Here is a 71,166-nt window from a genome sequence, read left to right as displayed (position 1 = left end):
TATTATTTTATTATAACATTTGTTAAGAAAGCACAGTGGGCAAAATAATTATTTTATCTAATTTTTATGGCAGTTTCATTTTAATGGACAGACAGAAAATCAAACAGAAATCCAGAAAAAACACATCACATAAAAGTTATAAATTGAGTTGCATGTCACTGAGAGAAACAGCCCTACAACCCAGCCAGGATTCTGGTTCAACCAGCTCCCAGTTTGAATTTGGGAGACAAGTTAAGGCTGGATCAGGTGACCCTGAACCATCCCTTAGTTATGCTGCAATAGGCCTAGGCTGCTGGGAGTTCCCATGATGCATTGTTTCTTTTTAATTCACCTCTTTTTACTCTGTTTATAACCCACTCTGGATTAAATCATTAGATATTATTAATCTCTGGCTCTCTTCCACAGCATATCTTTTGTCCTGTCTCTCTCCCCTCAGCCCCAACTGGTCACGGCAGATGACTGCCCCTCCCTGAGCCTGGATCTGTCTGAGGTTTCTTCCCGTTAAAAGGGAGTTTTTCCTTCCTGCTGTCCCCAAATGCTTGCTCATGGGGTTGTTTTGACTGTTGGGTTTTCTCTGTAATTATTGTAGGGTCTTTACCTTGCAATATAATGTGCCTTGAGATGACTGTTGTGATTTTTGGAGTTCAATTTCAGTGGCCACACTCTGATCACTGCTGGACCTGTTGAATCAACAAATCATTTAAATTTAACCTGCCAGACAAAGGAAGTAGGCTCCAAGATCTCAAAAATCAATGCATCATGCCACAATCTGTAGAAACAGATGGAGATAACTCAGAAAAGTGGTAAACATACCCAGGAGTGGCTGGATCACGGAGTACATTGCCGACTCATCCAGGAGGTCACAAAAAAGCCCAGAACAGCATATAAAGAACTGCAGGCCTCACTTGGTCAGTTAAGATCTGTGACAATGAGAAAAAGACTGAGCAAAGATGGCATTAAAGGAGGAGATTTCTGAGGAGAAAACCACTGCTAACCAAAAAGAACACAAACACTTATCCCACATTTGCCAAAAAGCAAAAAGTCTGGACTTAAATCTGACTGAGAAGTTACGGCACGACCTTAAACATACTGGAAACCCCTCCAATGTGGCTGAGTTAAAAGTATTCTGCAAATACTAGGGGGACAAAATTCCTCCACAGTGATGTGAAAAAATTCTTCCCAGTTATCATGAATATTTGATTCCAGTGCTGAGGGTGGCACAACCACTTATCAGGTTTATGGGGGCCATTACCTTTTCCACACATGGCCAGGTAGGTTTGGATAGCTTTTGTCCCTTTGTAAATAAAATCATTATTTAAAAACTGCATTTTCAATTTACTCTGGTTATTTTCATCTAATATGAACATTTATTTGATGGTCTTATATAATACTATGTCACAGCATTAAAATGCTTTGCTGTCTACAGCAAACAGTTTTATGTTATGCAAAGATGCAGTACAGTATTGATGTCCCCAGCAGAGAATGAGATAACACACACACACACACACACACACACACACACACACACATATATATATATATATATATATATATATATATATACAACAAATAAAGAGAGCGATAAGACCAGTGTCAGCACTGGCTTTGTTTCCTGACATGGAGCAACAGTTAAAGGGCTCCAACGTTTATTTCCTGTTTGCTGATGCTTGTGCTCTGGTGGTTCAGAAGGTCAGAATGTCTTTTAAAGGCCATTATATTTAACAGAAGAGACACTAGAAATATCATCATTCATTCACTGGTCTCTCTCTCTTCCTCTCTGTTTTGTTGACACAGCTGTGGTCATTTTGAATTTACACAAATTAGATATCACTTCCATCCTTCTCCAGCATCCGTGTGATTACGATCATTTTCAGCCTGCTCATTAACAATAATAACAGCATGCAGAGCAGATATTTACCAAACCACCAGAGAGCTGTCTTATTAAGCTATAAGTTAGCTTAGGTTAAACTGGCAGTGGCAGGACATGAACTGAAGAATCTTATCTGTGTGTGCTGACCTACACTTGGCTGTTTGTTTTTTACCCAGAGTTGCATGAGAAACCCATATACACTATTTTCCTATCTAGCCCAGAAGTCAGGAAAAGATGTTCAGCCAACAATCATGTTTGCTGAACAAATATAAAATATCTCTTCTTGTTTTTGACATCCATCCATTAACTTAGTTGTGTACATGTGAGTAAACGACAGCTCAACATTACTTTATGTGTGCATATATAAATAGTGTAAAATCAAAGGCTAAAAACACAAAGGTTGCATGTAGAGTAATGATGTGATGATTCTGATCAATTTCATCCAGTCATTCACTCAATCACTTACAGTAAATACACACACCAACAAGCAGCCATTAAAATAGTATCCCTCCACACAAACCCTCGCCTTCAAACGCTCTGCACACACACACATGCTGTAACTCTCTCTCTGTCTCTCCAAGCCCCAAGCAAGACAAACATCTCTGCAGGAAATGATTTAGCAATCTAATTATAAAGCGTGGGAAAACATCCAGTCATGTTTACTACCAGTATTCATTACCTGTGGAGGTGCAGCTCAGGCAGAGGCATTTCAGTGGAGACCTTTAAAATAGAGAGCAAATTGATGTCTTAAGAATTCAGCGCTTCTGGGTGGAGAAGACACTGGGAGCTGTTAATGCTGCTTTATAACTTTCAAGCCAGCTTCCCTAGTTTAGCACTATACCCTGCAATTTCTTATAATTTCTTTATGTAAAAGGCTATATTTCTGACAAAACCCAACTAAAATTATTAAAACACTTCGATATACTAAATATATATATATATATATATATATATATATATATATATATATATATATATATATATATATATATATATATATATATATATATATATATATATATATATATATATATATATATATATATATATATATATATATATTACACCATTTCCAGATTCATGTTTTTATTCTTAGACTCTACTAGGGTTGCTCTGCATGAGTCACAGTTCAAATTATCTTTATTTATCTTATGCTGGGCCGTGGTACTGACTAAAACAAGCTCCTCTCCCTTTCAGGCCACCGTCCTTAAAGGTTTGTGAGTAGAGCTTCTGTTCTCACAGCCAGAGCTGTGTGTGCCTGAGATAACCATATTTGGGATATCCTCTCTCTTTGACATCATTCGGGTCCAAGAGTGTCCAGCTCTGTGAAACAGTGAGTGTACAGCAGTCTGAAGCCTGAGTTTTGGCTCACTGGCACATACACTATAGGAACAAAAGCACCACATTTGTGAAAGAATGTGTCGTTATAAAGAGCTCACTGAATTGGAGCGTGATACTGCAATAGGATGGCACAGAAGCAACAAATCAGTTTGTGAAGAGAGGGAAGAGTGGCATCATTGCAAAGCAGAAGTGTTCAGGAATCACAGCAGCTCTGCCACGACGTGGCAGACCAAGTGAAGTAACAGACCCAGGTCGGCGAGTGCTGAGGCGCATAGTGTGTAAAAGTCATCAATGCACTGTTGACTCAATAAGTGCAGAGCTCCAAACCTCCTCTGGCATTAACATCAGCACACAAACTTTGCACTGGGAGCTTCATGGCATGGATTTCCATGCCCGAGCAGCTCCTGTAGGTGTAATGTGAAGGTTGCTGCGATAAGCTAAGCTGGGCTAAAGCCCCCCAGTGCAACCCTGGATCTGATAAGTGGAATAGGACGGACAGATGACTGGATGGATTTTTTTAAGTGCACTGTGATAGTTCAGTAGACTCATCAGATTCATGAAATACACTAAATAACCTAACTAAATAAAGGTCCAGATGGGTCAGAGCTGTTTCGGCTCTGTGCAGTGGTGCCTGTAAGCAGGTATACAATGTATGCCCACCTATACACACAAAGATTTACAGTTTACCTATAAATATTAAACAATATCTAGCCAGAAAGGCTGCAGGCTCTTATGTGATTAGTGTCATTTGCAGCACAAAAGCAAAGCAGTTGTTCCTTCACTTTAGTCTGCAAGACACTTCCTCCTTTGAGACAACACAAGTCCCCTGCAAAATGAAACACTGCAAAAAACTGCAAAAAGGAGACACTATACAAACACCAACAACTGGAAAAAAACTATGATCAGGTACTAGGCCAACTCCGACTGCTGGAAGAAGAAGCTGAAGACTCGCCAGCTTCTTGAAAGTGAGAATAAAAATAACAGTTTGCAAATAAAACTTGATCAAACACGGCAAGAAAATATAGAAATACAAGAAGAGAAAGAAGAACAGGAAGCTCAACATAGAGAGATGGAGAGCAAACTCAAAGACATGGAGACAAGATATAACCAGGAGATGTCCAGGTTCCAACAACTGGAAGCAGCAGCTAAGAACACACAACACCAGCTTCTCAAAAGTGAGAAAGAAAAGGAACGTTTACAAGTCAAACTTGATGAAGCACTGCAAAGAAATGCAGAAATGCTACGAGAGAAGGAAGAAAAGGAAGAACTGCACAGCGAGATGCAGCATGTTCTTCAAGACTTTGAGCAGAGAAATACTGAACTCCAAGTATTTCTTGATGAGCTCAAAGACAAAAATGTTGCGGTCGAGGCAGAGAGGGTAAATTTGGAGAAACTCTGCAATGAGATGACGTGTAAGCTGCAAGAAATGATGGAAAAAAATACACAACTGCAAGGACTCTGTGACATAGAACAGAGCAGAAACCATGAAATGCAGAAGGAGGCACAACAACGTGAAAAAATGCATAAAGATATGCAGTGTGCACTTCATGAAATGCAGATCAGAAATGAGCAGCTGCAAGACATGCATGACAAAATACAACAAAGCAATAAAGACATGCATGAGGCGAAGAAGGCGCAGGAAGAGCAAAACGTAGAACTGAGGCAAAAGCATGCAGACAGTGAGAAAAAGCTGGAAGAAGTCGGGAAAAGATGCAGCAAATTTGAAGAAGAGAATGAACAACTCCTGTCTGACGTCAAAAACCTCATCTTACAAAACAAAGATTTACAGGAACGCTGCCTGAAAAAGAAGAGAAGACGCTTCTGGTGTTTCGGCTGAAATTCTTAACCTGAAGAACAACAGCCTGCTCCTCCTCCACCCTTTATCCATCTCTCTTCTGATTTCTTCACCTTTGAATTGGCCACGACATTCACCAGCACCATGTCCTAAACATTTATATACAACTAAATATGTCATTGAACTTATCAGTGGTAGGTTTAACACACCATTCCTCTTTTCCATCACGCCCCCCCCCAACCGGTCGCAGCAGATGGCTGCCCCTTCCTGAGCCTGGTTCTGCCCGAGATTTCTTCCTTTTAGAAGGGAGTTGTTCCTCGCCACTGTCGCCAAGAGCTTGCTCACAGGGGATCTTCTGATTGTTGGGGGGCAACATATTTATCATATTTGGTTGTATATATATATAATTTTATATGTGTTTGGTTGTATATATATGTGTAATTAATAAGACATTGATGTCAAACAAAATATTAAAATAAAAACAAAAACATGTATAGAGCAGCAATAGAGCAGCAGGACACTTCAGCAGAGGCTTCAAAATACACAGTCCAGAAAACCATGGTTGATGTCAGAGTTTAATCAAAGCCTAAAATCATGTCTGACATCAGTATTTGCTCAAAACACATTTCTGAGATTGATATAATTCAGCAGGGATTAATAAGGTTGATGAATGAACAACTCCATTCCCTGAACTGCAGATTTCCTGTGTGTGACAAAGAGGGGGGACTCTTTGTCACACACTCTGCTCATGCTCTTCTTTGCCAAACTTTGATTTTCATGTTTGACAAGAGAATGAGCAGCTCTAACTCCTTCTAGCTGCAAAAAATTAAAGACAGAGAGAAGGAAGAGTGTTCTGGCACAACCACGCCACACACGCTGAAACTGCTTCTCGTGTGTAATATCACACCATCTCCAGTATATGCTCGTGTATGATGCAATGTTCACTGTGCAAATACTTTCTCTTTGTGTTACTGTGTCTGTGCTCAGCTTGCTACAGCTCTCTCATTTCAGTTTGCATTTGCAATTTTTGCCTTTTGGACTGACAAAGAGAACGAGAGGGCAGGAGAGAGATGAGAGCTGAGACGAGTCTGATCCCACAAATAAAACCTGATTGGATCTGCAGTTGGCAGCGTGACAGAGAGCTGCCCCTTTTCACCTCCATTTCTGGACCTCAGTGCTCCTTTCAATTTTGACCAGCCACGGTTTATTTACAAGTTGGCCACACGCAAATTTGTTTTTCTTTTGCTATCCCCATGTCACTTTGTGTTATTTGAAATAAGACAGAACATCTATAGAAGTCACACGGGAAGACATGCACCTGAAGTCATGAGCCTGCCTAAATTAAATGTGTCACAGTCCCAATAATTTTTGTGTGCATGAATCTAATCACTGACAATGTAAAGATAATGCACAATAAGAGTGTTATTAAGGTTAACTGAGGGCATAACTGGGCCTGACAGACCTGTGTTCATCATTTCGCCACCTTGTAAAATGTATGCTGGTATTACCATGTTTGGATCAAGCAGCCTGAACAATCAAGCTATCCAACCCTCCAACACTGCAGTTACAGGAAAGGCTGCTTAAGGCTGGTTTCAAAAGCGAGTTAGTACCAATAGGTAATGACCACTCTGAGTGACAGGAGCGTGTTATCTAAGCTCTCGCTGTTTGTTAAGGCGTCCCATAGCAGCTAATCCACGTATTCATTTGATCATCTGATCAAACACCCAGTCCAAGAACATTGTGCTCCAGTTTTGGGGAGTGAAATTCTAGCATTATATACAGGTACTGGTGTCTGTGTGATGCACCCATGCAGCCTATGAGTGAACCTTGTTAATCATTCTCACTAGCTGATGTTAGCACTCTATCCTTTTGTGTGAATATAGATGCATCTGACTAAAAAAAAAAAAAAAATGATGATGATGATGATAATGACGATGGCCAAATGGGAGTTTACTAACCACTGGGTGGCATCACTGTGCACCAACTCCATCTTTTTACTCTATACTTTGAAACTTGGCTCCCTAGATAATGAAGATTTCCAACATGGAAACCTTTGTTATTAGTATTATTTTTCACCCGAAATCAGTTTTTTTTTTCTAGTTTTTGTGACTAAACTTAAAAAGGCACCATAACCAAAAAGTGGGGAAATAAAAGTAAATGGCAGCGTGAACACTGCCTCATCTGTCTATCAGTAATTTACTTACCCTTGAAGGTAAAACATCCTTTGTTGACATTTCAGAAAAGCTTACAGTCAAGACTGTTAGTGCACCCCAGGATTCAGTAGATTGTATAGAACCAATTTTAGCAGCAATAACTTGAAGTAATTGTATTCTGTGTGCTTCAGTTCCTTGAGGTTTACAGGTATTCCTTTATGCACGGCTCTCTTAAGGTCCAAACACATCATTTCAGTCAGGTTGAGGTTTGGACTTTGACTGGGTCATTACAGCTTCTTCAGTCTTTTCTTTTTCAGCCGTTCTGTTGTAGATTTGCTGCTGTGTTGGGATCATTGTTCCGTGGATGACCCAGTTTTGGCCAAGCTTTAGCTGTCAGACAGATGACTCCAAGTCATTACCCCTCCACCTCTGTGCTGGACAGTTGGTGTGAGGTGTTTGTGTATTTATTTTTTGACAAATATGGTGCTGTGCATTATGACCAAACTTTGGTGTCATCTGTCTAAAGAACATCATTCCAGACATCTTATGATTTATTAAGATGCAACTTTGCAAACTTAAGCCATGTTCTTTTAGAGAGAAGAGGTTTTCTCCTGGCAGCCCTTCCAAACCACCCATACTTGTTCAGTCTTTCTCTAACTGTACTACTGTCACAAACTTTAACGTGCTAACCGAGGCCTGCAGTCTGACATGTAGCTGCTGGGAGCTTTGCAGTTTCTTAGAGCACTGCAGTGTCTGACCTTGGCGTGAATTTGCTGGGACTCTGATTAGCTGCTTCTTATCCTCTTAATTTCTATGGAAGCAGTGAGGGTGTACCTAGTTTTTCACAGGATTGCAGAAAATACTGTGAAAACTCATTTTCTGTACATGGACTGTTTCAGACAGTAGGGAGAAAAAAAATCTAGATAAAATCATTTAGTTTGAGGGCTTGCTGAGTTAGATTACATTTCCAAATAAATGGCAGCAAACTTCAGGTGGAAATTCTTCCACACTTATATAAACTGCTTTGAAACTACATGGCAATGCCATAACATAAAATTATTTTGCAGCCTGCTTCAGTTGTTAATTTGACTTATTTTCTTGACTCTTGCGCACCTTACAAACAACAGTGTTGTTTGGGAAGAAAAGTAAGAAAGGAAGAAAAAGTAATTAGCAACTAACCCTAAAAAGAAAAAGCTTCCCCTTGGAGAAAGTGGTGACAGCCAGAGTGATGTCTCCCATTTTGCTTGGCAAAAACTGCCCCCTTGGTTGTTTACAGGATTCAGATTCGGCTTCATCTCTGTCCACAGACTGTAAAAAGCAAACGCAATGAGAGACAAGGGGAAGGACTGGGAGCCACGAGAAGGAAAAATTAACGTCTTTTTTTTTTTAAATTCTGGAAATTGCTTTGAAACAACATATAAATGTTTTCAGATTGTCTATAAAGTCAAACAAAGGCAGCTGAAGCTGAAGACAAATGCAGGTACAGAGGCAAATGGACACAAGCATTAGGCTCACGTTGGACCTCCCATGATGCAGTAGGTACTTCTCCTTTCCCCTCCCCTTTTTCAGTCTTTATCCATTTTTAAAACCCTTCTGCATGGCATCAAACTTGTGAGGAGTAAGCAACGAAAACTGTTTGTGTTGTTTAAAACAGTTTATCATAGCTGAGAGCTGCTCCACAGCACTCAGACTGGTGCAGAAATGAAACCCCAGAGTGACTGTGGTCTAATGTGTTCCTTAAGCTCCTTTTGATATTCCAAAATGATGCTCTCACTTTGATTTAATACAGATCCTGATTGAAAGGAGACTGATTGCACAACAAGAAGACACAATCAACACAACAAGAGATTCAATTCAATTCAATTCAATTCAATTCAATTCAATTCAATTCAATTCAATTCAATTCAATTCAATTCAATTCAATTCAATTCAATTCAATTTTATTTATATTGCACCAAATCACAACAAACAGTCACCTCAGAGAATACAGAGAAAACCCAACAGTCAAAATGACCCCTTATGAGCAAACACTTGGTGACAGTGGGAAGGAAAAATTCCCTTTTAACAGGGAGAAACCTCTGGCAGTCATCTGCCACAACCGGTTGGGTCTGAGGGGAGAGAGCCAGGACAAAAGACACACTGTGGAAGAGAGCCAGAGATTAATAATAACTAATGATTAAATACAGAGTGGGAGATGGAGAAACTTCAAATGCTGTCAGAGTAAAGAAACTGATACAGAAATGAGTGCTCAAATAGTAAAGTAGTTTGAAGATGACTGATTAAGGGTCAGCTCCTGGTCCTGAACTGGAATGTGGATGAAGAAAACATGCTGATGAGGTTCTCGCTGTTTGTTGCTCCTGTTTGTCAGAAGGTGCAATTTTAAATGAAAGCATATTTAGAGTTTACCTGGTGACCATCTGCGCACATTGGCTTTATAATGTTCTTGGGAATGTGACGCATTTCTTTTTATAATTTGTAATGACAGTCCTCGATGAGGTCAGCTCTCCACCGTTTAATCTTAGAACAAATGGTATCTTAGGCTGATATGTGTCTGCTCGTGGCCTTTATAAGTCCACAGGCAGAAACACACATTTATGTTTAAAGAGTAAGAGGTTCACTGAATGCATGTTTAAATAAACAGCTTTGAGTACCTGGTTATTAGTTTATCATAAGTGGTGAACTGATGACTAGAAGATCAGGAAATTCAAACCTCTGGACACTTGAAATTTGCCATTATCTGTGTGACATATGCATACAGATGCGTCTCGATGTGGAGCGTGTGTTTGATTCACATCTATGAATTATGTTCTCCTTCTCTGTATTTGTCTGTAATCACAGACTCATTTCCTTCATCCCTCTTCAGCTCTGACTCCCAGCACAGCAGACGGATGTGAGTCTTTTATCAAAGCCCAAAAAAACTCCCTGGTGATCATAAACGTTAAGAGTTGGTGAGGCTGATCCCTGCCTGGTAAGCCTGAGTCAACAGAAGCAGTGTCACCAGAAAAATTGGGTTAATTTTCAGAGAAAATGTCAAATATCAGAGTAAAACATAAGTGAATCTCTCCTCTGGGAGGAGCGAATGAAATATTAGGACAATAATTTCTATGCAGTGACTGTTAATGGACAGATTATGAGACAGTTTATTTGAGGGGGCCAAACAGACTAATGCAGGTACACAAGTTCCCTCCATCCATCCATCCATCCATCCATCCATCTTCTTAACCACTTATCCAGTTCTCAGGTGTTTAGTCCATCACAGGAGCGATTTCATTACCTTTGAAGTAAATGATGCGGTCCCAGCAAAGACAAACTGAATATTTTGTTTTGGCCTGTGATGATGTGCCAGTTAGTGCTGGTAATGGTTCTCCTGTGTCCCCACGTACAGACCTCTGCAGGTTACCATGTGAAATGTTAAAGAGGCTTTAAATTCACTGAGCACATCTGCACACATCCCCAGCAAGAAAACTGTATCAATCATTTATTTTATTTTTGTACTTTTTATCATTGAAGATTATTTTCTTTTTGATCTTGGGGCAATTTAAAAAATAATATATATTGTCAAGTTTATGGTTCTCAATAAACCACAAAGAAATGTTGCTGTAGAAGGTACTTTATGTCTAACCATCCCCAGTTTATTCATTTCATAGAAGATTACATAGGTTTAATTTAATGTGCATCAAAATGTAGGCTTTCCTCTGGCCTGGAAATTGCTTTGAAACAACATATAAATGTTTTCAGATTGTCTATAAAGTTAGACGAAGTCGGCTGAAGCTGAAGACAAATGCAGGTACAGAGGCAAATGCACACAAGCATAGGTAATGGATTATAGGCACTGATCTGTAAATAACTGGACGTGAATAACTTGAGCTTATTACATAATATTATATTGGCGTATATCTGAGGCAGCTCTTTCTCGTGACAATGCTTTCTTTAAAGATACAACACAGTTTGAGGTCAACTTGTAAGAAAGGCAGACGTGAATAAAAGTGAGGTCAGAGGTCAAATGTGACATGATATTTGGATGCAATCTATAATGTGCTATTTAGAATCCTCATATATCATTCCCTGTATGTCTATATGCTGTCAGTACAAATGATGGCAGTAAGAAACATAGCTTTAAATAGCTCTATATAGCATTATTATCATTTTGACCTTTAAATAATCAATCAATCTATTGAGCTTGAAGGAGAGGTCAGAGGTCAAATGTGACATGGTAAACCTTTATATGGTACTTTCTATATGTTGAAAATAGACAACACACAAGTTTATAAGTTTATAAGTCATGAGGCTTTTTGTCAGTTTTTGACCAATAAATCATTAAGCTGGCCTTGAAGACCCTGATGGATTTGGCAGCAACACACACTGCATACGCAGCATTAAACAGAGACACTTTCTTTGTTAGTTGGTTGACAATTAGTAGAGCTCAAAACTGAGCTAAAAGAGTGAAAAATTTGCGATTGACACTAATGTTGTTCCAGAGCAACATTAGCACTGGTTCAAAGTTGTGTTTCTGGCCACCAGCTGAAAAATCAGTCTGATGTTCCCTCCTCACTGAACTCTGGCTCTTGGAAATTCTTCGCAATGTTCCCCTGCGCTTTGTTTGCGCTGGCACATAAACTGTGTTCAAGGGTTTTTCATAACTTTACCTAAAGATTCAACTCCTAAAAATGTGGCTGATAAGGATTGCAACTGCATTGTTTGCAAAATCACTGACTAAAAGAAGTAATCAGAGCTACACAGAGCTTCTTGAGGTTGTGTGCAAATTCTCTATGGGATCATTACTATGAGAGGGGCCTGCCATCAGACCCACTGCTCACTTATAAATATTGACTAGTGCAGCTTTGAAGATATAGATGTTAGATTCAACTCGTTGTCATTGTCCACACAAGGCACACAATGAAATGATCGTTCTAGATCACTCATCCAGAGACGAGCATCTGCGGTCATGCAGCCAGAGACCGGTGCTACCGTTAGGCAATGGGGGTTTAAGTGTCTTTCCCAAGGACACAAGGCAGCACAGGGACAGGGGCTTGAACCGGCAACCCTACAGCTGCAAGGTGAGCGCCTACCCACTGCATATAGTGGCCATAGCTATATGGTGCAGGACACAGAACTATGCTCTAGGTTTAATGCAGTACTGAAGAGCGTTAAATCAGAAAAGCTGAGAATAGAGCAATAGAGAATATCAGAGAGCCTCACTGCGATAGAGTCTAGTACACGCTCGTCAGCCACTTTATTAGGTATAGCTGTTCTCGTTAAATCAAATATCTAATCAGCGGATCACATGGCAGCAACTCAGTGAATTTAGGGGTGTAAACATAGTCAAGACAACCTGCTGAAGACAGATGATTTAAGTGACTTTGAACGTGGCATGGTTGTTGATGCTTATCTGAGTATTTCAGAAACAGCTGATCTGCTGGGATTTTCCCTCCCAACCATCTCTAAGGTTTACAGAGAAGGGCCCAAAAGAGAGAAAATGTCCAGTGAGCATCAGTTCTCTGGGAGAAAATGCCTTGGTTACATGAGAAGAGAATGGCCACACTGCGTTGAGCTGATAGCAAGGCAATAGTAATTCAATAACCACACCAAGATATGTTATGTTCTGTGAATGCACAACACATCAAACCCTACAGCAGCAGCAGACCACACGGTGTGTCACTCTTGTCAGTGAAGAACAGGAAACTGAGACTACAATTCACATGTACTCACCACAATTGAGGAACAGAAGCCTGGAAAAATATTGCCTGGACTGATGAGTCTGCTGTGACATTTCAATGGTAGGACCAAAATTTGGCATAAGCAACATGAAAGCATGGCTCCATCCTGATGCATATCAATGGTTCAATCTCCAGTTGGTGTAAAGGTGGGGATTTATTTTCTTGGTACATTTTGGGGCCCTTAGTACAAACTGAGCATCATTTAAACACCATAGCCTGCTTCCAGCAGGAAGGAAGGATAACGGACCAGGTCACAAAGCTCAAATCACTTCAAACTGGTTTCTTGAACATGACAGTGAGTTCACTGCACTCTAATGGCCTCCATAATCACCAGATCGCAATCCAATAGAGCACCTTCGGGATGTGGAGGAACAGGAGATTCACATCATGGATGTACGGCTGACAAATCTGCAGCAGCTGTGTGATGCTGTCATGTCAGCATGCACCAAAATCTTGAATCAGGGAGTCCTACCTGGTACTACAAGGTGTACCTAATGAAGTGACTATAAGCGTATAGTTATTTGTTCCTCGATTGCCTGATTTCTGTTTTCTTTAGTGTAAATAAAGACATTTCCATTAAAAGTTGATACCAAAAAGGTACAAATTAGTGCATCAAAATTCACCAGAATGCAGGAAATTAAGTGTCTGATGCTCGTAGTTTCCCAGGAGAAACCTTTCAGATCCCTCATGTCATGTTTCCTCTATGTTCAAACAAAACCTGGACCCATGTAAAAAGGGCAAAATCACCATAATTATCAGACATTTGTTACTTTCGGTCATGTGTCCCAGTTATAATATAAACTGTGCTGTGAACACTTAACACTTAACAGCGTCTTCGTGGGTTATTCTATGGTTTCCATCCACAGTCCTGCAGTTAGTGGGGTTAGGTTAATTGGTGATTCTGTGAATGGTTGGCTGTATTTCTGCGTTAGCCCTGCGACAGACTGGCGACTCGTACTGGGTGTACCTTGCCTCTTGCCCTATGATAGCTGGGATAGGCTCCAGGTCCCCCGTGACCCTGAAAAGGAAAAGATGGATGGATGGATGCAAATATGTTTCTGTGGGTGAAGCTACTTATGTTACAAATGAAAAGACATAAAGTGGTTTTCAGTCACAAATTAAGCAAACAGATTCTAACAGCAGAATAATTGTGAATTTGCACCTGCTGTTAAAAACAGACAAATCATGAATACACCAAGCCCTGAAAATCAAATTGTACTGGGACAGGGTAACACAAACTATAAAGAAGATACAAATGTGATCTGGTTCAGGTTTGAAGGCAGGAAAAGGAAGGCAAGGAAATATAATCGTGTCAGTTTTATTTGGTTTGGCATATTGTGCTCAGCCTGTAAAATAAAGACATATCCTGTCTTTGCCTTTGTTTGTCCCATTTTTCTTCCTTTGGGTTCATTGAGCTGATACTTCAAAGGTGCATCGGAGTGTCATACATCACTTTGCCACACTTTACCATAAATGTGTGGTGTAAACAAAATAGAAACTAACAAATCAGCACATCCATCCTTCACAGTTTGGGTCAGTTGGTTGTAGATAAGATGAATTTTACTTACAATCAACAGCACATGAGTCAGCCGGGGTGGTGGTGGTGGTGGTGGTGCTGTGGGGGGGGTGGGGGGTTATACATCCTGGCCTGCAGGATGTATTCAGTTTGATATGAGGCTGGAGAAAGTGGGGAGGAGCGAGCAGAGGGCGTTTATAAGAGCAAACACAGACCTTGACTCAAGACCGGAGCACAAAGTGCAGAAACATAAGCACTGGTTTTGTTGTGGAGGGGCTGAATTTAGTCGGCTCCTGTATGCGTCCGAATCAGGGAGGTTTTTCTTGACCTTTTGCAAACACTTCGAATTTTTTATTATTATTTGGCATCCTTAGGTGATTATGGAGACTCTGAAGTTTGTAGTTGTGCTGTTGGTGGTCGTGTTGGTGCAGGTTTTCAGCGCGCTCGGGACTCCGCTCTCCGGTGAAGAAGACGACGGAGAGATCTGGACGGTGGAGGACTGGCAGGTAAAGAGCGGGACAGAGAGAGGGAGAGTGGGCGGCATTTACGAAGTTGTGTCCCCATGGGGATTTAACAGTAGAACAAATACTGCAGAGGTTGCCTTGTAAAGAAAAAATGCGTTTTTCCCCCAGCATCGAGTCTAAATTAAAATTTTATATAGAGTTTCCAAAAACCTCCCTCTTTCTCTTTTTGCTTTTCTTCAATTATCTACAGTTTCTTTGACTGACTTACATTTCAGCACCACGGAGAGCGACTAACAGTCAGACAGCGGCTGGAGGATCATCACTGTGTTACAGCTAAACAGTCTAAATATTATCAATAGCTCATGTTGTATTATAAAAGTATTTATTATTTCAGCCCTTAAGATTTGTATACTTCTGGCCACTATGTCTGCTTTTGGTCTTTTAAAAAAATATGTTTTGATTTCTTCTCCGTGTAACATAGATATAAATGCATATCTTCAGAGAAATGTGCATTACGCGCACATGTCCATTAAAGATGCACGCTTCCCTTTTTTTTTTTTTTTTTTTAGCCGAGAACTTATCCACAGACATTGAAGTACCGCGTATAATGACGTTATTCGTGTCAGGGGTCATGCAAAGTGAATTTTATGTGGGCGCGACACCACAGGAAGCCATTAAAACGAGGCGAATTCGTCCAGAGCGTGATGGCGTACTTCAAAAACTAACAGACTGAACCAAGAGTGGCGAGCGTGGTGCAAACGCATCCAGTGATCTGTTGCTGTTTCTATAATTTCTCCATATACTATGTATTCAGCAAATCTGCAGTCATGCTGAATCAAGTGCCTCCAAATAAGAATATTTGCACTGATTTATTTGGGGTTTGATACATAAAAATGTAGGCCCAGCTAACACAGATCTGTTGCCTATTATCATATTTAACAGCTGGAGTCTCAGGTAATGTTTCTGATTCTCAAGCAAGACATTTCAAAGCAATGTTCATAAGCAATTCTTAGCATTTTGAAAAATCTTGGCAATCTTCAAAGCAGCTGGTGATACAACATTAACAGGATTTCTGAGTCCTTTAAGCGGGTATGAAGTCTCCAGGAGTACAAATAGACCATTATGGTCAGGACTGAAAAAATGATAAAAATTAAAAGCCAATTGTGTGTGTGTGTGTGTGTGTGTGTGTGTGTGTGTGTGTGTGTGTGTGTGTGTGTGTGTGTGTGTGTGTGTGTGTGTGTGTGTGTGTGCGTGCGTGCATGTGTGTGTGTTTATTTAAATAAGCTAACTTGGTCCTAATCTGCATGAAAATCACTGCCCAGTTTCATCACCATGGACAGAACCTTCACCAAGTAATAGCAGGTATTGGATCTTTTATTTGAGCAATAACTTGTGTATGTCTGTGTGCAGGGTTACCCGCCAGAGAGAGGAATAACCATACATCTGGCAGATCTCATCAAGCGGTCCAAAGCACAGCAATTCCACGGTCTGATGGGAAGAAGCTCAGGTGAACAAATAAGTACATGAAAGTGCTTCATGGGGACTTTAGAGTTGATTTGTAGTAATCACATTGCACTCTGCGATCATTTGTGCTTTTGTGTGTGTATAATATTGCTACTAAATTTCTTTTTATCCCTTATTCGGTTCAGGTGTGTCCCATGCTGTGAGACTGGGCAGGAAAAGTGAGTACAATGATAGGAAAGAGATTAGAGTTTGATTTTTCTTTATCATTTTATATTGCCGGCTTTTTTGCCCTCCTAAAACAATTTTTGCTCCTCTTTCTCTCTGTCTTTCTGTTTCTTTTTTGCAGGAAATAAAGGAGAGATGTTTGTTGGGCTCATGGGCAGAAGGAGTTTAGGAGGAGGTAATGTGAACTTGTGTTTGGACAGAATAGTAACTGTTATAATATTTTAATCTCTTATTTTTTTAATGATTGTTGTGCTTGATTATAATCAGGATGGTTGATTATCAAATCACGTTGGGTCTAATATTTTGTTGTCTTCTCTCTACATGTCTCTCTTACAGACATGGAAGAAGAGTTTAAATCTGACTCTTACTGAAGATGAAAAAATCACCTTAACACCCATAAACCGAGTGCCATTTCAGTTATAATGTCCTATTCAGTCCTACGTTGTTGACCAACAGGACACTGAGTATGATGCACTTTGACCAACATGGTCTAAAAACCTGAATTAACTGAAATAAATGCAAGCTTTGGAAAACCATTAAATCCACTCCTGTCAGTCTCTGATGAACTGTAATCTATGTTGTCACTGATAATCTCTAGCCACATGTAAACTTTATGCATATGTAAGCCTCATGTCTTTACGAAGAGTTTGCTCAGTTTGTGCCAAATTCATTAAAGCTGATTTCATTTGGTAAGTGTGTTTTCTTTCTGTGCTGCTACTGTAAAGAATGAGGTTGCTGAGCTGGAAATAGGGAAATACAATATTATCACATGTGGATTACTGACAGACATTTTCATTTGATCCTGTTTGATTAGCAGTGCACAAGTATAATGACACCCCCCCAATGGTCACCTAGTTCTTTGTACTTTATTTGGAAAGACCTCATATTTGCCCACTGCCAGGGTAAGTTTTAATAATTAGAAACAGGCAGAAAAGACAACACTGCATTGGGCCATGTTTTTTTTTTTTAGGGGTTAATATTTAAATTAACCTCTGAACTTTTGGTACCTGTTGTTATGCAAACTTACTAAACTAAAAGTGGAATCCAAAATGTGACTACACAGATGCATTTTCTTTTAATTTATTAGGCACCCACACTAATATTCAGTTCTGCTTTAGTCTACAATCACACATCGAATAAATAATTATTTATTTAGAATTTGCAACTGAAATGCATGTTTTGTAACTTCATCAGATGCTCTATAAAAAATACTGGCAGGCACATCTCTTTGAGTCTTTCTTTTCAACCCTTTAAAAATATTAACATGAAGAAAATGCTGTAAGTTAGATGTAAAGATGTGTTACACCTTTACATCTAACACCAGTGTGAGACCGAGAAATAAGCAGGTAAACACTCAAATGATCAAAGGACTCCTATCTGTTCCCTAATTAGTGGAACTGGCAGTGTTACAACTCTCTTAGTCAGTACTGCTCTTCAAAACGTTTTGGACAATGACAGGGGTGCCACAGGGATCTGTTCTTGGTCCGTTGGTAATTATAAAAAATAATAATAACATGATTATTCCAACCCAAAACTTAATTTTACCTTCTTTTTTATTATTTTGACTGATGATAGAATTACCTGTGCCCCAGCTTTGCTTGCAGACCCTGACTTGCCTTCACTCCAAACTAGCGTTCATTAATCACAGGTTAGTTTGAAATGGAGAAAAGGCAAAATGGTAAAATCAAATGGTGTTTTCTTCTTTCTCCTGAAAAGCTGTACATCCTGCAATTAAAATGGATCTTACAAATACCAGGCAATTTGGCTTGTGAACAAACTTACATTTAATATTAATATTCAGGAACTGCATTAGGCTTCTTGCATAGAAACAAATGTCTGTCATCTTTCAAATGTAAAACCTGTCTGTTTCGGGCTATGGAGAGATTCAGTATTTTCATGCTGCCCCAACAGCACTCCACCACTTTAACCCAGTGTATCACAGTGGAAAACGCTTGGTCCCAAACACAATGTTTGTACTCGTCTGACTTCTGAATGAAAAGTTTCTGTGGACTGAACAGCCATCTTATGATATTCATTTGTAAAACTCCACCGCTGAAACTTCCAAACCTCACACCTCCCAAGTATAATTAACAATATATAGTGAATATTTAATATTAGATGCTCTCCATCTGAAACCACTAACCTTGTAGAACTGGTTGCACCATTCAGATGAAATGAACCGCAAAACTCCGCTCAAATCAGAGACCTACATTCCCAATGGAGATCTTTAAGCTTTATGATCGGATGTTTTTTCATTTATTCGTTGCATTTCATGTAGTTCTGTTGTTTTTGTCTGCCAATTGTGTTCTTGTGGATGGTTTTTGTTTTTGTTATGGGGTCTTGCTAGAGAAAGAGTTGGAATCCCCATGAGCTTGACTGACTGACTCAATAAATGTTACATATAGCCAAAAAATAATATTTTAAGCTGAAACAGGCTGAGATATCCTGATTTTCAGGCCCAGCATGGATGAAACTCGATCATACAATTTCTTCAGTGTAGCTCAGCTGCATTTGCAGCACAGGCTTTCCATCAGAAAAGTCTCAAAGCCAATGATGACATGATCACAGTACTGTCAGGATATATTTTGTCATATTAGACATGCAAAACATCCAGTAGATATTTAATATTAGTGAAATGGCCCTTTAAGCTATCACCGGCATTGCATATTTCAGTTCAGTCACCACTAATAGCATGGGCATGATTTACCTTTTTATTAGTTATGCTGTCAGGTACATCGGCAGTATTAAAATTTTGTTGTAATGCTTTCAAGAACCTCACAGCATTCAATTACACCTATCATAAAATCTCCTTAGAGTTCCCCTAAATGTTTATGTCATGATACAATTGTTTTTCTATTTATTAGGTTTTTTTTTTTTTAGGTGTGTTGGTTAATTTAAAATGGGATGGCACACGACGCATAGAAAAAGCCATTTTGTCTACTAGTTCCTTATTAGGGAGCTCTGTTAGGGGACACATCAGACAAAATCTCTCCATTTGTTTCACCATTTGCATTTATTGAAGAGGAAGGCAGAGAGGAGAAGCAGGTACAAAAGCACAACTGAGCTACATATCAATGTCACGCTACTTTTGTGTCACTGCTTGGTGTGAGTAGTTTAAATAGGTAGCATTACTACAACAGCTTGCTTGTGACCTATGAAAGGCGAAGGAATGCGTCTTTGTTTCTCCAATAACCGTGATTCCATTCGAGTGTGTTAGTAACCAGCAAAGTGCTCTAAAAGTGTCCATCTATAGCTGCCAATGGCACAGGAAAAAAAAAAAAAAAGGAAAACCAATGAAAAGGACATGAGAAAATAGACACAAGTACAGCAACGTCATGAGAGGTTTTTAAAAACAAGGACACTACATACATGGGTAGAGATGATTGATTTTTTTTTTAAGATCAATACTTATTTCTGGTTTTAAGGAGCTGTTTGCAGCTGTGGGAAGCCTTATAATTAGGTCCATTTTCTTCTAAAGAAAAAAAAATACACTCTTTATGATGGATTTTTTTCTTCTCTCTTACATATCAGTATAATGGGAGCCTTAAAAAAATGATCAAAGCTTGTTGTGTACCAGTCATCTCACCAAAAAAAGAACTCAAGTGTCCCAATGACATATGGAACATTGTAGCCAGGAGTGTCTTTGTGGGTTTTTTTTTTTTTTTCATTCATTGGAAATTCATTTAAAGGGGGGAAAAAAAGTAAGTACACGTTCCTGTTAATGCACGCAGGAAAAAAAAAAATCCCTACCCACAAAATAAGGAACTTCAGCCAACAGCACATTTCTGAGTGATTTATTGTGAGCAGATGCTGAAAGGATAAATGGAGTGTTTTTTTATTTTTTTAATTTTGAAAAGACACTCTGTTAGCACTGATTTGAAATCTGTTGCCCCCGTGCTGCGATTCTTTCCTCTCATGTAAGATCCATTGATGGCAGGGCCTTAAAAGCACATTCACCAGAGGATAAGAGAAAACATTAACATGTAAAAATGCAGATAAAGATAGAAAGAAATGATCAGAGTATAAAACACAGGAAAAACATTCTGACACTAATGAACTTTAAAGGCAACAGTTGTTAAAGCACAAAAGACACAACTTTAAGCTGTAGTCTGGAAAAAGAAAAGGGTTCAAATTCGATACAAAAGCTACAAAACAGAACAGCCTCATGAAAATAAAAAAAGATAATGGTTGATTCAATGTGACATTGTTAGCAACACACCTCTAATTTCACAGCCAACTGCTGCCTAAACTTATGCACAATGTTTATGCACTGAAACCACCCCCACGTCTCTTTGGTAAGTATGAAACCACAGCCAGCGGCTAGTTTAGCTTCACGACTGCTGATCTGCTCCAAAAATAATACAAGAAACCCATAAACGAACACCTGTTAAACTCACTGGCTCGTGTCATTCAGTGCTTAAATATTTTATTTCCTTTATCTACCTAATGTATGTGTGACTGTGAGGATGTGAGTCACTACTGCATTTCCTCACAATGAACTGGAAAAATTTCAGTTTCTTCTTTTACAATGGGCTGTGCGCTTGAGCCAGACTGGCTATTTCCCAGCTTGGCGTCTCTGTGCCGAGCTCAGCTGACTGCCTGCAGCTCAATATTTACCACACAGGAGACGTGAGAGTGACATCAATCACAAATCAATGTTCAGTGAACTATTCCTTTAACAAAACATTAAATGCTGGTTAAAATAAATCAACACGTTGATCCCAAATCAATAAATACAGAGACTGTCGATAAATTTCAAATCCATTTTCAATCAATCACAGGGGGCGAAACTGAACAAATTAAAAAAAATTAAAAGTGCTGCCAACCACGCTTACTGAGCTTACACAACAAGGCTGCCCTTTTCTAACAGCTCACAGCATTAACTGTGGTGGTAACAAGCAGAGACAACGTGCAAAAGTGACATGTTTTGATTCAATCACATCACTTTTGATAACATGGAATAAACCTTTGAATTGTAAATAACTTCTGTCATCGTCCTTGTTGTTGTTGTTGTTGTTGTTGGGGGGGATGCTCTGGAGTCTCCATCCTGTATTATTCAAGAGCTTGTAGACACATTCAAATGTACATACAATTTTTTAGATAAATATCTGATTCACGAGTAAAATCAGTCCTACAAAGTAGACATTCCTCTACACTCCTTTACGCTCTATGCAGTTAACGTGGTTTTTAAAGAATATAAATAAGCTATTTTTAAAAATCTATTTAAAAAAAACCCCAAAATACTCGCTGCGCAATAATAGCTACGCATTTTCACGTCAACACACAAACACTAAAAAAAACAAAAGCTTAACGAGCCATTTTAGCTTTTATACAGTGGTACAACCTTAGAGGTAGAAAAAGTATGAAAATCATTGAGAACTTGGAACCAAAATAAAGCACATAGGAGCTCCCAAACGCTAAACAGCTGAAAATGAAACTGCAGACAGAACTGAGATCAAAGTAAACAAAACAAAACAAACAAACAGGGGGGACGACTGGGGGTCATAAAAAACAAACAAACAAAAAAAAAAGCACACACACATCTCAGTAGATTCCTCCTGGGTGATGGTACAAATGTGGCCAGTGGCAGCTATAGCTTCCTGCTAACTGACTGATGCATGAGAAAGGTTAAAAACTGGACACAACGTGAGGGTTTGCTGCATGACAAGAGAAGCCAAGTTACTGATTGGCTCTGGGTTCAAACAGCCACAACATAACCTGACCTAAAACATTCTTAACTTTTTAACACATCTACATCTATTTGACAAAATGTATCAAGTTGTGTTACATCAAATCACTCTTCAGCTTACTTTTTGCATCAAAATATATGAACGCTATAGTTAATGCACACACATTCATTTGATTTTTTAAAAAAAAAAATTTAATCTCCCCTCCCAGATCAACCTTGTTTTCATGTCTTTTCCAGTTTTTGTGAAAGCTCTCCATTTAATCACATAGATGCTGCTACTGTATGCATGTCCAGATCTGGTCCTGTTTAATCACAGCCGGCTGGTCTGTGTCTGCCAAAACACGTTTACATGAGTCAAAGTGCTGCTGACCTGCGCTTTGTCTCCGAAATGCTCTGCAGATTTGATACCGCATGTCGCTGATTGGATTACCGAGCGGGCCTGCTGCTCCCAGCTAATTAAGTGTCTGGGAGAGGGTGCACTAACGATGCACGATTACCTTCACTCTGCAGACAACAAATGAGGTCAACAAGGTATCAGCGGCCATGCTACGTACAGACAAAAGCGGCTGCAGTGTTGCTGTGTGCGGGCTGAGGATCTAAACATGAGCATGGCCGCAGTAAGTGTGAAATAAAACTTTAATAATTTAATGTGTAAAATATATAAATGAAAACCAATTGGTGAAAATTTTAAAGAAGTGCCTCAAACTCCGTTTAATTAGTACATTTTAAAATTAAACATTTTATCCCTCACTTTAAAAAAAAAATTTTTCAGCAAGCTAACAAGCTAAACTCAGCAGCACCTGCTGCTAGCCTATAAAATAGTTTCCAAAATACCCATTTAAAGCAAAAGCTAACCAGATAAATTCAATAACTGTTTTTCCTAGCTAATAAAATACTATTTCATTAATAAATATTCAAAATTACTACTAAATGAAATTCTTATTTTTCACTATACAATTAAAAAAAAAAAAAAAAAACACTTCTAGCCAAAACTAACTGGCTAACTTTAGCACCCAGTGTTGCTAGCTTAAGCATCTAGCACGTGGTTGGCTAAAAAGCCAGACCAGCAACAACACCAACGCTGTTCTATCATAAAAATATCTACTCCTATCAAAGGTGTGATGAAACAAGATTTCATAAGTACTTGTGTTTTAATAACTTTTTATTCAAATTACTGTTTCATTTATATTAATATAAAGTATTCATTTAATTATTTAATTTTATATTATCATGCCACACTTGTGTCACTCAAAGACAGAAGTGCATGCGGTTTTATCATTTTTAATATACGCGTGTACAAACAATAAAGAACAGAAGTGAAATTTGTGTTTCCATCTATTCATTTTCTTCCACTTATCCAATTTATGATGGGGGGCTGAAGCCTACAAATTTGTGTTTCATTCCTGTAAATGTGTTGCTGTTGTTGTTGAGTACTGTACTGGTCAGTGACACCCACGTGTCAATCTGTAGACCTTAAAATGAAAGCTATTCTGTAATGTGTCTTTATTACAGAGCTTACTGCTTTAAATATATCTAAATGTAACTTTTTTAAACATTGCTTTTCATTTGTCCTGTTCCAACACACATTTTATTTATGTAAATTTCATTTCATTAGGATTTTACCAGCACACAGTTGGTAAGTTCCTGAGAAGTCACTCCTAGACTCGTGCAAATTTGCCTTATTTTTCTTCTAGTTTTTGGGAAATGTCCAAAAAAATGTCTTCAAACAGGAATCATACCTGTGGGCTAATGCTGTACTTGCTGGACTCGACTCAGTGGTTGCTTGAACCCAGAGTAGCGGATGTTTGTCTGACTGCGCTGTAGCTGCTGAAAGCGTTTCATACAATAGTGAGTGAGGGTTTAGACTCGGGGTCTGTGTGAGCATGCCAGTGTAAGGAGGAAGATCTGTATGCGACTGTGTAACAGAGTCTCCTCTACGTCCCTTTGGGTGGGGTCCATTTTAAGGCTGTGGGGTCGATGGTCTTGCTGTTACCACGTTTGGTCTCCTTGGCCTTCCAGTCATCAATAAGGTCCTTAAAGGGGGGGGGGAGAAAGTACATTTAACAGAGATTTAAACATCAACAATAAGCAGTCAGGTGCTAGCTGAGTGTGGCTATTCTACTATCAGATCTGCCAGCATCACTATGTTTTATACCTGTCTCTTTAAAACCAGATGCTTCCCCTTCCAGTATTTGAGCATCTGGAGGGACTGCAGTGTGCTGACGATATCCACCGGGTTCACCGCCGTCTCCTGGCTGATCTCTGTGAACATAAAAGTGAGAGAAGAGTTGGAAGGCTGACTCATCAGCAGCTTTAAAATAATTCCCCTGTGCTCATTTTCACCCCTAAAAATGACCTCTATAAATCCTTTCATATTTAAAAGTTTTTCATTAAAATATTTCCTTCAGAAAGCTCAGCTGCAGGTCTGTGGGACGGGGCGAGACAGAGCAGCTGAATCGCGGCAGCACAAAAAGGAAGCATTCTGTGTACCGAACGGGGTGACTGAGAGGAGCTATCTGCATCATTCTGTGTGAGCTGAAAGCATCTTCCTAAATTCAAAATAACACAGAAATGCAAGTTCAAAATAAAAAGAAGAACGAGGACAAAAAGATGCTTAGATGTGAAGGAACAGAGTGTTATTACTGAACCACTGACTGTTTTGTCACACTGTCATAGTTGCTGTCTGACCCTGATGACAATCTATTATTTGATGCTTTTTGTTACATCTTTATTCGCTGTGACAAACAGATCACACTGAAGGAGACTCGCATTTTATCAACAGTACCTCCCATTAAACTAAGCACAGTGTTGTGCTGTGAAGTAAAATTACTTAAAACCCTACAAAGCATACTGTGATAATTATAGTTCTGTTAAATTATGATGGGTCAGGGGTCAGAAAATCCCATCAGTAGGGAATTTTCAGCAAATGTAAATGAACCACACGTATCTAAAATATGTCACTCGTTCAACTTGAACCGGAGGCTGTCATCAAACACACCACGTGGAGATGGTGGAGCAACATTTTTATGTCTGTGCATTTGCACAATAATGCACACATTGGAGAAAGTGGGCAAAGCACTGCACTTCCCTGCGACTGGTTCCATGCAATTCTGGTGATTAAAAAAAAAATGATGCAAATGCACAATGAAATCATGCAAATTCTTCTTCATGTTTTATATAGAAGGAAACACATGCAACAGATTAGCTGGACTACAAAACGTGTTCCATAAAAAAAGAAAATTAATGTGACAACAGCTGTTTTATTTATTTTTTTTTGTTTCCGAAAAATACAAGGTCGGTATCTCTTAAAGCACCGCTGTGCCTTAATGCCTTACAAAGATGTGAGTGTGTGGCCTTGTTTTGTTTTTAATCACAGAAGCAGAAACAACCAGCACGGAGAAAACTGATGCACCATGGGAGCAGCGTGTCCCTCACATCTTCTGAGTCACCAGTTTTTGTGGAAAACCACAGGGGCAGTCTCGTGTACGTCCATCTTCGTTTATCACTAGTACATTGATTCAATATGGCCGCAGTGCTCTCTGATCCATTCACAAAAGTGGCCACACTTGAATGCATGCACAGTAACACACACACACACACACACACACACACACACACACACACACACACACACACACACACACACACACACACACACACACACAGTTTCAGGAACTTTTGGTCTTTTTTGGGGAGCTCCCGGGTTCCTACATCACAGTGTATTTGATAAGCTTTTCTTCTCTATATGTGACCGACAGCCAGAATCAAACTGAATCAACAAAAAGTCAAATATGTTCTTTCTTCTTTAAGCATTTTGAATATCGTGGCCACACTCTGACCTTTGATGGAAATCTCCTTGCCCTGAAAGTTGTTCAGGTAGCGCAGCAGCACCTCCTTCCAGTAACTTCGGTAGCTGATGAGTCCCAGGTCAGAGAGGGGGCGCTCAGGTGAGCCCACCTTCTCTTCCACTTTAGACAACAGGTAACCTGGAAGGACAGACCGAGCAGAGCTTTGGATGGCTGCACTTCTGCTTTTTCTCGTGTCATCGAGAAAATGAAAATACAAATATTGACATAATCCTCAAACCTCAGGCTTCAGAGAGCCTCCTAAATCTGCTGTTATTGTGTTGTGCTGTGAGGATCCCCAGCCAGAGTGCAGGGCAGTTAGATTTATGAGAGAAAAACAGATAAAGATGAACACATACTCTGAGCGAGCGTACTCACTGAAGTCTATGAGCATCTTGCCGTAGCCCTGCCTCATGTACTGCGGCATGGTGAGGATGCAGGACACGTTGTAGTTCAGGAAAGAGTTCTTCTCCTGTGGAAGGAGAAAAAGGCATCAAGCTAACAGACTGAATCACGCGAGGCTGGCAGCAGGACTCATTTTTGAATTGGAGGTTAGCAGTATGAAAATGCAGTATCTCCCATCTGACTCCTTTTACCCGGTATTACAGAGCTGATGACATGACACACTCTGTGCAACTTTACTTGAATTTGTTAACAAACCCCAGGTTTAAATTCATCTTGTGCTTCTCAGTAAATAATTTTGTGAAGGATTAAATAAGTGGACCCTACAGCTTAAAACAAAAAAGTACACAAGGCAGCGATTAGGTTGTGGAGTATTATTAAAATGTTTCTAAGAGGAGTTAAATCATTTAAAATACTCTCATTTCCATGTTTTCTAGAAATCCCAGGATATATCTGTACACGTTTTTGTGCAAGTAATCCAGTTAAAAGAAACAGTACTGTGTAATGAGCTCCTAAGTTACCTTGGAGAAGTATCCAACTAGGTGGCACCCTGTGTTGTCAGCTTCAGTCATGACATAGAAGAGGAACGGTTCAACGTCATAATACAGAGTCTTGTGGTCCAGGAAGAGTTTTGCCAGCAAACACAGATTCTGACAATAAATCTGGGACAGGAAGAGCACAGTAGAAATTATAATGTATAAACAGACATATTTTGATAATCTCACACACGCTGCTCTCCCAATATTTATTTATAAAGGTAACAAAAAAGCAGCACTACAGCAAACCAAGCAGTTTTTACACTCGGACCATCAAACAATCCTGCTTTCACTTTTTTTCCTCCCTCATTTCTTAAAATTACTTATCAGGTATGAACACATTAGAAGTTACAGAGTTCAGCATTTGGTGAGAAAGTTCTCCCACTCTGACAGTCCTCCTGCAAAAAAAAAATATATATATATATATTCTCCTGTCAAGATTATTTTTTAGCACCTGACTTTTTGCCAGACCAATCCCTCTTAATCTCAGTATAGTGCTGCTCTGAAGACACATTGTGGCACATAATGCTGCGAGAAAATATTCTTTTATGAGCTCCATCAATTCCTGGAATAACCAGGAGGTGGTAAAGAAAAGCTGCGCAGTGCTCTCTCACCTTGTTCTTCTTTCCATCCACCTCAAAGACAGAGATGTTCCCCTTCCTGTAAATCTCGTCACCTGGAGGGTGCTTCCACACACACTTAGCCTTTAAAAACACACACACACGAAGAACAGAGCTGAGCTTAACTTTTGTTCAGCTCTTCAACTGGTGCAACATTAGTGTGTGACCAGGCTTAAAGGGTACTCTGTAATTCATTGTTGCAATAAGGTAATATGGGAGCAGCTTATGAATGACAGATAAAACAGTATTTCCCTAAACACTCTTTGGGGAGGTGCAACAGAACAAGGAGAAAAAAATAATAAATAAATAAAACCAGATTAATTTTTTTATTTGCCAAATTTATGTGCCCCTTTTCTCATTTTAGCTGCTGTTTTCGTTTCAGCTGAGCCTGCTCTGTCTGCTCCTCTGCCCCCCCTCCATCAAGTCAAAAGTGTTGCAAAAACACTCCCATAATCCAAACACTAGCATCACTTTGTTTGAGAGACATGTATATGTAACAATGTTTCAAAACAAAAGATTTTCAAAAAGGTTTAATATAAGTCGCAGCCCTCTTGATACGTCTAATTCAGTCTTAAATATTTAATCGCTAATATTGCCAGTGTTGTGGCCGTGCGGTTAATCTGTTTGACCATCTGGTTCCAAACCCCTCACTTCGCCCGAGCAGAGTTTGGAAAAACGATCTTGTCGGAGCTGCCACTCAAGTACGGAAAAAGTCTGAACTGCTCCAAAAGGTCAGAGTTACCGGTACACACTTTATCTAAATAGAGTCTGAATGGCACAAGAATAAAATTATAGAGGACCTAAGGCACTGAGATAGTCTAAGACAATAGCATAGGCTCATTTTGTGGGTCCATTTTCACTTTAATACCTCAGTGTCACTCACTGACAGCTTATTTTTTTCCCTTATCAGACACTTTAATAACACTTTGAGGAATTGTTCATTATAGTTTCCCCTTATATAGAAATATAGAATGAAAGACTTAGAACATTTAATTACATGTGATGTTAATGACAGGAGAAGACAAAGTGCAGTGTGCAAAAATGGGGACCTACAGTACTGTGCAAAAGTCTTGAGCCCCCCCAATGACTTCGCTGGGAAAATAGGAAATGGGTGAAGTCAATATTTGTGGTGACTGCCTTTACTCTGCAGCATAGTCTGAACTCTCTGAGGCAGCTTTCTTCTCATTTCTTTAAGCAGTCTCCAGGAACAGTTCTCCAGGCTTCTTGAAGAACATTCAAAGCTCTTCTTTGGATGTTTCTGCCTTTTGTTCTGTTCTCTGTCAGCATGATCCCACACTGCTTCAATAATGTTGAGGTCCGGGCTCTGGGGAGGCCAATCCATGACTGATGGTGTTTCATTGTGTGTTTTTCTATCCAGGTATGATTTTACTGCATTGGGAGTGTGTTTGGGATCATTGTCATGCTGAAAAACGAAGCTGCTGCCAGTCAGATGGATTTCAGATGGTGCTGCATGGTGTGCATTTATAATTTCATCAATTCTAAGAAGATCTCCAACATCACTGACTGAAATGTAGTCCCAAACTACAACAGAGCCTCCACAGAGTTTTACAGGTGGCTGTTGATACTCACTGCCGCACCTCTCTCCTGACCTCTTCTAAACATACTGATGACACATTTCAAACTTTTGCTCTTTTGTAGACTCAACTAAAGAAACAAATTGTGTGTTTTTGCAACAGGCTGCTAGTAACAAAGTGCCTAAAGATACAATTTGCTAAGTTGTCTGTTATGTGTAGACAACAGTAGTCATCCCTTGAGATAGATGTCTTTATTTGCTTGACTGATTCATAGCATAGCACTCATAAGCACCCAAATCTTGGAAGACCTTCCCAAAGCCTGGAGACCAGTTGAATAATTACAAGAAAGTCAGGAAACAGACTTTTATATTTTAGAAGCCAAATATCAAGAAGGGGTAAAACGAGACCTTTGCACAGTTCAGCATTTTGCTTTTCCTTACTTTCTCTAACGTTACAATGGTGGATGCTCATATTAAACATAGCTAATGCTTCAAATGCAGAAGTCAGTGTATTCACCACACATGCGCTGGCCAAAAGCGCAGGCTTCAGGCTGCTCTGAACACTCAGGTGCACAATGTTTTTCTACTCTTGGCTCTGCATGAAGTCATCAAGAATGGATAGTCCTAATATGGTCATCTCAGACACCTTGTTCTGCCTTTGAGCACAGAAGTCCCACCCACCTTTCAGGGACAGCCAATCAGAGGAAAGGTGGGGGAACGGGGATAGTATGAAGTTGTCAAATTTCTGTAGTAGAGTCCAAAAATACCAATATGGAATGCAATTGTGAAAGAATCAGCTATGGTCTATAATAATAATAGTTATTATTGGTGTCTAAACAGAACTAGTGCTTTTATTACATTAGCTGTGCCCCAAATCACTCCCTCATTCAGTAAATTGAGATTTGCTGGTCATCACCCCCCAAAAAATTGCCTCACCATGTGCCTGCGTAGAATGGTCTGACTCTTCATGTACTTAAGGCAGAACTCGCACATGTAGAGCCTCCCAAGGCGGGCGTACTCCTCTGGGTATGGAGAGTGATACCAGGTGTCCAGCTCGTAACGTCCAAACACAATGGTCTTTATCATGTTGCTGCCCTCCGACACCTGGCCGGACAGCCGGAGCTTCTCCTGTATAACCAGAACAGGAGGGACAGGAGGACAAGGTACAAAAAGGACAAGAAGACAGGGCAGGCAAGCAGGCACAGGGAAGAACAGAGAAAGAGAGAAAAATATATCTCAATTATTCAGGGAAGAGGATCGGGTGACTCAAAGGTAACACTCAGGAAAACCTCAGTGGAGGAAAAACCTACCACAAAGTAAAACGATGCAGGAAGAAAAATCAAAAGGAAGAACTAAAAGGAAAAGAATTCAAATAAAATGTATGAAACTAATTTCTTTAGGAAATACTTTGGCTGTATTTGTTCATGAGGAATTAAATCAACAAATTTTGCTACTGTTATTATGACTTCAAAAAACAGAAGGTACTGTCCAAGTAAAAAATAGTCAACAATAGTTAATTTAAGACTGGATTACCACACAATGATATCCATCCATAAAAGTAAAAAATGCTGATGTAACATAAATTCTAACTTACAGATTTCCAAGTTTATTTTGTTCTGAAATAGAAACCAATGGCAGCTAGAAAAGCCAGTCATTAATTTAAATCTATCAGGAAATGTGTAAGAATAGCAAAACAGTTAACGGATCAACATATTCCAAACATCCTATGTGATAGTGTATAAAATAACAATGCCTTTTTCACATGAATGGGTCACAAAGTGACAGAGCACAAGGGAAAACCCAACACGGAATGACAGGAAGTGATTTCCCAAACTACCAAAAATATCTCAGACGCCTCCTGCAGCTGCAGAGGAGGGTCTGCGGACTGCAACAGAGAAGAACAGGAATAAGGCCAAAACAAAGGGAAGTAGAAAAGTCTAAGGGGGGAGATGAAGATGAGTTTTCTCTCTTACAAGGTCCTCCGAGGCACGTGCCTGCGCTTTCCTGAACAGCTCGAGGTCGTAGTCACTGGTGATGTTCTCCAGCAGCGGCTCGCGGCTCACTCCGTGGTTCTGACGGTGCTCCTGGTGGGGACAAGAGGAGACGATATATTATCTGGTTGATTATGGCTGATTATGATATACGATACAATGTTACACGCAGATGCTTATCTGATCCACTTACCATGTACTTTTCCTTCTGTTCCTTATTGAGGCCAGAGTTCCTCTTCCTCCTCAGCTCCGTCACCTTCTCTTTGTAGCGCAGCTGACGGTCTGTAGGAGCCTGAGAGGACACACAGACAAAACACGTTAATGCTGACGCTCTTTCAGCTCATTAGCAGAGTGTAACTGATGATGACAATGAGTGCAAATTATATGGATTATATTACTTTTAATTAATGTGGACTCTTGAGGCTTTTTCTTATTTTCTGTTTTTGTTATATATAGACTGGTCTTTAATGTGATGCCTACATTAAAGACAGGGTTCTAGCCAGAAAGAATTCACAGCCTGGTGGGCCCCCCGGCTATCGGGCGACCACTTGCTAGTGCTAATAGGTGTGCCCGCTTGCTAACTGTGGTGACAGTGAACAGTTCCCGCAGCAAACCCGTAAAATTCTCAGCCCCAGTTACAAGCTCAGAATTGAGACTGCTCTAAATGCTCCATTTCTGACCTTTTTTTTTCCTACTCTTGTGAGGTCAGTGATAGTGGATAGTCTTAGGTCACCTCAGGCATCACAGCTCTCAGTATGAGCAAAGAAGCCCCACCCACCTGCTGGTCAAACCTACTGTTTGTGATAGATTGACAGTCAGAAGAAAGCTAACTTAAAGGAAAGGTGGCCTTAAACGGCGAACAGCTTAACAGCTTGTTTCAGATAATGAACTGAAGAAGTACTATTTTGAAACACTAATCATGCAAAGTTACCCAAGTAGAGTGGAAGAACAGAATAAAAGAGTTTAAAACTAACATAAACATAAAATTGACATGGTGTCACTTGCTGAACACAAAATCTTCACCAAAAAATGAAAACTGTTTTTTCACACCTGTATCGGTGTCCCACAGGGATGTATACTTGTCCCACTATTATGCTGCCTGCATGTATCTGTATATAACTAATCAGCCTTCTGTCTGGAGACATCGTGACATGCTGCTGACCATGTGATCTCATATACTGTGGCACAACCCTTTTAAAAAATAAAAAATTCATTCAATGGGCATTATTGCTGCATGGCTAAACCAGTCACATCTCAAACTCAGTGTAACAAAATATGTTTTTGAAAAGAAAATATAAACTGTTAAATTTCACTCCTCAGATTAAATATGTTTAATGAATCAGGCATGTCGTATAGTGATTTAGTAACTAATTTCCAAAACAGCTCTTCTATAGAAATGATCATCTCATACTTCACATATTGTCTACACTCAACCTAATGAATACATCCAACTTAAAACTGTACAAATGTGTACCAGAAACCAAACAGCCAATCAAATACAAATAACCAGTCAGGCAAAATAAAAATATTTGGTAAAGGTTAAAGACTTTATCCAAATGTCTTTATTAATGCAACTGAAGTGAATTTAACCAGGCAAATGTTATGATTTAATACCACTTTACCTTCTGTTAATGTCTGTCCACATATGTTCAGTAATCACTGTAGGCTTAATCATTCATTGCTGTATGTGAACTGGGTTAACTGTGATTCAGGACTTTTTCTTGTATGGCCTTCTGAATTAGACTTTGGTCTTATCAGAGTGCAGCCAGTCCAAAGAAATAAAATGACTATAACAATGCAGTCTCATTGCCTGCTCTTGCCGGCACACTGCTACCCTGCATTACATCTTTGTATAAGAAGAATCAACACAGTCAGGCAGTGAGGAGTCCTACCACAGTTACCGTGACTCAACCTAGAGCAGCTCCTCAGCGCTTCGCCTCTGACCCTGCTATTCTGACAAATCGCAACATGAGTTGTTCTGTGAGGTGTTGCTGCTTTAAGAGTGTGTTTAAGAGCAGTGTGGGGGAATTCCCTTGTGCACACACACAGGCAGCATTGTGTAACCATCCACAAGCTGACAGGGGAATTCGCAGAAGGGTCAAAGCCTTCACCTAAATTCATAGGCTCAGTTGAGCTGACAAAGAGAATTACTTAACAGAAGTATGTGCACACATTGGTGGGAGCCTGTATCATAGTGCTGGGCTCATCTGATGGAGCTGTTTATGTTTTATACATATCTATGCATGTGTGTGTTCTGTACCACGCGTTACCTGGTTTCTTGTGGAGTGCCTGTTCTCGTCCTGACGGTGTGACAACGTCCTTTCCTCGGCCTGTTTGTCGCGTGTCGATGCCTTGCCCTGACAAAACATCAACACTGTCTACCACCACCAACTCGCAACCAGCCCCGCAGCAGAAACATCACAGCATGTAGCATCACAGATTCACACTCACTTCTTATCCTGAATTCCCTGTTGATGGATCATCATGTTTATTTGTGTTTGTGTGTGCGTGTACCTTGCATTCATCGGCAGAAAGGTTGTGGTAGAGAGGGCATCCTGATATGGAGAAATGTCTCTCATGCCTCCCTGTTAGATGACCTGAGAGAGAAATCAAAGGAAGGGGGGAGGAGGGATGGAAAGGGTGGAAGATAAAGAGATGCTCAGATAAATAAAAGCTGGTCTGAAGGGGAAGCACAAGTAATGCAATGAAAAGTGTCTGTGCTCTTACCCAGTGAGTTGCAGCCAGGTGTGGGACACTTCATGTTGAAGTTGTAGCTCTCGTGGAAACGCCGTCGTTTGGGCCGGTGCGAAAGGTCATGGGCGGCGGCCTCTTTGAGTGACAGCTCTTTGGCCAACCTCTCGTCCTCCTCTTGTGAAACTACGATATCATTGCTAGAAGACACGAGGTCATTGCTCGGGCTGGAAACTTCAATGTCTGACTCCGAGGATGGGGCGTTGCCTGTTGGTGTGCGAGGCGGGGTCTCGTCACGATCCACCCCTTGTTTTACATCTACAGAGTCAGTTGGGACAATGAAGACATGTCAAAAAATATTTCATTAGAAGTATCAATAAACAAACTTATACAAACTTACATCTTAAGGGAGACCACTGTTAACTGCATTTGCCACCACATGTATAGGCACTTAACACCCTCCCGCTGTGGCTGCAGGTAGAAAAATCTAATATTAAAGAATAATGTTAGTGCAGCAGACCACTGTCTGAGTTCAGAGACCCCAGGGGCTCACACGGGCCTATTCAAAACATTAGTCCAACTCTGTGTCTACAAAGAGGACACAGTCTAAGTAGCACAAAAACAAAGGAACAGCAGCAACTCCAGTAATTTGTGTCCAGTGAGAAGGCGTACAGGCACAGAATTTAATTATATGTCACTTAAATTTTGTAAACACTCAGATCCCAACACACAGACACTATAGTTAATAATACTAAGTATAATACAGGTGTTTGGGGGTTGCTGCTAATACAAAACTTTTGAGAGGAAAATAATACTAGGGCTGTATTGGAACAGTGAGGCCAATCCCTTTATTTTTGCTGTGGACTGAAAACATTTGGGTTTGACACCAAAAAAAAGAAAAATCAATATGAGACAAAAGATCAACGTCTCAGCTTTTATTTCCAGGTATTTACACCTGGATCTGATACACACTTCAGAAGGCAGCACTTTTTCTCTAAACCCACCCATTTTTCTTGTGAGCAAAAGCACTGGAACAGAAAAACTTAAAAATAGATTAAAGTGAATAAGACGTAATGAGCCCATCCCAGAAGAAGCCATGTAAGCTCAAGCCATGACATCACCTCCACTGTTTCACAGGTGAGCTCATATGTTTGGGATCATGAGCAGATCCTCTCTCTCCAAACTTCAGCCTTTCTATCACCTTGGTAACAGTTCATCTTCGTCTCATCACTCCTTAAAACTTTGTCCCAGAATTTCTTATCTCTGTACTTCTTGGTAAATCCCAGCCTGTCCTTCCTGTTCTTGTTGCTAATTTGCATCTTCTGGTGAAACCTCTGTGCTTTTGTTCATGAAGTCTTCTGTGAACAGTAGATCGTGATACCTTCACTCCTGCCCTCTGGAGGTTGTTGCTGATGTCACTAACAGTTGTTTTAGGGTCTTTCTGCACATACAGTGTTTCTGTCATCAGCTGCTGCTGTTTTCCTCGGTCCACCCGTTCCACATCTGTTAGCACACCAATGCTGACTTTCTTCTTCAGGACCTTCCAAACAATTGTGCTGGCCACAGCCGGCACAATCGTCAAAACATCTGTCAAAACATCTATGAACAGGAGGCATAACCAAAGATTTATTGCACAAGAAGTGCTCGCGTCTTCTCTCCCCTCTGCTGTGTTCACTGGGTAAGGCAGCAATGAGGCTGCAGAGAGTGACAGAGTGCAGCCGTGCACAGCGTAAGAGGAAAAGTAAGAAATCTTCTGTTGCTTCTTGCTTTCTTCCCGTGTGATCATTTTAGATACAAAAACATGAAACACAGAGCAACCACAGGGTTTGTTACAGTTATAAAATCAGACAAGTAAATACAAAGTTTTCTTATTGCTGCATATTGGAGAGCATATCCAAGACACCCATGTGGTAACATGGGCCGACTGATATGTGGGCTGGATTCCAGCATTAGGTACATAAAATTCAGGAAAATTGATCTGAATTTTAATTTGATAATTCATGTATGCCACTAATTTGTAGAATCGGGCATTCACATTCAGTTTGCATTTTATTTGACTTTTTTGACATTCAATCTTTTGTCTATTTTTACTGTATGTAAAAGGAGCAGAAAGACTTAAAAAAGGAATAAAAGCTGAACTGTGTCTCATGACATTAGTCTCAACATTTTTCAATTAAATGGTCAGCTGAACGCAGCCTTCCTGTGGACTATTTGGAGCAACTGTCTGGTTTGCTTTTACCTGGTGACTCGCACCCTTTGCATGCAGACTTTCAGTTTCTTCCTTCTGAATGAAGACGTCTAGTCCCAGAGTGTAGAACGACACGGCACAAAAACAGCTGTGTTCCAGTAGCATCACTCAGATTATTATTTATTCATTATGTTGTATTATGCTTATCAGTTGTTTGTATTTGTTTTGAAAATGTTCATGTGAGGATGGGTGACTCACCTACTGCAGACCAAATCTGCCTACAGGTACAAATAAAGGAACCTAAACCTGTAGATGATCATCTCCTGCAGTGTCTGAAGCTAGATAACAGTTCCCGGTCTCTATTAAATAATTGATTCATTTCAGTGACATAACACAAGTCCAGGATATCTATTGATACATATTAGTCGTGTTATGAGCAGGAACACACTGTGATCACAGATGTGATCATCAGCTGAACGGCATTACGAAGTAAAATAGAAAAAAGGATTCTCCTCCTCCTCACCTTCATGTTCTTCCTTCTTTTCTCTGCCCTTGTCGCTTTTCTAACACTTTCTTTTCCAGCCTGTCCTGAAAACATCTCGATGTTTTGCATCTCTTTGTGGCCTCCTTTTTTCTCCTGTCCCTGAACCCCTCCTCCTAGTCTCTCATTCACGAGAATAACCCTAAACTTACATCAAATTCATGCTCTAACTGGAAGGAGGAAGACGAACAAACTAGATCTGATTTCTAATACCCAACCAGTCTTACCATGAGCCTCGGTATCAGAGCCGGACGACCTGCTCTGCCGTAGTGGGTATTTTTTGGCTGTGGTGTTTGTCGCCCCCTGCTGGCTGCGTGTGACCCTGCGCCCGGAGGAGAAGACAGATGCTGGCACAGCTGCTGCCGCCGACTCTGCTGCTGAGTCCAGGCCTTCGTCAGGACCCACAGTTACAGGAGAACCGCAGTTATCTAGAGAAGAGGAAAGAAATCTGTCAAAATAACGTGTTTCTTTGTTTTAGAACCTTTTATAAGCTTAGCCATGACGGGATATGTTAGAGAAGTACTGTACCCAGCTTTAAATTGCTAACTTCCCTTCAGCAAACATTTAAACCTGCAGTTGAAAACTTCATAATGACTTTTGATTTGTAAACAGCTTTTCATAAACTTGTTTTACTTTACTTTTAAATGCTATTTTCTTTTTAAGACCACTTGTGGAGGCACGGCCTTTCAGGAGGAGAGCTAAAGCGATTAATCAACCAACTCATGGATCAACAGAAGAGAAAATCACCATTTACTTTGATAATTAACTTTTCAAGCAAAAATATTAGAAGCTCTGCCAAACATTCAAGAAAATAATCAGCAGATGAAATCGCATTTGAAAATAACTGCTGCAGCTGGAGCCCTACATGACTGCCAGTGTGGATTCTTCCGAGAAGCTGCAGAAATGTCGCTGAATAGATTGATTTGTAAATCTTATAAGCAGTCTGTAAGTGATACACTCCAAAGAAAAAAAATAGTTTAAAAAACAGTTACTTGCAATACGGCCTCAGTGGCTATGAAGAGACTGATCCTGTCACAAAAAAGAAGCAATAAAAACTCTGAACTTTTTTGCAGATAAAAAGCTTCTTTGCTGTTTCTGTGTATGCGTGAGCAGGACAAGGAAAGAGGATCCAACTTTCCTTGACAAAAAGCAGAGGAAACAGTGTCAGCCTCTGTTTTAAATCTCCTTAGATAGCCAAAGCAAAAGAGGTCACCCAGGGGGTGGGGGTGGGGGTGGGACTCTGTGTGTGTGTGTGTGTGTGTGTGTGTGTGTGTGTGTGTGTGTGTGTGTGTGTGTGAAAGAGAGAGAGAGAGAGAGATCAGTCTGTCTAAACCTATTCATCCTTTATGGCTGCCCATATACAATAGCTGTGTCTGAACTAGTGGAGTGAGGAGGGTTTGAAGTCTCACTTTGGGCTCAGAATGAAAGCTTCCTTCTTCATTTAAATAACACATGGAGGCAAAATTATACAGCATGTAGACATGTTTGGGTTCATAATTAATTTAACAAGGCTAAAATATGAATAACCCGAACAAAAAGGCACTTGGAGGAAAAAAATGCTTTAATAATACATCAGTGGAAAAACATGTTTTATGTCTATGAAAATAAAAAGTTATGAACTAAATCATAAAGAAGTTGACATTAGCACACAGCATCAGTGTCACTTTTTGCATAAATAAGTTTACCTCATTTTCCAAGAAGATTTGATTTTTCTGAAGTGGACTGGAACAAACTGAAAATCTTCCTGAGATTTTAAATCAGCTGAATGTATAAACTACTGACTGTTACATTTCCAGAAAACCCAAAAGCTACAAAGCTACCCTCCACAGTGCAGAAAGGGCAGATGTAATAAGCTCAAGCTTCTGCCCGCACCTTTCCTTTCAGTCAATAATTTGTGTTCTTTTCATTTAATGCTATTTTTTTTTGTCAATTATGTATTTGTGTAGATGTTTTGTTCAAAACTTGTTAGTATTTCTGTGATAATGTGACTGTTTACCTTGTGAACTTTGGCTGAGTCGCAGAGACGCGCGAGTTAGGCGTGTGCTGCTGCGTCTGTGCACGCTCTCGGCAGCTTCAGTGTGCTCGATATCAGCGGAAAAATCAGAGTCCTCAGTCCCGTCTGAGCTGCTGCCTGCGGTCCTCTGGGAGGGTGACAGAAGTGTTTTTGACTAAAATTATGGACTGCCACCAAACAAAATCCTTTTTTCTCTCTTTACCAGAGGATAATCCAACAAAGATCCCATGTTGGGGGGAGGAGCATCACCCCCCCTCCACATCTCCTCCACCCCCCCTTCCCACAGAGGACTTGTAAATACTCCAAATAAACCTAATAGTAGTATCACCACATACAGCTGATCTACTGTACCAAGCACAATCTGTCAAAACTGAGATACACCTTCTGCCTGAATTTCCTTACTGAAGCCTGTCAGATGGGTTTGTTTAGAAGACATCGAGCACCTAATAATTAAGGAAAGCAGATAAACCCATGAAATGCATTATGAACATGTCCTCAAGCATGGCACAAATTGATCCATCTCAGCTAGGCCTACCCTAAAAAACAAAAAAGTAAGAAAATGCAATCAAACAATATGCACAATTCTCTAAATTCACTAAAATTATTATGTTCACAGTATTTAGTTATTTTATTGTAATCTGTCTTTAAGTATGTTAAACTCAGAAAGTGACTACTATTACATTCATAACACATTTTGATAAAATGGAAAGTTACAGGAGAAATAATTGTTTTATGGACATTAAGTTAATGTCACTAAAATAATAAAAATAAAAGACTGTCTTCTAATAATAATATGATTTTATAATAAAATAAGTTTAATTAATTTTTTAAGCCCAAATAGGTAAAAACAATCAAAGTAGGAGCCAAAAAGAAACGCAAAGGTCAGAAATAATCTCAGTGCAGCACGCTGGTGTCACCGCAAACCATGTTTGACAACTTCACAACAAGACGCTGCGCGCACAATTTGCATACAACCAATTAAATTAAAAAGGAGGCGGGTCTTTGGAAAGGCGAACCAATAAACGTAACGCCTGTCAGGCGCCTGTCCAATCACAGCCGTTGTTTTGGTGCGGGCGCCCGTTCTCGCTCGCACCCAAAAAACAGCCTATTCCTTTTTCATCAGTTAGCTAAAGCTATCGCTGTTAGGTATGTTCAAGTGTGGTCAGCGTTTCCACTGCACCAATCAGCTGTTACACATCTGAGCAAAGTGACCAGTATGTTTAAAACTCTTTTCTGGGTACCAGAAAGAAGCGACGCTTCAAAAACAACAACAACAACACATTCCTGCAACTCAGCAATATGAGCCTGAGCTAGCTTAGCCATGTAGCAGTAGCCCAGTTACGCGATTCTTTAAACAGTGATATTCTATTCTCTGAATACTGCAACCTTCTCACTTCGTCTGGTAGGAACGCGTTTTAACTCGCAGCCCCCCTAAGTTTGTTTACCACATAGTTTGTCTTTTTTTTACCTCTACGTCAGCTAACATTAGCCATGACGTGATGTTGTTGTTTATCTGCAGTAACGGCGGAGTCTGCCTCACCTTTCTCCGGGGCATTTTTCAAAGACGTGCAGTATCGCCTCTGGCGTTTTATTATCCCGTGCTGTGGCAGTTTATGGTCGCTTTTGGAAACTGTAACAACGACGAATAACCAGCAGTTGACATGAGCCAATCCAGCTGGAAAAAAAGCGCATAAAATCCTCCGCACTTCCTAGTGAGGACAGCGCAAGCTCGCTCTTTTTGAGGGGTACAGCGACAAAATGAGTCCGGGTGGAAGCATAGCCCGTCAGATCAAAGGACCGCGGTCAGCTCTCGCACCCCCAAAAAATGATTGCCTGTATTTAAACTGTTGTAAAATATTTTTTGGCCTATTATCCATTAAATATATGTCAAATATAACTCTCACGAATGATATCAAGTCATTTTGAGCGAGAAACAACATTCTATGGAACAATTTTGCTTCCATACAACACCGTCCAGATATATGGTGACGCTGTCATTTAAAGCGAGTAGACCCTGGGAAACAGAAAGCTTATCATCGATTATCATTTTTGTTATTCAAAGCCATGTTTCATTTTAATATTAAATTATTTGTTTTATTTAATTAAGTATGCCAGACTGGCTGACCGAATGAAAGTTGAATCGCTTTTACCGGAAGTTAGGTTTTATTTTGAAATTTCCACAGGTTCTCTTGTGAAAATGTCTAGCTGGCTTATACACTAAAACAAAAACCAAGGTTTGATTGTGCTTTTCGAAGTGGCTTATAATAAGTTCTTTGTTTTTTCTTAGTGTGCGTACTTCAGCGTAGCTGTGTGCTTGTGGACTTGTGAAGCTTCGGCAGTCGCACACGACGGCGGAAGGCAGGAGGAGTGAATCCTCTCGCTCCGATCTGTCGCCCTTTCTGCAGTGCGAGCCCACACTCAGCTTGTCCGCGTGAAGGAAGCTGACACGTTACTTACAAAGTTGAAGGGACACTCAGCTTCCCTTCCTGCTAACGGTCTCTCTCCCGGTGCGGTTTAATAACTCTGAGCTCCATCAAAGAACGAGCGACGGCGACGTTTGCCTCCACGGTGGTTTCTTCTTATTATGGCTGGTAGTGCCACCAAGACAGTGTACGAGATTTTCCAAAGCATGGAGTCCGGGCCATCAGCACCTTCTAGCACTGCTACTGCACAGGTACAGTTTCACCGTGATTCCCAAATAGGAGGAGGGGAGACTGCTTTAAACCTAAACTACACGGCCTGCTCACAGATACGAGCATACTGTGCTGCAGAGTTAGCGGATAGCTACAGAGAATATTTGACTCGTGAAGTTCATTCACTGTTAGCTCACTGTACCTCACAAGACAAACACGTGACAAAACTAGACTGTACATAATTACGTTATGATGTGTCAAGGGGCTGCTGTTCATGCAGATGTTTCAATTTAATTTAATTTAATTTAATTTTTCCAGATCCCACCATAATCCGTAAATGTGTTCAGGTTTTTAGGCTTTAATCTGTCAACAAAGGAAAAAGAAAAAGCTGTGCAGTATTGCATAATATGTTATAAATGGAGTTCTGTGGTTTATTCATGCCACAGAAGCTTAAATACGTATATGAACATATGCATGTGTGTACACTGATTCACTGTCCACATATCTGTGGAAAGTCAGTCCTAAAAGAGGATGGCTCACATATGGATCATTCTTCCCGATTAAAGAGATTATTGTTTATGCATCCATGAGAATACGTGGCTGTTTGGGGCCGAGTGATTTATATTTCGGCATCTGAGGGCTCCATGTGTGATGTCTGTGTGTCGTCCAAAGACACTACACTACAGCACACCTCCTCCAGGTGGGCTTGAAAAGAGTTTAACAGGAACTGCTACCAAATAACAAATGGAAAAGATGGGTGTAACTTCTGTTTGAAAAGTCTCCCTAAACTTGCATTCTTTAAAATTCCCAGCAGGCGGAGACTTATCTGGTGGCAAACCTGAATGTGGACGTCTGTGGGTAATGGATATAAATTGGCTCCCATTAGAGAAAAAAAGGAGAATGCATTACACAGCTGTTTTAACAGATCACGGGATATTTAGTGGGCCTACCCTGTGATTGACAAGTTGCTACTCTCAGTGTCTCAGGTGAGATCTACCCCATGTGCCTGACATCAGGTTTGAAAACCCTGAAGCCAAAACTCTGAGCTCTAGGCTTCAAAAACAGGGCTCACCTCAGTGTGATGGCTTCCGTGGCTCTGTCAGGAGATTATAGGTAATAAATTACTGGGTAAGCACTCAACCCACTGACTTGTTTCAATTTGACAGCATAGATTATATAGGGCAGGAGAGACAAAAGTACCACTATCACTGCTGAGTTAATATCTGCTGCTAAGAATGCCACTGTAGCTTTAGTTTGGGTGCTTCACAAAGTGTTGAGCTCTGGACTTTGAGCTTCAGTCAGTAAATAGTTGACAGTCTCCACTTGGCCTAACCTCCTTCATCAGTCACTGTCATTGATATTTGTCTCCCTGACCAAAACTGAAATGTTAGTTCAGTTTTGGGTCATTTTCATTTGCAGTGCCAGATTGGCCCAGAATTTTAACAATGTTCTAATAATATTATTATGTTGTGGATTTGAAATTTTAAAGTGAGATTGACTGTTGTTAGCTCGGCTGTTTCAAAGAAAAAGTTGAGGTATTGTCGTAGCTTTGGCGTCGGCGGCATCGGTGGCTTCTGCTACACCAAAAATTTAACACTGGCCATAACCTGAAAACAATGTGACCGAGGATGTTCGCTTTCACACCATAGATGGATACTGTTCAAGCTAGACCCATCACACTTCACACACTTGTTAACTGACTTTAGTGGTTCCGATGCAGCAGGGGTCAGAGAGAAACTCTGAGTCTGTTGAAAAACTGCCAGCGAGCAAGTTTAGTTCAGAGTCTGGAACAGAAAACCTGGAATTTCCCTCATCTCAGGGTCAACAAAGGCCTGTGTGCGCTGTGCAGTATCTCTAAGCGTGTTTTCATATCACAATTTTGTAGCCTTTTCTCGCAGTTTGGTTTCTTTTCATGCAGAGAAAATGTAAAGTCTCGCACACTCTCTCCTATGTGTGCAGTAGCACGCTGGGACCTGCACACTCCATAGAGGCACAGGTGTGGTGTGGCAACAATAAGACTGAGAAAACTGATCCTGAGTGCGCCCGGCTGTGCCAAAGGCAAATTTGAAACAAAGCGCTGGTGTTGGCGCATGAATAGTAGTGAGCAAACAGGAAAGCTGAGTCTGTGTGTGAGTATTGGGAAACTCACAGTAGACACAGTTGTGCTACACACACCAAAAAGGGAAACGGAGTTTAAAACATGCTGAGAATATTTTCATCAGCAGGGTCTCTTCCAGTTTGTGAAGCCCCTAGGCTCTTTGCTCTACAGCTGATCCTTCGTCCTTCCCATTCTTCTCCCTCAGGCCTGGCTCGATCATCACTCCCGTTCTCTGGGTCTCTTCATTGATGGCAAGTTTGTTCGTCCAGCAGATGGACAGAGCTGCTCCCTGGCTGATTCTAAAGGTGAGAGCAGCCTGAATACACAGTGTATCATTTAGATGATTTGGACGAAGTGTTTCAGCCTTTTCATGAACAGCCTAATGATGATTGTCATGGTGTTTTTGCCTGCCTGCTCTCCAGGTAGCACTGTCTGCAGCACAGCATGCGCTGAAGAGGCCGATATTTCCCAGTGTGCCTCCTCTGCTGTTACCGGCTTCAATTCCTGGAGTGGTCTGACCTGCTACCAGAGGGCCAAAGTGCTGCTCAGGTCCAGCAAACCCACCTTCACACACCTCACTGCTTCCTCTTTGAGCCGCTAGCTTAATATAGAGATGAATATCACTGCGGTCTGTCCTCCTCTAACAGGCTGGTGAGTGTTCTCGGGCAGCACGGCCAATGTCTCTCAGAGCTGTGTGAGCTGTGTGAGGCCTCCTGCTCGACCTCTACCCTGGTCAGGCTGCTGCAGTACTACAGCAGCTGGGCGCAGCTCAGAGACACACTCATCACCAACTGGACAGCTCTGGGTCAGTGAATGCAACTGTGTTTAAAAGAAAAAAACTTTCTGTCTCAGTATTCTTTAATTTTTTAATTTTGCTCCTTTTTTTTTTTTTTGTGTCTTCCAGGTGTGGTGGCAGTTGTCACCTCTAATGACTGCTCTCTCTATTCCCTTATCCTCAAAGTCCTACCAGCACTGGCTATGGGTAAAACAAACACACACATACACACACACACACCCCAGTGTTTGTAGCTGGACCCTGATCTGAATCCTAAAATCAAATCTGAGCACTCAAATGATCTAAACATTTCAAAGCTTCCTCAGGTTTAAATACGAATGTGTACACATTCATGGGGCTGTGACAAAAGGATATGATAACCTTAATAAAAAGTAATGTTAGGGTAAAAGTATTTATTTATTTGAAACACCAAAACAACAGTTCCTAAATAAAAGTAGTTTCTGCACATTAATGCAAAAGAAAACAGATCAAATGTTTAAACTGGGAAAACGTCCCATTTTAAGAAAAATATGAGCTCATTTTGAAATTGATGGCAGCAGCATATCTCAAAAAGAGTTGAGCAGGAAAGTGTTCCTGAACCCGTGCAGGGATTTTTTCCATGACTGAATCATGCCTGTTTTTAATGCAGTGCTGCCTGAGGGCCTGACAGTCACGGGCATCCGGTACAGATTTCTGGCCTTGTGCCTCGTGCACAGAGATTCCCTCAGATATTTTTGCAATTTTACATTGAGGACATTACTCTGAAATAGTTCCATAATTTGTAGATGCTGTTTTTTTTGCAGATAGGTGAACCTCTGCCTCTCTGAGATGCTGTTTTTTATACGCAGGCATCTTACTGACTTGTTGGCCATTAACCTGATTAGTTGCAAAATGTTCCTCCAGTTACTTTTCCAGCCTTTTGTTTCCCCATCCCGACTTTTCTGAGATGTGCTGCTGGCATTAAATTCAAAATGAGCTTATGTTTTTGAAACTCCATTTGGCCTTTTGATTAAATGTAATTAATTAATTATGTATCACTTTGATTGTTTTTAGGCTTTATACCTTAATTTGTGGTGTGAGTGCTGCTGTGAGTTGTAAATATTTCTTCCTTCTAGGCAACTCTGTGGTGGTCGTTCCTGGTCAGAGCACGGCCCCCCCAGTGCTCCTGCTGGCCCAGCTTTTTACAGGAGCAGAACTTCCTGCTGGGGCTCTTAATGTGTTAACAGGAAATGACATGACACTGGGTGCCAAAGTGGCCCAAAACCACAGCATCAGCTACGTCACTTACAGCGGCAACAAGCAGGTGTGTGTGTGTGTGTGTGTGTGTGTGTGAGAGAGAGAGAGATGCATTTCTACAGAGTTGAGCTCTGAGCTGTGCATGTATTCTGAGAAAATGTCTTCCTTCTCTTTCAGGATGGGGTGGCGCTGTGTAAGACCTCAGCAGGGGTGGGAGTCCCCGTGTCAGTCTCACCGTGCATAGGCGCCACCTGTCCCTTCATCATTTTTGAATCTGCAGATATTAACAGCGCTGTGGACGAGGTGATAGAGGCCGCTTTCAAGAAGAAGAAAGAGGTATGCTTAAAGAGGGATGAGGTAGCTCTTATTGCCCCGACACATTCCTCAGCCTGTTTCCTTTCTTCCTCTCTGCCCGCAGGTCTGCTGGGTGCTGTGTGTGCAGGAGAGTGTGGTGGACAGTGTTGTTGCCCATCTCAGGCTGCGAATGGCTGGGTTGAAGTGTGTCACCCTGCCCAATGATGCAGACAGGATCCTGGTGGATGCTGCTGTACAGGAAGCTCAGCAGCTGGGCGCCACGGTTAGTAAGGAAACTTTGAGACAGCAGTGCAGTGTTTAAAACAGCTGTGTGAACACCTAAATTGCCTGGAAACTTCATTCCCAGGAAGTGTTTTCAAGGAACTTATTCCTTCAGGATTAGTCTGCTGATGTAGACAGTAGCTGTAGACATAGTGCATGTCAGCCTGTGATTGGTTAAGTAGGCTTTCTGCCAGGGTCTGTGACACTTGTAACCGGCTGTTGTTTTTTTTCCTCTTTTTTTTTCCTCAGCTGGTTCAGTCCCATGCTGATCCCACTTCAGGTGTCCAGTACCCTCCCACTGTGCTCTGTGGGGTGGCCCCCTCCTCACCGTGTGTGGTCAGCCCATCTCCAGGACCCCTGCTGCCCCTGATGACCTTCAGAAGCAACACAGAAGCAGTGACTCTTGGTAATGAGACCACCCTGTGTGAAAACCTCTCATAAAAGATTTGAATTTTATTTAGTTTCAGGGTTTTGATAGATTTGAATTTGCTTCATTATCAGAGACCTGAGCCTGTAGTGGTCTCTACATAGCATTGTTTTACTCTTTCATGTGTTGAATAAAGCACATTTTAGAGGCATCACACTTGTGAGTTTTAATAGGGAGTTTCCAGTTTAACCAGAGTAGCATTCTCTGCTGTGTACAGGGAACCACAGTCCTCATGGCCAGGCAGCATCCATCTGGACTGAGGACCTCACTTTAGCTCTGGAGACAGCCAAGAGGTCCATTTTTATTCTCTTCCTTCTGTTGTTTTCAGGCTCATCTTTAGCTAACTTCTTTAACCCTGTTATTCCCTCTGTCTCTTCCATTGTTTACTTTCATTTTAATAATTTTTTTCCTTCCTATCATTTGTGATCTTTTTCTCCATAGCCACCTGTGCTTGCTAAAACTGCTAAATTTCAAATCTTGTGATGTCCATCGAGTAATTAATGTTTATTTCCTCTGTTTGTTTATATTTCTTCTTCATCTGGCTTCAGTCTGTCGGTCGGCTCAGTGTGGGTGAATTCCCACTCCATCTCTGACCCCTGCCTACCCGTCTCTGGTCACAAAGACAGCGGCACCTGCACTGATGGAGGACAGGAGGTGGGTTTCAGTACTTTCTTGTTTTGATAGGCATTGCCAGCAGGACCTCAGTGGTGACTGAAATGCAGCAGATGACTTGTTGTGGTCCTGTAATCACTGAAGCACAGTGTCTCTTAGGCTCCAAATAGTGTACGCTGCATGGGTAACAGCATGCACACGCTGGTGGAGTTTAATGCTTTAAGTTAGCTTCTCCGTGTTCTTTGTTTGCTCAGCCACGCAGCAGTGTATGAATAGGGGAAAAACAGAAAGCATTCAGCTATATTACTCTTTGTACTTTTCTGATAACCTGTTATCATAAATTCATATTTTTTTGGTCTGTAGCTTGATAGACACCAGCTCCTGCAGCGGTCAAACATCCCTGTTAACCTCTGTCAGCTAAATCTCACACTCTATAGTCATACCCTCTTTCTTTCTGCCAGGGGCTGTACCAGTTTCTGCGTCCTGCCTCTTCTTCCTCTCCTGTCTCTCACTCCTCCCCCGTCTCTATGGACTACTCACGGTTCGGAACAGAAGCATCTCCGGTTATCATTCCTGATGATTCGGACCCTGCCAGGTAGGTTTGTGATGCATTGTAGCTGTGCAATTAACACGTTTTTATTTTATGGTAAATATTTAATTGCAGCAGTGCACACATGCTTAAAGAGATGTATATATCTCCCCCTTCAGAGCCCCGCAGTCCTACCTGCAGTTTGTTGCTGGTAAAGCGTGTAAATCAGTGTCTGGCTGCAGTGTGGCTGTGCGGTCACCAGGTGGCGGTGGTGTGTTAGCCTACTGTCCAGATGGAGGCCGGAAGGACGTCCGTAATGCTGTGGAGGCTGCTATCAAAGTCCAGCCAGGGTGAGCGCACAGAGACGTTCGCAAACACGTACACGTAGGCTACCAAAGTCCATCTCTCAAAACACACAACTGTATTTTATCTGTGAGCAGATCATGGCAGAGGCCTGAGATCTTTCCCAGAAATGCCAAGTTGTTGAGATTTTATGAAAAGGTGCTATTCAAACATGCACACAGAAAAATACCATTATCAGTGGATCCGATACTACTAACAATACATGGCAGAGCGTCCTTTTACTACCTCCTTATCAGTGGAAATAGTAATATACTGTGCATTATGCGTACTGTTCAGGCTTTGAATATATATTTGTCCAGCTCACAGTGTATGGGGGGTTAAATCAGAATCAGAATCAGAAGGTTTTTATTGCCATATGGGTGAACAGGTTCACAGCATTAGGAAATTGCTGCGGTACTTCGTGCTTACAGAAAAAAAAAAAACAAATAAGTATAAAAACTATAAGACAATATACAAGTATACAAATTGCAAATATACAGAGATATTCGAGCTTACAAAATATACAGTGCAGAGACTAATTAAAAGATAAAAGAATGTAAACTATATTCCACTAATATGTACATCAGTGCAATCAGACAGGTGCATAGACATAGGGTCATCAGCGTTTGTGGAGGGTGGTGGTAACAGTCTTAGGGTTATTGTTCATGAGTCCAACAGCAGAGGGGAAGAAACTGTTCTTATGGCGGGAGGTTCTGGTCCGTATGGACCGTAGCCTCCTGCCTGAGGGGAGAGGGTCAAAAAGTCTGTGCCCAGGGTGAGAGTGGTCGGCTGTGATCCGACCTGCACGCCCCAGTGTCCTGGAGGTGTACAGGTCCTGGAGAGATGGGAGGTTACAGCCAATCACCTTCTCAGCAGAGTGCACAACGCGCTGTAGTCTCTGTTTGTCCCTAGTGGTGGCTCCAGCGTATCACACAGTGATGGAGGAGGTGAGGATGGACTCAATGATGGCAGTATAGAACTGCACCATGGTCCTTGCTGGCAAGTTGAATTTCTTCAACTGCCGCAGGAAGTACATCCTCTGCTGGGCCTTTTTGACGACAGAGGTGATGGTGGGCTCCCACTTGAGGTCCTGGGTGATGGTAGTTCCCAGGAAGCGAAAAGAGTCCACTGTGGTGATGGGGGTGTCAGTCAGGATGATGGAGGGTAGAGGGGCTGTGTGCTTCCTAAAGTCCACTATAATCTCCACTGTCTTCTGGGCGTTCAGTACCAGGTTATTGTGGCTGCACCAGGACACCAGACGTTTGACCTCCATCCTGTAGGCAGACTCGTCCCCGTCTGAGATGAGTCCGATGAGAGTCATGTCGTCTGCAAACTTAATAAGCTTGACAGACTGGTGGTCAGAGGTGCAGCAGTTGGTATACAGGGAGAAGAGCAGAGGAGAGAGGACACAGCCCTGAGGAGTGCCAGTGCTGATGGTCCGGGAGTCCGAGACATTCTTCCCCAGCCTCACGTGCTGCTTCCTGTTCGTCAGGAAGTCAATGATCCACCTGCAGATGGGATCAGGCACGTTCATCTGGGACAGCTTTTCTTGGAGGAGATCAGGGATGATGGTGTTGAAGGCAGAGCTGAAGTCCACAAACAGGATCCTGGCGTAGGTTCCCTGGGAGTCCAGATGCTGTAGGATGAAGTGCAGAGTCAGGTTGATGGCGTCGTCCACAGACCTGTTGGCTCTGTAGGCAAACTGCAGGGGGTCCAGAAGGGGGGCTGTGAGGGACTTGAGGTGGGACAGCACCAGATGCTCAAATGACTTCATGACCACAGAAGTCAGTGCCACAGGTCTGTAGTCATTTAGTCCAGTGATCCTTGGCTCCTTGGGGACAGGAACAATGGTAGCGGTTTTAAAGCAGACAGGCACGTGGCAAGCCTCCAGTGAGGAGTTGAAGATGTTCGTGAACAATGGGGCAAGCTCGTTAGCACAGTGTCTCAGTGTGGCAGGTGAGACACCATCTGGACCTGGAGCTTTGCGAGCTTTGACACTCCTGAACTGCTTTAGCACCTGGTCCTCCTGAATACAAAAGACTGTGGGGGTGGGGGATGAGGGGGACTCTGGGGTGGGAGTCCTTGATGATGTGGGCTTCTCTGAGGTGTGGGGAGTGGGGGAGGTTGGGGGGTGAATATTTGTGTTGGCTGTATTGTAGTTGGGACTGGTGGAGGTGTGAAGGCTGCTGAACTGACCATCAAAACGACAATAGAACTCGTTCAGTCTATTTGCAGTTTGTAGGTCGTCTGTGGAGTGGGGGGTTTTAGGCTTGTAGTTGGTAATCTGCCTAAAACTTTTCCATACAGAGGCCGCGTCGTTCTCTGAGATCTGCTGCTGTATATTCTCAGAGTGATGTGATCTAGCAGTGGCCACTTCCTTGCTAAACCTGTACTTGGCCTCTTTGTAGCAGTCTTTGTCCCCACTTTTAAAAGCCTCCCTCTTCTCTATCCACAGCTGCTTCAGTCTGGGAGTAAACCAGGGTTTGTCACTGTTATAACTCACCCTGGTGCGTGATGGCACAATGCTGTCCTCGCAGAAGTGGATATACGAGGTTACAGTGTCCGTGTAGTCATCCAGACTGTCACAGGCAGCCCTCATTGAGTCCCAGTCTGTAGTTTCGAAGCATGTGCGGAGCTCCTCCACAGCCTCACGGGTCCACTGCTTTGTTGTCCTCACCACAGGTTTTGAGAGCTTCAGCCTCTGTCTGTACGCGGGGATCAGGTGGATCATGTCGTGGTCAGAGAGGCCGAGTGCAGCGCGGGGCACTGCGTGATAAGCCCCGCTTATCGTGCTGTAGCAGTGGTCTAGTGTCTTCTCCTCTCTGGTCGGACATGTGATATATTGTTTGTATTTGGGAAGTTCCTGTCTCAGGCTGGCTTTATTAAAGTCCCCAAGTACGATGATAAGAGAGTCCGGGTATGTCCGCTCCATGCACAGAATCTGCTCTGTGAGCGCGCACTGGGCCTCGTGCACGTCCGCGTCCGGCAGGATGTAAACAGCAGCCAGTATGAATGAAGCGAACTCCCGCGGAGAGTAGAACGGTTTACAGTGAATGAAAAGATATTCCAGTGAGGGAGAGCAGTGCTTAGCAATCACTGTCACATCCGTACACCAGCCACTGTTTATGTAGAAGCAGACTCCTCCACCTGTAGCCTTGCCGGAAAGCGCAGCTTGCCGGTCTGCGCGGAGGAGATGAAATCCCTCCAACTGGATGCTCATATGTTCCCATATGTGCTCTCCATACTGCTGAAAAAGCCTGTTAACCTGAAGTATAAGGTACAGACAAGCCAAACATAACGTCCCCATGTAAGTGCACAGGTCTCAGGAGGTTAAGATGAAGGATATTTATAGCTGTAAATATCCTCCAGTATTATAGTAGGCTGATATTATTAGGACTGTTAAATCATTGAAAACTTTAGAATTATTACTGATCAGATACAGACAGACTGATCTTTTACCTCATTAATGTATGCTAACTGTCAGGGTCCAGTGCAGGCCTGTGTGCTGACAGGATCTTAATGTAACGTGCAGTGTTGTAAGAAGGACTTTAAATTCAATCCTGGTGAGTTGGAAATGAGCTGAATAGGTCCACTTTAATATGAAGTTTGTTAAATTTTAAATCCACATATAAAACTTTATTATCTCTGAGATGATTTTGACCGTCCTCTGAACCTTCTTTGTAAATCACTTTCACCATAGATTGTGTGTTTTGTTCTTTATGTAGTGTTATCAGCTGGTTTTCTGTGGGGTTGGGCTGTGTGTGTTTACAGCCAGTCAAAGTCCAACTTGACTCTGGGAGGTGATATAAAGACAAACTGCTGAGTCATACACTGTACATAAAATGTTAACAGATTTTTATTCCACTGACACGCAAATAACACAAAACTGGATGCAAAGCAGGGCATGTGGCCTGTACTTTGAGTCATCAGCAGTCTTTATCCACAGTAATGCAGTGGAACCTGACACATAAATCAAGTCACTTCTAGCCCCAGTGGTTCTGCATTATCACTGTAGTACTTTGAACATCCTCTGTGTTCTTTAGCTGGATGAAAAAGAGCCCCTCTGCACGCGCTCAGTCACTGCACTCTCTGGCCAAGGGCCTCGAGGCAAAGAGGCGGGACTTAGCAGCATCAATCAGCAGCCAGACCGGCCTGTCGGTGGATGAGGCTGAGAAGGAGGTGGAGCTCAGCATCACCAGGCTCGGTGTTTGGGCAGCTTACTGTGACAAAGTCCAGGGAGGATCTCTGGTGAGGCCTTTCATGTTCTACAAAGCTGCTAAAGACATTAAAACATAAAGCAGTTTGATGGGATAATTAATAGGGTCTACACATCTCTTGTTTCCCTCTCCTTCAGCCCATGCCAAAGTCTGGTTCTGCTCTCTCCATCCCTGAAGCCCTGGGAGTCATGGGGGTCATCCTACCTGACAAAAATCCCCTCCTCTCCATGGTAACTGTGCTTGGGGCAACTATCGCCACTGGCAATGCTGTTATTATGGTCCCTAGTCAAAAGTATCCACTGCCAGCCTTGGCATTCATTAAGGTAAGTGTAGAGATGTACTGTGTGGCAGGGAAATAAGTTAAAAATGCTTCTTTTAGTGCAAAAAGTCAAACACACTGAAGTCAGTGGAAATGACAACAGAAGAAACATGAACTAAAGAAAAGTAATAAGTGGGTCAGTTAAGTTTATTATTCAGTGTCAGATGACTTTGATAATGTCAAAACCATGAGGTAAAATTAGTCATTCAAAGTTTTGGAAGGACAGTTTTTGTATGAAATGTCAGCCCTGCGACAGGCTGGCGACCTGTCTGGGGTGTACCCTGCGTCTCGCCCCACGGCAGCTGGGATAGACTTGAAGACAAAAAGGTTTCCAAAAAGCTTGTTTTCCCCTCTCCTTGTATTTCTGCCATGTTTGCTGTTGTGAAATTCTCTGCAGCAGATAACATTACAAAGGAGATCATTCAGTGGTGGGTATGAGTACCAAAACTGGTGCATATACTCTTTTCTAATTACTTTCTGATTAAAGCTCGTATGCCTTTTTAAAACAGAAGATGATGGCCATTTTCACAGCGTCCCCTAAAGTAAACTAGACCTGCTACGGTAAAAATTGGTCCACCCTAAGGATCAAACAGAGGAATATGGTGTACATGGTTGGTGCCAAGGGGATTGCCGCGAATTATACGTCAGGGAAACCAGACATCCTCTGGCTGAGCAGATGGCGCAACACAGAAGAGCTGCAAGACTGCAGCCTGCTACAGGCTAGTGGCCAGGGAGGAACTCTGGTTTGAGTGGGGAGTCAAGGAGACCATTAATGTAGAAACAGAGCGACCGTCTCTGAACAGAGGAGGGGGCCTGAGAGGACACGTTTCTCCATCTTACAGCACTGTGATTCCCCAGCTCTCTGTGAATAGTACTCATGGCCACTGATCAATGGTCATGACAATTTGCATGAACCTGTGACTCAGTTAACTGGTGATTCTAAAGTGGCTGTTGGTGTGATGGTAAATAGTTACCTGTCTCCATGTGTTAGCCTGTTAATAATAATTTGATGATAGGGTGTGCAAGCACGAGAGAGCTGAGTCAAGGGTAAATCAGTCTTCATGCATTGAATACATGACATTGATTGAACTGTACTGGAATAAATTGGCAGCGGGTGAATTGTCTGAACCTAGTTGCACCATAGTGCTAAAAGGGTAATCCCTCGAGCTGCACAGCTGCACTCTTTGGACCAACGTGTAACATATGCACTTAGTTTTACTTGAATTAAAGAAGCTTGGAAGATGTTTTTAATGAAAAGGAAAAATGTTGGGCAAACTGTAAGTGGCTAATGGGATTGTTTAAGTGTTTGGCTCCAGAGGGACAAACATGAACATTTTGGAACTTGTATTAATTGTTGAAAGATTGTCAGTTACCTGCTGCGCTGTTGTTTCTCTATTCCGTATTTACCCAGAACAGGGTTGACCTGCTATTGTAAGACGTGATGTCTGAAACATTTTTTGCCTAAGCAAAAGAAAAAATGACGTAGGTGAGTCGACTGTTGGTCAGATAATGTTTCCTAATGGAGAGTTTGAAAGTAATTGTACCTTAATGTTGCTAGGCTTGTGGGCGGTTCCTAGAAAATCTTTCCAAGTTAGTCAGCAGTAAAAGTGCTTGGTCAGCCCAGTTTAACCTGGAAGAGGCTCTAAATGCTCCTGAGGTTGAAACAGGTTTTACTGTCACAGTGGGGGGGGGGGGGGGGGGGGGGGGGGCACTGAGCTGTTTTTTTTTTTTTTATTTCAGTGGATCAACTCATAGAAAATAGTAATTGAAACACAGAAATGTGCATTTTCTTGGCTGATTTTTCTGCCATTTCTGTTAAATTCTGCCTTAATTTAAGATGAAACTCTCACAGTAGACACAAAGTCTTCAGTTTGCTGAGTTAAGTCGATTCTTTCAGACAGAAAAGCTCGATCTGCAGCTCCACTGAAAACAAGTGTTTGTGAATCATAAAAACTGTTGTCTTTACAGCACCTTTCTTCCTCCTCCTTCTCAGGTGCTCGAGTCCTCAGACCTGCCAGCAGGCTTGGTAAATGTCATTACAGGAAGTCAAGACCAGCTGACTGTGGCTCTGGCTACTCACAGTGTCATCAAGGCCATCTGGTACTGGGGCAGTGCTGAGGTGAGGCGAACTCTAATGCAGAAACACAATGTGTAGGATTAAGTTCCAACTCCCGTGTAATGACCTTCACTCACTTCACTGTTTCTGACTTCATGCTGCAGGGCTGTCAGTACCTCCAGTACACCTGCACTAGTCCACTGAAAACCCTGCGCCTGTTCTCCCAAAAGGGCAAGGAAGGGAAAGATGGAGGGATGGACTGGACTCAGTGCCATCCGTCTCTCCTGGAGGAAATGTGGAGAAATGCTGTGCAGTGGAAGAGCATTTGGATTCCTACAGCATAAGACCGGAACGGCAGGAAGAAGGAAACAAGTTACAGCTCTGATATCAGCCTGGAGCATTTGACTGCAACCTGAAAAATCTGACATTAACTGCAGCTACAGTCAGTCATCACAGGTCAGACAGCATGGATCCAACAGTGGAGAGGGAGGAGTGTTTTAAGAGCGCGTGAGCAAAATGAGAAAACAAAAGATTACATAATTTAAATTTTGAGATTATGTTCAGAATGGGTGAGACTCAGTCTGGGTGGAACACTTAAAGCACTTAATACACAGACAAGGAATTCAATGAAGGTCTCATGTTAACAGTGTTGCTAATATTTAAGTTGATTTTGTTGTATTTAACCTCTAAAAATTCTACTAAAATGGAAAAGTGTGGTGATGGGTGGTCATTACACACTTCACTGTGATAAAATATGAAATATAAACGGCTCAGTTCAGAAACAGTCATAATAGGGGGCGCTCACGAGGTCGTCCTCTGTGATTAGGAATGAATGCAGTTAAAAAAACAGAATAATTTTACAGTATCAAAAAAATGTCTCAAGTGAAATAAAGCCTTTAGTTTCTCTTAGAGAAAAACTGCTTTTGACAATAAAAAGCTCTCGTTCAGCTAATCTGTGCTGATTGGTCCCTTAGAAATTCATGAAAGGAAAGCAGAATGCGCCTTTAATGGCACCTGTTTCCGAACAGCAACTAAAGCAGACATTAGAAGTGCAGTTGAACCACAACAGAAATGTGCTTGTGTGTATAAGAAGCAGCTGGTTTAAGGAGACTGCTATCAGAGGGGTGTACTATGAAGGAAATTCAATACAGCCAGGATTTCTTTGTGTTAGCTGGCTTGACAAACCCTAAAGCCCCAGAAGGAGATAACGGCTACCATCAGCTTTCTGTTAATAGCTGCAAATCCAGCAGTGTAAAAGAGACTTGATAGCAGATTAGAATGAAGCATAAAAACATTTTCTGCATTACTAACTTTAATATATTCCAATGCACAGCCTGAGTGCGATTTAACTGGACCGATATCACATGTTGTTCTCGTTGTTCTTTCATTGAAATGTCTCAGCTGAATTTTTCACTTTGCAACTTGAAACCACAGAAGCCTTACAGATCCTTCAGTGATGAAAGCAAAAAATATCCTGTGTATCGATCCAGCTACACAGAGTTCCTGTGCCGTGTGTGTGTTTTGCTGCACAATAATACTGTAACTTGTAGCCATGGAAGAGTGCCAAAACATTCCTAGTGAAATTTCATTTGTTTCCAAGTTCACATTGTGAAATAAAACAAGTTTTCAAATGTGTGTCTTTTCAGAGACTGACATCTTCTTACTATAATGATCGCAGTATATGTATGTCTATATGTCTGTATGTACTGTCTCCTCCTCTTCCATTTGTGGATGTTTCATGTAACTTAATGGTCACTAAGATTTGTATCTGTGACTGCTAAAAACAGAATGGAGAATTTAAAAGAAAGATTGAATTTCCATTGAAATGGTCAATATTACAGCTACTATTAAAAGAAAAAAAAAACACACATTTTCCAGACATTTTTTTCCCCACGAGTCACCAGTAAATTGACATTTGTTGTTTTTATCCTTCCAATAAAGCGGGAGGATATTGTCATTCCGTCTGTCTGTGAGGTTTTACCTTTTACCGCAAGGAGTTGTGCCATGAAATTTGGCGTGTGTGTTCTTTACTCTTCAAGGATGTGCAACTTGATAATCCTGTTCCTGGATGTTTAGTACCCTTCGTACACTTTGAGTGTATTAATCTAAAGTGGGTGAAACACTGGTGATAAATAAGTAAAAGGTAAATATAAAAGCAACTAAGGTGAAGTAATAAAAACACAAGAGGAATAAGCATGTAAACAGATAATGCAATTAAAATTCTGCCCTGCCATCTGAGACCCATCAAACCATACAAAGCTTTTCTAGTCTTCTATCGTCTAGTTTTGCTGAGCCTGTGCAAACTGTAGCTTCAGTTTCCCGTTCTTAGCTGACAGGAGTGGCACGCGGTGCGGTCAACTGCTGCTTCTGCAGTTCATCTGTCTGACGGTTTGACATGTGCATTCAGAGAGGCTATTCTGCCTCTCTTGGTTGTTAGGAGTGGTTATTTGAGTTACTGTTGCCTTCCTGTCAGCTCAAAGCAGTCTGACCTATGTTATCTGACCTCTGACATCAACAAGTCATTTTCACCCACAGAAGTGCCGCTCACTGGATATCATCTCTTTATCAGACCATTCTCTGTAAACCCTACAGGTGGTTGTGTGTGAAAATCCCAACAGAACAGCAGTTTCTGAAATACTCAGACCAACAACAACGTCACAGTCAGAATCACTTAAATCATCTTTCTTCCTCATTCTGATTCTCGGTTTGAACTCCAGCAGGTCGTATTGACCATGTCTGCATGCACTGAGTTGCTGCCGTGAGATTGGGTGATTAGATATTTCAGTTAATGAGCAGTGGAACAGATGTACCTAACAAAGTGGCTGCAGAGTGTATGAATAAAATAGAATTGATCTGATTTGGCCCTTGTTTTTGCTCTTTGGGGTTAATGTACCAGGAACTTCCTCCCTTAAATATTGTTACATGTTGATGCCATGCTGCCATGTAGCTGAGTTTGACCTTCATTAGAGGTGTTACTACAGGATATTTTTTGCTTTCCAGAAAGGAGCTGCCATTAATGTTATAACCAAAACTTTGTTTCTTTCTATTAATTAAAACACTGCTGGGAAAAAAAAAACAAAAAACATTCCTTTCATTTGGAACAGTTAATGGAGAAGAAACATGCAGTTTATGGGAATTCTCCTGTACATAATGTTATTTTAATACATTTCTTTACTTAGTTGCTACTAATTCACACAGATGTTTGGTCAAAAACTTGGTTTCAGTAACTCAGTTACACTGTTGCTTCTTTCTTTCGTTCTTGTTCCTGTTTAGTTTTCTCAAACCGGTTCCATCCAGCAGAGCACTGAGGTTAGATTCCAGTGTCACGTTGTCACGAGGTATCCTCCTTTAATGGCATCCGTGGCAAAAAAACAGAACAGAGAAACAGGAAGACCGAGGAATGCTGAGTCACAGCAATGACACAGCAAAATGCTGAACCTGATGGTACAGCACGTACTTCTCATCTTACATGATGGTGCACAAAGTTTGTGTTCTTCCTTATAGACAGAACATTTTCCTTTTTCTTAAAATACATAAACATTACTAAATAACAGTTCAACTTTAAACATCTACAGATATAAAATACAACATAAACATAATGTAGCAGCAATATTAACATGCACTGTTGGCCTGCATGGCTCCCACTGTGGGTGAAACCAATCATCTTACATTGTATGTTCTCCTTTGTGTGCATAAAGGTAACAATCTAATACAAGTAAGTCTTCCATAAATTGAGATGGTGGAATTTATTTGTTGGGACAGAATCAGTAGATCAGTAGTATGAGCCATCCGTCTTTGGCTAACTCTGCCAACCATTTTTCAAATACTGACAAAACAATAAGAAAACAAAATAGGCTGCAGTATATACAATAATTCAGTGAGGTTCAGCAGCATTTTAACTGGTTAAAAGCAAGACTAGTTATATTTGCACATGCTAAAACTCTCGCCAGAGAAATAAAAGCAGCAGTTTGGGCTACATTCATTTTATCACTGGAAAATGATGCTGTAAGGATGCAGCAAATAAATGTAGAGTCTGTCCTTGTGCTTTACGGCACATCTGTTCAGACTGGCAGGTCTCTCAGAGTCCACCTGGGGTGGCTCACAGTGCTGCAGGTTAATTGATGTCCTGTAGTGCTGATTGATGTAAAAACATGAGCAAGCTAAACATATAGAACAGCTATTTATGATTCAATCAATCAATAAATGAATCAATCAAATACTTTATTATCCCCAAGGGGAAATTTATATGAAGATGAAGCTTGAAGCCTGCTGTGTGTGTTTTGCATGAAAGACATCATGAGTGAACTTCCACACACTTGTATTGTCTCATGGAATACCTTATGTATGTAAGATTGTACTGCACTTGAATAAACTAGACATATTTCTGGTGCAATGAGACTCTTGAAGGTCCAGTTCAATCATGTCACTGCATGTGACTGACTGTCAGCAGGTCACGTTAAACATTCAACGTTAGCGCTCAGATCTCCGTGAATTAGGAGACAAAGAAATGCAACTTCATCCTCTGTCACAGTTGTTATCGATGCCGGGGCTCAGTGATTGGTGGAAACTTACGTCATGTCTGTCACGAGGTCTGTGTGGCATATAAATACAGGGACCTGCTCCTCTGCCATTTCATACCAGGGAAGAAGCCTTTGAGGAGTTCTTGCTTCAACAGTGTTTGAACGGAACTTCTTCTCTTCGCCCCGATTTCCATTTCATCTACTTTACGTTCCGGAAGCCAAAAATCCTTTTCTACTTGAACACTACAGATAAAGTCGACGCTAAGCTTTATTTTTGTACCGTTTTTCGTTAATAAAAAGCACAAGAAACACCAGCCGAAATGGAGTCCCAGGTGCGTCAGAACTACCACCGCGACTGCGAGGCCGCCATCAACCGGATGGTCAACATGGAGCTGTTTGCGTCTTACACCTACACTTCTATGGTGAGTAAAATTTCATGTGCTGTTCATAGATTTATTCTCTGCTGTACTAGCTGCAGTCACTAAAAGTAAAGGGTTTAGCTTTACTGAATTCAGTAATGCACGGTCTCAGCAACAGCTTGTTGTTCGGTGGGTTATCACAGGTGGCAGGTTGCCACGTAAGGAGTGTGTTCACCCTATTTAAATAATAGCTCAAGTCCCTTAAAATGACTTGGGCCATTAGCTTAAGAGGCTGACAAAATGCTGAGTCATGCTTAGGCTGCCTTTTCCTTTGTCTCCAACTCAGCAGTTATCTTGGCCTAAACTGTCACTCGTGCAGACCGCTGTCTGGCCGCATAACTACTGTTTATCACAAGGGTGTTTTGTTTTTTTGTTTTTGTTGGCTGACTAATAATTGGTGCTGTGTACTAATAACTGCCTCTGTCTCATTTCACAGGCCTTCTACTTTGACCGTGATGATGTGGCCCTGCCAGGGTTCTCCCACTTCTTCAAGGAGAACAGCCATGAGGAGAGGGAGCATGCTGAGAAGCTGCTGTCCTTCCAGAACAAGAGAGGAGGGCGCATCTTCCTCCAGGACATCAAGGTCAGTACAAACAGACCAGTTCTGACATGCCTTACTGCATCCAGTCTAACCCAGAAACTGGGATTAATGTGCAGTGTTATCACACTTGTACTCTTCGTGTGTGTGTGTGTGTGTGTGTGTGTGTGTGTGTGTGTGTGCGTGCGTACAGATTTTAAACAAGCTTTCAGTTTCTAACAGAGTTGTTGTTGTTGTGTAGAAACCTGAGCGTGACGAGTGGGGCAGTGGGCTGGAGGCCATGCAGTGTGCTCTGCAGCTGGAGAAGAATGTCAACCAGGCTCTGCTGGACCTGCACAAGCTGGCTTCTGAACACAATGACCCACATGTGAGTTTAAGAGGAACGAGTTTTGGGTTAAACACTGAAATTAGTTCATGCTGTGGATATTTAGCAAGTCACCAAATAACTTTAATTGTTCCCACCCCCAGCTTTGTGACTTTCTGGAGAGCCACTACCTGGATGAGCAGGTGAAGGCCATCAAGAAGCTGGGTGACCACATCACTAACCTCACCCGCATGGATGCCCACACCAACAAGATGGCAGAGTACCTGTTTGACAAGCACACTCTGGATGGAAAGAGCTAAATGCCAAGACCTAGAAGTGATCCTGGAGCAAAAATGTTAACAACGCAGGCTTTTAACTAAACACACTTCTGCTCCAGCTGTTTCACTGAGAATAATTTCTTTCCTGATTAGCTAACCTATGAAGCTGGCATCAGTTGTATGTTGTGGTTGTATTAACATCTCACAAATGACGTTTTATCAGGCTATGGCTCTGCTTCTAAGCTGTGACACTGAAATGTTTCTGATCTACTCTGAATAAAAATTGAGCTGGATTTTTGGTCTGTCTGCAAATATGACTCAGCCATATGAAGAATTTTAGTGACTTAACTGGACCCTGTCAGATTATGGCGTTGACAAATATGGCTTAATGGTTGCTTCTATATGAAGCCCTTAATTGATGCGTAGAAATATTGACAAAGCACAGCAATTATACAGCTTACAAATGTCAGCCAAACACATGGCAGGAATGCATTAGGCATGGTCCTGAAGTTCTGAGAAAATGCTTCACGCTGATAGGGAGCCATAACAACTCATTAAACAGGTTATGCAGGAGAGAAATGTTTTCCAGGAGCTCACAGAAACCTTCAAAGTGAAACCTGTCTAAAAGAGAAATTAATTTTATCAGAAAATTCAAAGATGTGGATTTAACTACACTGCACGATTAAGGAAGTTGTAATCTGAAAAGCTATAGAAACTTATGTAAAAACATTTCCATGTTCTCAGATGTAGGGAAGTATAAAGTTCCATAAAACGAGAACAGGAAGTACCTCAAATTTCGGAAAATATAGTTAATGTTTCAACACTGCCAAACTAACAGATGCCTGTGTTTCCAGGTGAGGCAGCATTTTTACTTAAGTTTTACAACTAAACGTCGCCATCCTGCATGAAAAATTGCCAATGTTAGTAAAACATTATCACAGCATAGAGACAACAATCTCAAAGTGTTGTGAAAATGAAGGACACAACAGAGATCAGGGTAAGAAAGGACAGGCTGAAGGCAGATCCAATCAGCACACACTCATCACTGTGCTAAAAAGCACTGTAAGCTGTCCTGTGTTGACTGCCTGGAATAACACGTAAGCACTTGTCATCAAGTGGCTACACGTACCCTATTTTCAACATTCTCATACATTAAAAACTGACTGAGCAATTTAGACAGCACTTTGTTTTCTTTTTGACCAAACATCTGTGAATTTGTAGTAAGAAAAGTATAAAAATAACATTATGTACAGGAGAATTCCAATGAACTTCATGTTTCTTTTCTATTAATGGCCCGAAAAAGAAGACAAGGGTTTTTCCCAACACTGTTTTAACAAATAGAAACACTAAGCTGGGACCTGTAGATAGCAAGTCTTGAAGAGTCAGCTGAAGGGAAAGAAAAAGATCCAGGCAATCAACACCTATGTCCTGGCTGAAGCAATTGACATGATGACAAGAAAGCTCCTTACCATACATAGAGGGTTTCACCCCAAATCCAGCACCCTGAGACTGTATGCTAAGTGGAAGGAAGCAGGCTGAGGACTAGTGAGTGTCAGAAACACTATCATGGATGAAATAGCAAAGATCCTTGAGAATCGAAAGATCCCACCAATGGCCGGACAAAGCTGGATCGAAAGATAGCACAAAGATGGAACACGATAACAGAGCGGCTGGCAGAGTATACAGAAGCATCTGTGCCGCGTATGGCTGGAAGTCCCAAGGTCAAAATGGGATACAACCCCAAGGGTGGTTGAGAATGACCAAGAAAGATCTGTATCTGTCACTTCCAGATACAGACGGACAAACTGCTGATGACTAACAAACCAGACATAGTAGTGGTGGACAAGCAGAGGAATAAGACCGTACCAATACCAAGTGATGGCAACATCAGTAAGAAGGAACACGAGAAGCTTGAGAAATGCCAAGGACTGAGAGAAGAGCTTGAGAGGATGTAGAAGGTGAAGCCAACAGTGGTAGAGGATCTGGGGTTTTCCTCCGGGTACTCTGGTTTCATCCCACAGTCCAAAGATATGCACAAAGACAGACTAGGGTTAGGTTAATTGGTGATTCTAAATTGTCCATAGGTTCAATTCAATTCAATTCAATTCAATTTTATTTATATAGCGCCAAATCACAACAAACTGTCGTCTCAAGGCGCTTTGTATTGTGGGTAAAGACCCTACAATAATACAGAGAAAACCCAACAGTCAAAACGACCCCCTATGAGCAAGCACTTGGCGACAGTGGGAAGGAAAAACTCCCTTTTAACAGGAAGAAACCTCCAGCAGAACCAGGATCAGGGAGGGGCAGTCATCTGCCGCGACCGGTTGGGCTGAGAGGTGTGGATGGTTGTCTGTCTCTTTGTGTTAGCCCTGCGGCAGGTTGGCGACCTGTACAGGGTGTACCCTGCCTCTCACCCTATGTCAGCTGGGATAGGCTCCAGCCCCCCGCGACCCTGAACAGGATAAGTAGAAGAGAATGGATGCATGGATGGATATTAATTCAACTGAAATATTTCAATGAAAGAATGATAAGAACAACATGATGATTCCACACCTGTGATTTTAGTCCAGTTAAATTGGACTCAGGCTGTTTTGGTGTCATTTGATTGGTTATGACTAAAACATGTTTCTTTCTATTTGTTAAAACACTGCTGGGAAAAACACTTCTCTATTTGTTAATAGAGAAGAAACATGCAGTTCTTTGGAATTCTCCTGTACATAATGTTTGGTCAACAATAAAACAACAACTGTGCTCAATCAGTTTTTAATGTGTGAGAATGTGGAAAATAGGGTAAGTGTAGCCACTTGATGACAAGTGCTTATGTGTTATTCCAGGCAAACATAATCAACACAGCTTACAGTGCTTTTCAGCACAGTGATGAGTGTGCACTGATGGGATCTGCCTTCAGCCCGTCCTTTCTTACCCTGTTCTCTGTTGAGTCCTACATTTACACACAACACTTTGAGATTGTTGTCTCTATGCTGTGATAACGTTTTACTAACATTAGCAATTTTTCATGCAGGATGGCAACGTTTAGTTGGAGCATAACTGAGTATATTTTCCAAAATACTACTTGATGTTCTCATTCTATGGAACTTTATACTTTTACTTCCCGACATCATAGAGGGAAGTGGCAAATGGTGTTTTTACTCCAGTTTTTATTTAAAAGTTTGATAACTTTACAGATTACAATTTTCTTACCTTTGCTGTGCAGTGAAAATCACATATTTCCAACTTCAATAATTTTTCATTTTTCTTATAAAATTAATTTGTGTTTTTCCCATATAGATGGAACATTTTCCTTTTTTTTTTTTTTTTTGAATACAGAAACGTGTTTTAAGGTGTTTTCAGATGGTGGAATTTATTCACTGGGACAGAAAGAGATCAGTATGCTGTCCCTCAATCATGCATCTTTGGCTAATGCTGCCAACCATTTTTCAAAAATTGACAAATCTGTGATTGTATTGCACTTGAATAAAATGACTCCAGTTGAGTGTCACATACCTCTGCTGCAATAAGACTTGAAGGAGAAGTTCCATTGAAATAAAACTTTTTACATAAATAGAATGATCTCTAAATGGGTAGATAAATACATTTCTTCATTTTTTTCCCAGCAATAGTAGTGTTTTAGACCAAGAACGTCTCCTTTTGCTGGTAATGTCTGGATTTGTACCTTGTTACTACTGATTGTCAATCCAGTTCTTGTATAATTTGGCATACCTCAGGCTTTTCTCCCTGTTTCACTTCCTTAAGAATAACTTCTTGACAGTCACCCTTCCACTGAGACCATTTGTGATGAGGGTTCAGTTAATACTGGATGGATCAGCTGAAGGGCATCTCTCATGTTATTTGTCAGGTCTTTGCTTGATTTTTCCTTTGACTTCCTAGGTCATGACTTTCACATACATTCATCTACTGTAGGTAGGTGTTTAGGTCTAACACTTCTTCTTTTGTCCTCCACTATGTGCAGACACAACAGTGGTTCATCTCTTGAGATAAGTACCTTTTTATGCTTGAATGATCCATAGATCATTCAAGCATAAAACAAAACATATCTCTGAAAATGGTCGGGTACAGGACTGCACTAAAAATGAGTGAAAAAGCAGCCAATGTACAAAGAAAAACTTTCAGAAAGCCTGGATAACTTATGCTCATGACCAATTAAAAACATTACAACAAAATCTGTGTCTATCATACGGTGATGATAGGCTCTTATATGCATCAGCCAGTTTTCTTCAACATGTTCTGAGATAAAATCTGTACATATTTTACACATTTTGCTGCCTGTTGAAATACAGAAAATGCTTCATCACTGCATGTGACTGACTGTCAGCAGGTCACATCAAACATTAAGGGTTAGAGCTCAGATTTCCATGAATTAGGAGACAAAGAAATGCAACTTCATCCTCTGTCACAGTTGCTATAGATACCTGGGCTCAGTGATTGGTGGAAACTTACATGATGTCTATAATGAGGTCTGTGTGGCATATAAATACAGGGACCTGCTCCTCTGCCATTTCATACCAGGGAAGAAGCCTTTGAGGAGTTCTTGCTTCAACAGTGTTTGAACGGAACTTCTTCTCTTCGCCCCGATTTCCATTTCATCTACTTTGCTTTCTGGAAGCCAAAAATCCTTTTCTACTTGAACACTACAGATAAAGTCGACGCTAAGCTTTATTTTTGTATCTTTTATTAATAAAACGCACAAAAACCATCAGCCGAAATGGAATCCCAGGTACGTCAGAACTACCACACCGACTGCGAGGCCGCCATCAACCGGATGGTCAACATGGAGCTGTTTGCGTCTTACACCTACACTTCTATGGTGAGCAAAATTTCATGTATGATGTTCATGTATGTTTTTCAAAGCTTTATTCTCAGCTGTACTAGCTTAATGCCAGAGTTACAGACTTGGGAATATGGTCACTAAAAGTGAAGGGTTTCATTTCACTGAATTCAGTAATGAACGGTCTCAGTAGCAGCTTGTTGTTCTTTGGTGGTCTATCACAGGAGGCAGGTTGCCAGGTAAGGAGTGTGTTCACCCAACCCACCTCACTGAATACAAAAATGCTGCGTCATGCTTAGGTTGCCTTTTCCTTTGTCTCTTGCTCAGCAGTTATCTCGGACCAAACAGACTACACTATCTGGCGTACAACAATCTTTTGATTTTTGTACCAGTCCAGTGTTTGATTATTGCTATTGGAATGGTTTCTCTCGTTAATGACGTTGGTACCGTTGTTGTTGGGTTAGGACATCTTAGTTCCACTGCAGTGCAGCATGTGACAATTAAAAGCTATACTTTAGTTATTAGCAGTGGCTCATAGTCTAGTAACCAATCATTTTACTCGAATTGCTCCATTGCTAATTATGTCCCATCTATTTTCTTACCGCATTAATTACACCTTACTCGTCTCCTTATCACTGTCTTGCTGTCCCTCCTCCTGCACTTCTTCACAGCTAGTGCTAGCAACAGCAGCCTCTTGAGACTATGAGGGCTTGTTACTAGTTACTGGTACTAATTTTAGTGTAGCAGCAGCAAGGACAGCAACATTTTGGTCAATTTGCCACATTTTGCCATCAATTTCTAGTTTTTCTTTTTGTCGTTTACTTTTTAAGCTCCACCTTTTCTCTTTTGTTTGTCCATTGTTATCAACAGCTTCTTCCACAATAAACTGTTCTACAAGGTGCAAGATTGCGCAGTGAGGGTAGGGGAGCAGCTGGTTGCATTAAGAGATTTGGTTGGGCAATCGATTGATGATACTGATGAAATCAGTAATGAAGATCAACGAATGGGCTGTCAGTGCTTGTAGGGCTGGTGCACAGCGGCCCTTCAGCCAGCCTGTAGCCTGTATAATTAGACAAGGAAACAAATTATATTGACCTATCCACCCACTAGGTAAATACCTGGTATATTAGACTACCAGTACAGCCGTTTGTCACAATGTTTTTTTTTTGACTGACTAATAATTGGTGCTGTGTACTAATAACTGCCTCTGTCTCATTTCACAGGCCTTCTACTTTGACCGTGATGATGTGGCCCTGCCAGGATTCTCCCACTTCTTCAAGGAGAACAGCCATGAGGAGAGGGAGCATGCTGAGAAGCTGCTGTCCTTCCAGAACAAGAGAGGAGGGCGCATCGTCCTCCAGGACATCAAGGTCAATACAAACAGACCTGTTTTGACATGCCTTACTGCATCCAGTCTAACCCAGAAACTGGGATTAATGTGCAGTGTTATCACACGTACTCTTCTGGCTGCGTTAGTGTGTAATGTGTACACAGATTTTAAGCAAGCTTTCAGTTTCTAACAGAGTTGTTGTTGTTGTGTAGAAACCTGAGCGTGACGAGTGGGGCAGTGGGCTGGAGGCCATGCAGTGTGCTCTGCAGCTGGAGAAGAATGTCAACCAGGCTCTGCTGGACCTGCACAAGCTGGCTTCTCAACTTAATGACCCACATGTGAGTTTAAGAGGAAAGAGCTTGGGGTTAAACACTGAAATTAGTTCATGCTGTGGATATTTAGCAAATTGCCAAGTATTAACTTTAATTGTTCCCACCCCCAGATGTGTGACTTCTTGGAGAGACACTACCTGGATGAGCAGGTGAAGGCCATCAAGAAGCTGGGTGACCACATCACTAACCTCACCCGCATGGATGCCCACAAAAACAAGATGGCAGAGTACCTGTTTGACAAGCACACTCTGGATGGAAAGAGCTAAATGCCAAGACCTAGAAGTGATCCTGGAGCAAAAATGTTAACAACGCAGGCTTTTAACTAAACACACTTCTGCTCCAGCTGTTTCACTGAGAATAATTTCTTTCCTGATTTGCTAACCTATGAAGCTGGCATCAGTTTTTGTATGTTGTGGTGTCTTTGTGTTAAATGTCACGTGGTGAGATGGATGTTATCAGGCTATGGCTCTGCTTCTAAGCTGTGACACTTGTTTCTGATCTACTCTGAATAAACATTTTGAGCTGGAGTTTTGGTGTGCCTGCATCTATGACTCAATTATATGAATCATTTTAGTGACTTAACTTGAGGAATCAGTCTACAAACTAAGTAGCGTTACTACATTATACTGTGCACTTTGTCAGATTATAGTTTTGAGAAAGACGGTTTGATTTATGGTTTCTTTTGAATTCAGAAGGCCTTTTTTCATGCCAGAGTTCAGAGAAGAATGGTCACAACTGCTTCAAGCTGACAGAAAGGCCACCATAACTCAAATAACCACTCACACAGGAGAGAATCTCTGAATGCCCACCTTGTCACACCTTGAAGCAGATGGGCTACAACTGAAGAAGACCACATCAGGTGCCACTCCTGTCAGAACAGGAAACTGAGGCTTCAATTCCCTGGGCTCACCAAAATTGGACAACAGAAGACTGGAAAAATTACACCTTGTCTGATGATTTGATTTCTGATGCAACATTCAGATGGTAGGGTCAGAACTTCACATAAACAACATGCAACCATGGATCCATCCTGCCTCATATAAATGATTGATGGTGCTACTGGTGGGGATATGGCACTGCTGGTGTAATGGGGGATATTTTCTTGTCACATGGTGGGAGTCCCAAGCGAACATTGTGAGCATCCTCAGGTATGGACAGCTTGCTTTATTTCTTATTCTTATTTCTCTAGCTCTGAGAGTTGGCTAACTTCCCTCCATGCTGCCTTGATTTTGGCTTCTAGTCTCCTTCTCCATGGAGGGTACTGCTCCCTGTGGCAGTTCATCTCATTGTCAAGCTTCTCAAGGATTTTTGTTGATGGTCGCTGCATTCACATCTACTAGTAGACTTTCAGAGGGTACATTCTCGTAGTCTTGCTTATCAGCCATGGAGGGTCCAGATTTCTAGCTTAGCCAGTCATTCTTGAGGCTTGGTACCCAATGTTAGAATGTGGGGATGATGACATCTCTCCCCTGACCTGAAGTCCTCACTCCCCCTTGCCATAGCATCAATCTCTAGTTGCGATAGCAGTTGCTTCTTGTGGATGTTGGAACACTGAGCTACTAGTTGTTCAGTTGTTTATTTTTAGTTTAGTTGTTTTTTATATTTATTCATATAAAAAGTGAATTAAAACTGGTAATGGGAGGTGGCTAGTTTGTGATATTACTCATTGCTCTGACCTAAATTTAATGCTCCTGTATTGAAGTTTGTGTCCCAGTGAGAAGTGGGTCACATATCAGCATTAGCACTTTACATATGACTGGGTAGTATTAGCAATTTATAGCCAACAGCCTGTGTTGTTTATGTTTTTTTTAATCATATTTTTAAGGAAATACATCACTTTCTCTTGTATTTTGATGAGAGTGAAGACAGGCTTCTAGCCAGGAAAATTTCCCAATACGTCCTTGTTCCTCAACACCTGACATGGACCAGGTCACATCCAAACTAGTACAGCTTCAGTTATGTACCTCTCACTCATGTTCCTTGGAAGGCTTGGGTAGTATGGGGACCCTTACTGGATGTATGCCTTGGCCAATATCCAAACATCCAACCTACTGTTTCAAAGAAAGTAATGTTGCCAGTACATCATATTTATCTATATATAGACAATGGCATGTCTCTAAACTGCCTCCATGGATGCTTGCAGCAGGGTGTCCTTGGTGCTCTGTGCCAGAAGAACCATGAGGTCAATGGGACACCACCAGATGGCATGTGGAGGAACCAGAGATGGTCAGCGCATGGCATCACTAGGCAAGACAGCTGTCGCTGTGGGGCAACCTCCATTTCAGCCAAGTCTGTGGCACATCTGTGCATCACTAGACACTCGGCTTTGAGCTCCAGAGAGGAAGAACAGTGGGCACAACTCCACCTGTCTTACCTACAGTGCAGAGCACTATCCAAGAAGGGGAGAGAAGCCAGGCCTAAGAAAATGGAATCTGCTACCAAGATTCCTGCACACAGGTGGGTCACATTTGAGATTTGCAGCTCAACTGTTGATATGGGTAACAGTAAACCGAGGCAGCAGTGTGGGTGTCCAGGCTGCCCTATTTAGGAATAACAGCCTGCTTTGGAAAGAAAAGCCCCTAGAAAAGGTGCGGTAAAAAAAGCTTCCCTAGAACAATCTGGCTTCTTCACAGTGATCAGCAGGTCTTCGCTGTAGCAGTAAGAAAAGCAAGAAGATGAAACTAACTGTCACTACCTGGAATGTCCAAACTATGTTTGACAATGACACACAATCTGAAAGATGCATGGCCCTTATTGTGAAGGAACTGGATTGCTATAACACTGAAATGCTCTGCAAGAAACCAGGTTACAAGGACAAGGACACCTTCTTCTGGAGTGGCAGGACAGATGAAAAAAGTGCCCTTTGCTAACTCTAATGGGATTGCCAAGAAGCTGCCATCATTACCAACTGGAATATGAGTGAGAACAGCCAACCAGCAGCATCTGTCGGTGATCTCTGTTTATGCATTAACCATGACGTACTCTGAAGACAAAGACGCACTTTACCAGAACCTTACTGAAACTGTGGACAGAGTACCCAAAGAAGACAGGCTTCTTATCTTAGACGACCTCAGTGCAAGAGTGTACAACAACCACATCACCTACGAAGACACAATTGAGAAGTCTGGGAAAGGGAAGAAGAACTCCAGTGGTGAACTACTGCTGAATGTCTGCACTCAGTGCATGCTGAGTATCGTCAATATTTCTTCAACCAGTCAGAAAAGAACTACTTCATACGGAAGCTGAAGTCAGATGACGCACATCAATTAGTTAAACTGCAGGAATGTCTTAAAGATATTAAGGCCTGGATGACCTCTAATTTCCTGCTTCTAAATTCAGATAAAACTGAAATTCTTGTTCTCGGCCCCACAAATCTTAGAAACATGGTGTCTAACCAGATACTTACTCTGAATGGCATTACTTTGGCCTCCAGTAACACCATGAGAAATCTTGGAGTCATTTTTGACCAGGATATGTCCTTCAATGCACATATTAAACAAATATGTAGGACCGCTTTTTTGCATTTGCGCACACCGGTGAACATCCAGGGAGTGGACATTGAGATAGTGGACTCTTATAAGTACCTGGGTGTTCACCTAAACAATAAACTGGACTGGACTCATAACACTGATGCGCTCTACAGGAAGGGTCAGAGCAGACTCTACCTGCTGAGAAGGCTGAGGTCTTTTGGAGTGCAGGGGACACTCCTGAAGACCTTCTATGACTCTGTGGTGGCATCAGCCATCTTCTATGCAGCAGTATGTTGGAGCAGCAGCTTGTCTACAGCTGAGAGGAAGAGGATAGACAAGCTCATCAGGAAAGCCAGCTCTGTCCTAGGATGTCCTCTCGACTCAGTGCAAGTGGTGGGAGACAGAAGGACTCTGACCAAAATAACATCACTGATGGACAAGGTCTCCCATCCCATGCATGAAACTGTTGATGAGCTGGAGAGCTCCTTCAGTGACAGACTGCTGCATCCTAAATGCACGAAGGAGCGTTACCGCAGATCCTTCCTCCCAGCAGCTGTAAGACTGTATAACCATCACTGCTCCCAACAAAAACCACAATAGCCTACACAATGTAGGATAATATATAATATACTGTAAATAGTCCGGCCTGTTAAGGTTCAACACACAGGCACATCATGTATATTGTATATAGTGTTATTATTAGTAGTATAAAGGTTAATATTGTTTGTTGATTTTATATATATTCTTTTCTTAATAGTGTGAATTATTAT

At 41.4% G+C, this 71,166-nt stretch overlaps 4 protein-coding genes across 6 annotated transcripts; 3 read left to right on the top strand and 1 right to left on the bottom strand.

The window, feature by feature from the left end:
- Positions 1-20,192: 20,192 nt before the first annotated feature.
- Positions 20,193-40,349, bottom strand: LOC115784197 (histone acetyltransferase KAT7-like). Of its 3 annotated transcripts, XM_030735327.1 has the most exons (16): positions 40,137-40,349; positions 38,579-38,723; positions 36,810-37,010; positions 33,890-34,171; positions 33,677-33,759; positions 33,433-33,519; positions 31,356-31,454; positions 31,145-31,255; positions 30,482-30,523; positions 30,108-30,299; positions 27,632-27,721; positions 27,003-27,143; positions 26,458-26,551; positions 26,074-26,220; positions 24,390-24,496; positions 20,193-24,267 (listed from the first exon to the last, which is right to left on the bottom strand). In XM_030735327.1, the coding sequence occupies exons 1-16, from the start codon at positions 40,149-40,151 to the stop codon at positions 24,169-24,171; spliced, it is 1,935 nt and encodes a 644-aa protein (XP_030591187.1). In that variant the 5' UTR covers positions 40,152-40,349; the 3' UTR covers positions 20,193-24,168. The 3 variants fall into 3 exon arrangements, with proteins under 3 accessions (XP_030591187.1, XP_030591188.1, XP_030591189.1); XM_030735328.1 differs by lacking the exon at positions 30,482-30,523; XM_030735329.1 differs by lacking the exon at positions 30,482-30,523 and having other exon boundaries at positions 31,166-31,255.
- A 598-nt stretch (positions 40,350-40,947) lies between these two features.
- aldh16a1 (aldehyde dehydrogenase 16 family, member A1) lies at positions 40,948-56,275 on the top strand. The gene is made up of 17 exons (XM_030736688.1): positions 40,948-41,270; positions 43,533-43,632; positions 43,750-43,876; positions 43,975-44,132; positions 44,232-44,309; positions 45,218-45,405; positions 45,516-45,674; positions 45,757-45,915; positions 46,164-46,320; positions 46,559-46,634; positions 46,890-46,995; positions 47,415-47,548; positions 47,662-47,832; positions 51,868-52,072; positions 52,179-52,364; positions 54,354-54,479; positions 54,581-56,275. The coding sequence occupies exons 1-17, from the start codon at positions 41,181-41,183 to the stop codon at positions 54,758-54,760; spliced, it is 2,400 nt and encodes a 799-aa protein (XP_030592548.1). The 5' UTR covers positions 40,948-41,180; the 3' UTR covers positions 54,761-56,275.
- A 2,765-nt stretch (positions 56,276-59,040) lies between these two features.
- Positions 59,041-60,521, top strand: LOC115783967 (ferritin, middle subunit). The gene is made up of 4 exons (XM_030734987.1): positions 59,041-59,358; positions 59,792-59,938; positions 60,135-60,260; positions 60,362-60,521. The coding sequence occupies exons 1-4, from the start codon at positions 59,257-59,259 to the stop codon at positions 60,515-60,517; spliced, it is 531 nt and encodes a 176-aa protein (XP_030590847.1). The 5' UTR covers positions 59,041-59,256; the 3' UTR covers positions 60,518-60,521.
- A 4,493-nt stretch (positions 60,522-65,014) lies between these two features.
- LOC115783970 (ferritin, middle subunit-like) lies at positions 65,015-67,296 on the top strand. The gene is made up of 4 exons (XM_030734991.1): positions 65,015-65,303; positions 66,488-66,634; positions 66,807-66,932; positions 67,037-67,296. Exons 1-4 carry the CDS (start codon positions 65,202-65,204, stop codon positions 67,190-67,192), a joined length of 531 nt encoding a protein of 176 aa, XP_030590851.1. The 5' UTR covers positions 65,015-65,201; the 3' UTR covers positions 67,193-67,296.
- Positions 67,297-71,166: the final 3,870 nt, after the last annotated feature.

The sequence above is a fragment of the Archocentrus centrarchus genome, chromosome 8 (assembly GCF_007364275.1).
Source record: "Archocentrus centrarchus isolate MPI-CPG fArcCen1 chromosome 8, fArcCen1, whole genome shotgun sequence".
Classification (NCBI taxonomy): domain Eukaryota; kingdom Metazoa; phylum Chordata; class Actinopteri; order Cichliformes; family Cichlidae; genus Archocentrus; species Archocentrus centrarchus.
This window is presented reverse-complemented; position numbering and strand designations above follow the sequence as displayed.

Coding starts and splice junctions, on each gene's coding strand:
- LOC115784197 (XM_030735327.1), bottom strand. Junction 33,520..33,676: donor TTTCTGCCGATGAATGCAAG/GTACACGCACAC, acceptor ATGTTTTGTCAG/GGCAAGGCATCGACACGCGA. Junction 24,268..24,389: donor ATCTGGTTTTAAAGAGACAG/GTATAAAACATA, acceptor CCCCCCTTTAAG/GACCTTATTGATGACTGGAA.
- aldh16a1 (XM_030736688.1), top strand. CDS start 41,181: ATGGCTGGTAGTGCCACCAAGACAGTGTACGAGATTTTCCAAAGCATG. Junction 45,406..45,515: donor CTTACAGCGGCAACAAGCAG/GTGTGTGTGTGT, acceptor CTTCTCTTTCAG/GATGGGGTGGCGCTGTGTAA. Junction 52,073..52,178: donor AAGTCCAGGGAGGATCTCTG/GTGAGGCCTTTC, acceptor CCTCTCCTTCAG/CCCATGCCAAAGTCTGGTTC.
- LOC115783967 (XM_030734987.1), top strand. CDS start 59,257: ATGGAGTCCCAGGTGCGTCAGAACTACCACCGCGACTGCGAGGCCGCC. Junction 59,359..59,791: donor CTTACACCTACACTTCTATG/GTGAGTAAAATT, acceptor CTCATTTCACAG/GCCTTCTACTTTGACCGTGA. Junction 59,939..60,134: donor TCTTCCTCCAGGACATCAAG/GTCAGTACAAAC, acceptor GTTGTTGTGTAG/AAACCTGAGCGTGACGAGTG.
- LOC115783970 (XM_030734991.1), top strand. CDS start 65,202: ATGGAATCCCAGGTACGTCAGAACTACCACACCGACTGCGAGGCCGCC. Junction 66,635..66,806: donor TCGTCCTCCAGGACATCAAG/GTCAATACAAAC, acceptor GTTGTTGTGTAG/AAACCTGAGCGTGACGAGTG. Junction 66,933..67,036: donor CTCAACTTAATGACCCACAT/GTGAGTTTAAGA, acceptor TCCCACCCCCAG/ATGTGTGACTTCTTGGAGAG.